A 60,948-nucleotide genomic window follows, 5' to 3' on the forward strand; every position below is an offset into this window, starting at 1 on the left:
TTCCAGATTCTTAGGGTGTAGTCCCAGCAATAGGATCACTGGGTCAAAAGGCGGTTCCATTTTTAATTTTTTGAGGAAACTCCTTACTGTTATCCACAGTGGCTGCATGACTCTGCATTCCACTCAGCATTTCCTTTTTCTCCACAACTCACCAGGACTTGTTGGTTGATTTATTGATGGTAGCCATTCGGGCAAGTGTGAGGTGGTACCTCATTGTAGTGTTAATTTGCATCTCTCTCATGATTAGTGATGTTCAGCATCTTTTTGTATGTCTAGTGGCTATTTGCATGCCCTCACTGGAGAAGTGTCTATTCAGGTCCTTTGCCCATTTCTTAATTGGATATCTCCTGGGTGTTGAGTTGTATACATTTTTTATATAGTCTGAAAATTAACCACATACCAGAAACATCTTTGGCAAATATGTTCTACCATACAGTGGGTTCCCTTTTCATTTTGTTGATAATTTCTTTGGCTGTATAGAACTTTTTAGTTTGACTTAGTTCCATTTGTTTATTTCTTCCTTTATTTCCCTTGCCCTAGGAGACATATTGGCCAAAAATATTGCTACAAGAGATGTCTGACATATTTTACTGCCTGTGTTTTCTTATAGGACTTTTGCAGTTTTGTGACTTACATTTAAGTCTTTTATGAAGTTTGAGTTTATTCTTATGTATGGTGTGAGTTGGTGGTCTCCTTTTTTCTTTTGCACATACCTGTCCAATTTTTTCTACACCATTTATTGAAGAGACTGTCTTTATTGTATGCTCTTGCTTCTTTTGTCAAATACTCGTCGTCGTCGGCAGCCGTCCGTCTCGAGAGACGATGGTGTAGCTTCTTAAGAGTCTATCTGCACCGCCGAGAATGGTTGTGCAGTCCGACTCGGGAGTGACACGGTATCTGTCTCCTCCCGTGTTGAATCGACATCTTGCGATGACACTGAAGCTACAGAGCCTGGGCAGGGTAATATGGAGGGTCTGCTGTTGCCCATGCAGTAGACCCCCCCTCTCTTCGCAGCTGAAGGGTCCAAGGGAAAGACGGAGTCAATACAGCTTGGCTTCAGGTGCGCCGCAGGAGTTGCCGGTGTTGACTACAACGTCAAACCGCCTTAGGGACTCCGGCTCCGGATTTTCTGTCGGGGTTTACTCCCTTAGCCTTTCCCCTGAAGAGGTATGCCGCAAGGCAGCGGAGGTTTTTTGGAGTCAGAGTTTTCCTTCTCTGATGTACCCTGACTGGAAGATCGAACCAGCGACACTTAGCTCACAGGCCGACGCTCAATCCACTGAGCTAAACCAGCCAGGGCAAATACTAATTGACCATATATGCATGGGATAATTTCTATTCTGTTCTGTTCCACTGTTCGATATGCCTGTTCTTATGCCAGTACCAGGATGTTTTAATTACAATGACGTGTAGTATAGTTGGGTATCAAGTATTGTGATCCCTCCAACTTTGTTCTTCTTAAGATTGCTGAGGCAATTCAGGGTCTTTTTGGGTTCCACATAAATTTTTGGAATATTTATTCTGGAACTGTGAAATATGCCACTGTTATTTTTGACAGAAATTAGATTGAATCTATAGACTGCTTTGGGGAGTACGGACATTTTAATGATGTTAATTTTTCCAATCCATGAACAAGGTTTATGATTCCACTTATTTGTATCTTTCTCAATTTCTTTCTTCAATATACTATATTTTTCAAGTACAGTTCTTTTACCTTCTTGGTTAAATTTATTCTTAGGTACCTTACTTTTCTTTGTTGAATTAGTATACAGAATTATTTTCTTAGTTTCTCTTTCTGATAGTTTATTATCGGTGCATAGAAATGTCATTGGTTTCTGAATATTAATATTGTATCCTGCTACTGTGATGAATTTATTTACTAGCTCTAGTAGTTTTTGGTGGAGTATTTAGGGTTTTCTATGTACAATATCATGACATCTGTGAATAATGACAGTTTTATTCCCTACTTTCAAAATTGGATGCCTTTTATTTCTTTTTCTTGTCTGATTGCTATGTCTAGGACTTCCAGTACTATGTTGAATAAGAGTGGTGAAAGCAGACATCCCTGTCTTTTTCCTGATCTTAAGGAAAATACTTTTAGTTTTTGTCCATTGAGTATGAGTTGGCAGTGGGTTTGTCATATATGGCCTTTATTCTGTTGAGTTATGTTCCATCTATTCCCACTTTGCTGAGAGCAACTGTCATGAATGGAGACTGGATTTTATCAAATCTTTTTCTCCATTTATTGATATAATCATGTGGTGTTTATCTTTTATTTTGTTTATGAAGTGAATCACATTTATTTATTTTCAGATATGGTACCAACCTTGCATCCCCAGAATAAATCCCACTTGATTTTGTATGATATTTTTAATGTGTTGCTGGATCTGGTTTGCTAATATTTTGTTGAGGATTTTTAGCATTTATGTTCATCAGGAATATTGGCTCATCATTTTCTTTCTTTGTAGTGTCTTTACCAGTTCTAGAATTAAAATAATTCTAGCCTCATAAAATGAGCTTGGGTTTTTCCCTACTCTTGAATTTTTTGGAGTACTTTAAGAAGGATAGATGTTTTTTCTTTGAATGTTTGGTAAATCTCCCCTGTGAAGCCATCCAATCCAAGACTTGTATTTGTTGGGAGTTTTTTGTTTGTTTGTTTGTTTGTTTACTGCTTCAATTTCACTATTTGTAATCTACCTATTCAGATTATCTGACTCTTACTGATTCAGTGTGGAAGATTGTATGTTTCTAGGAATTCATCCATTTCATTCAGGTTGTCCAATTTGTTGGCATATAATTGTTCATAATATCCTCTTACAATCCTTTGTATTTCTTTGTGTCACTTTTTACTTCTCCTCTTTCACTTCTGATTGTATTTATTTGGTTCCTCTCTCTTTTATTCCTGATGAGTCGGGTTAAAGTTTTGTCAATCTTGTTTATCTTTTCAAAGAACCAGTTCTTGGTTTTATTGATTTTTTGTATTGTTTTTAAGGTTCTATTTTATTTCTTTTGTGGTGATCTTTATTAGTTCCTTCATTCCACTCACTCTGGGCTTTAGTTGTTGTGTTCTCCAGTTCCTATGAGCATAAAGTTAGATTGTTTATTTGAGTTTTTTCTTATTTCCTGAAGCAGGCCTGTAACGCTATGAATTTCCCTCTTTGGACTACTTTTGCTGTGTCCTATAGATTTTGGGTTGTTGTGTTCTCATTTTCATCTGTTTCAAGGTAACTTTTGATTTCTTCCTTAAGCTCATTGGTAACCCATTCATTGTTTAGTAATATATTATTTAGCCATCCAGACTTTGTGATTCTTTCAGTTTTTTCCTGTGGTTGATTTATAGTTTCCTACCATTATGGTCAGAGAAGGTGCTTGATATTATTTCAGTTTGCTTAAATTTATTGAGGCTTGTTTTGTGTCCTAATGTTGAGCCTGAAAAGAATGTATATTGTGCTACTTTATGGTGAGTTGCTCTGAAGGTACCAATTAAATCCATGTGATTTAGTGTATCATCTAAGGCCACCATTCCCTTGTTGATTATCTGTCTGGAAGGTCTATCCAATGATGTCTCAATCTCTCCCTTTATGTCCATCAAAACTTGTTTTACATATTTAGGTGCTCCTATGTTGGTTGCATAAATGTTTACCGAAGTTATACCCTCTTGTTGGATTAGCATTATGTAGTGTCCTTCTTTGTCTCTTAAAGTCTATTGTGTCATATATAAGCATTACTACCCCAGCTTTTTTACATTTCCATTTGCATGAAATATCTTTTTCCATTCCTTTACTTTTAGTCTGTGTGTGTCTTTTGTTCTGAAGTGGGTCTCTTGGGGGGCAGCATATGTATGTGTCTTGCTTTCTTATCCATTCAGCTACCCTATGTCTTTTTTTAAATTAATTAATTAATTTGTTTGTTTGTTTATTTATTGGTAGAGAGAGGGGAAAGGAGAAAGAGAGGGAGAGAAGCGTCACTGTGTGGTTGTCTCTCACTTGCGCCCTCAACTGGGGGCCTGACGTGCAACCTAGTCATGTACCCTTACTGAGAATTGAACCAGCGACACTTGGCTCGCAAGCCAATGCTCAATCCACTGAGCCACAGCAGCCAGGGGCTACCCTATGTCTTTTTATTAGAGCATTTAAGCCATTTATATATAAAGGGATTACTGAAAGGTATGCATTTATTGCTATTTTATGCTTTTAACTCTTCCTTTTTTCCCCTTTCTTCTACTTCTTAAAGCAGGCCCTTTACCATTTCTTGTAGTGCTGGTTTGGTGGTAACAAACCACTTCAGCTTCTTCTTGTCTGGGAAGATCTTTATTTTTTCTTCAATTTTAAATAATAGCCTTGCCAGGTAAATTAGTCTTAATTCTAGGTTCTTGATTTTCATCAATGTGAGTATTTCATTCCAATCCCTTCTGGCCTGAAATGTTTCTGTTGAGAGATCAGCTTACATCTTCTGGGAGCTCTCTTGTAGGTAATTATCTGCTTTTCTCTTGCTACTTTTAAGATTCTCTCTTTGTCTTTAAACTTTTCCATTTTAATTATAATGTGTCTTGGTGTGACCTCTTTGAGTTTATTTTGTTTGGAACTCTCTGTACTTCCTGAATTTGTGTGTCTTTTTCCTTCACCATGTACTCCTATGATGCAGATGTTGTTACACTTCATGTTGTCCCAAAGTTCCTTTAAACTATCCTCATTCTTTTCAATTCTGGTTTGTTTGTTTTTTTCTGGTTTCACTGGGTGTTTTTTGTTTGTTTGTTTGTTTTTCCATCTTGTCTTCCAGATTGCTGATTTGATCCTCTGCTTTATCCAAACTATTTTTTATTCCTTTAGTGCATTCTTGGTGTCAGATATGGTCTTCTTCATTTCTGACTGTTTCTTTTGCATAGTTTCTATGTACTTTTTCTGTGCTGTTGTAGTTTCCACTAAGTTCCTTGAGCATCCTTAGAAATATTACTTTGAAATCTATATCTAACAGATCTTGCCTCCATTTCATTTAGCTCTTTTTCTTGAGATTCCTCCTATTCTTTCATTTGAGCATGTTTCTTTGTCTCCCCATTTTGCTGGGTTTTTTTTTTTTTTTGTATTTGTTTCTATGTATTAGATAGATCTGCTATGACTTCCAGTTTTAATGAAGTGGCCTTATATAGTAGGTGACCTGTGGGACCCAGTGGTGCAATCTCCTTGATCTCCTGAGCTGGGTGCTCTAGGAATGCCCCTTCTGTTTAGTTAAGTCTTGACTACTGCTGGCCCATTCATGCATGGGATCGACTCTCAGGCTGGCTGACTGAGGCTCAACTTCAACCATGGTATGTGAGCTGCTATATGGGTGCTTAAAACAAGGGAAGTCCAGAATTCCAAGGGAACTCATGCAACCTCATCCAATGCAAACTAAAGAGCCAGTGGGACACAATGGGCCCCTGTGTGTACCTAGCATGGGTCTGGATCTGTGATGTGGTCCTGCATGGGCTTCTCTGGAGTCTTGACACTCTGTGCCACAATAAGACAGCCTGATTCATGGCAAGTGAGCCAGCTCACCTGGGTAGGCTCAGGAAAGCTTTTCCATAATTTTTATAACATTGATTACATTTTAAAAATCATTTACATTTCTCTACATCAGAAATAACTGATTTGAATGTAAAAATACAATAAAATAATCATCACAGTAGGATCAAGAGCTATAAAATGTCTAAGAATTAACTGAGCATACATAGAACCTCTGTCAAAAAGTGAATTTTAAAAATCATTTAAATGGCTGAACTAAGTGGCTGGGTTGGTGAAGTATGGGATGGTCTGTGGGCTTCATGTTAAAACTGGTTTCTCTTTTCTATCCTAATGGCTTGGACAGAAAGGGCCCAGAGGTCTGAGAGGGGGGAAAACCTAAAATATTTCCCTCAGCCCAAACTAAGTATAATGGGCAAAAGGGATTTGGACAGGTGAGACGTGCCTGGCACACCTTCCTCCAAAGAAGCCCCCTTTTTCCCTAATGTGAGACATTGAAAAATTAATACCTGCCTTTTGTCATCTAGTGGTTATAGATTGAATGATGTCTTTTAACCCTGTTGCCAAATCTGTTGCCTCCAGAATACAACAAGGATGCCAGCCTGTTAAACCAAGCACGCCATTGTCCGGGGACAGCCAACTGACCTGGAGTGTGCAAGATCCTCCCCTCCACACCCCCACTCTTATTAGGGAGTTCTGGACCCAGAAGTAGGTAGGACGATGACCATGTCCAGCTTGAAGCAGCTAGAGGAGCTCGAGACCTTCGCCCATTGTCCTTTATAAGATTATAAAGGGTCTTAAGTCCAAGAGGGAGGGATTGTTATTTTTTATTGTTAAAATAATTAATTAATTATTTGTTTTTTAAAAAGAAGAATATATGAAAGGGTGAAGCCAGAGAACTTGTGTGTACAACCTATGGACATGGACTTGGGGGGGGGGGGTATTGCTGGGGGAGGGATGGTACTGGTAAGAGGGGATAAAAGGGGAAAAAATTGGAACTATTGGAACAATATGATCAATAAAATATACTTTAAAAAATCATTTTAAAGAGCAAACAAAATAGAACAACAATTTTAAAAAGAGCAAACAAGATGATGTGAATAAACAAGAAATACCCTCTGCTTTTGCATGGGATGACTTAATATTAAAAAATAATCATGCCCTAGCTGCTGTAGCTCAATGGATTGAGCATCGACCTGCGAGCCAAGTGTCGCTGGTTCGATTTCCAGTCAGGGCACATTACTAGGTTGCACATCAGGTCCCCAGTTGGGGGCGCAAGTGAGAGGCAACCACACAGTAATGTTTCTCTCCCTCTTTCTCCTTTCCCCTCTCTCTACAAATAAATAAACAAACAAATAAATAAATCATTTTTTTAAAAAAATCAATTATTCCCAAGTGGCTCTATAAATGCAGTATAACCTCAATCAAAATTCGAGTTTAATTGTGAGGAACTCAATAAGCTTACTGTAAAGCATGTATGAAAAAGTAAAGATCCACAAAGAGTATGCAAACCTTGGGAGTGGAGAGAACCAGAAATGAGTGTCCTCCCAGAGCCCCCAGCAGGAAACAAAAAACTTGGTCTTCTCATGTTACTGAGGTTTGGCCTTGTCCAAGGTCAAAGAAAACCTAAGTTTTGTATCTTTCCCCACAACCTTGTCTTCTTTCCTTCATATTGCAAATGTGCTAACTGTTCTTTATCTGTTCTTCTTAATCCACACTCCTCCACCCTGGTGAGTGCCCAGGGTGCTGGCCAGTACAATATTACAGGCTCCCACACTCCTTGCTTCAGGCTCCTTTCTTTCAGCCTTGCCCCAAAGGCGAAGGGAGGAAGGCGAGGTCAGGGATTTTGTTCCCTTGGCTCCCTCCCTGCAAGGTTACCTTGGGCTGGCTGTGTCCCTTGGCTGATGGGAACTGCTGTTGGCAAGGTGGTGACGCTATAGAACTTGCTGTCCTCCTGAGTTGATAACTCCTCCAGTCCCTTGTCTCTTCAGGCCTTGGGGTAGTGAGAGCTCAGCTACTCTGTGCCAGATCACTTAGCATCCTTCACCCACTTCTTGGTAAACACTTCCTTGTAAAGAGACCCTCCTTGAACTATCCTACTTTGAGTGTGCCCTGTTTTCTGCTGTGGCCCTGATATAAGAAAGCCATTTATTTCTTCATTCACTGCCCTAGACCAGTCTGCCCAGGGGCTCTTGGAAGCCTCATATGCAATGGAAAAATGAGAGAGGAAGGGCTGGGAGAGCCAGTAAGCCCCTGACTGGGAGCAATCTCTGTGGGTTTGGGCCCTCTCCACTCTCGGCAGCTCCTGGGGATTAGTTTGGCTAAGGAGTGGCAGGAATCATCAAGACGGTATGAGGTCCTTGGAATGTCAGGCCCTCCATGCAAAACCAAAGTGGGGATGGGGTTAGACTCCACCCTCATCTGTCATTCAATTTCCTCAATTTTACTTTGCAAACAGAATTACTTGAGAAGATGATCTAAATATAATTTTCCTAAACACACCTTGAGATTAAATACCAGTCCTTGTCTGTTCCTTTCACATGAATGTGTGCATGAGTGAGGAAAAGAGAACCTGGAACACAGGAGCATGCTCTCCCTCAGGAAACAACACTGAGGATGCCCACCCCCTACTGCTGTTTGTTTGGGTTTTATTCTCATTGTCTTCAATGGTCAAAAGAAAAACCTCATACTTGATGTCAACACAGTTCTCTAAATTAGTGTTATCTGCACTGATGGTTGAAGATTCTCCCTGCAGTGTGCATGCCCTCCTGGACACAGAGCTAGTGATTTTATGAGTGGAGAGTGGGGCTACATGACCTTCGAAGTCAATTCTAGCTCCAAGTTCAGTTGTTAAAGCAAAAAGACATCGAAGGGAAAGAATCATTTGTTGTACCACTTGGATTAGATAACCCAAAATCCAACTCTCTCTCTCTCTCTCTCTCTCACACACACACACACACACACACACACACACATACATACACAAGCCCCCTTTTGACATTTCATTATGTTCCACATTCTACTGTCTTCACACAGTCCTGGGGTGGCCCTAGTAACCCCTCCTCTACCTTTCTTCCAGGCACCAGTCACTCCCCTGTGTAATGATACATACATCCTCCCTTTTCTCCCTGTTGCAATCTGGTGTCCTGGATCCCAGGAGACCTACCTACATAGCACTTCCCTGCTCCCCATCTCGATGGGAACATACAAGGTTATAGCAGAGAAAAGACTGCATGGGAGTCTCCAGAGGGGGACTGGAAACTATCCAATTAGCTGATCCTTTACTTTCCCCTGGGGGACTTGTCACTTTTCTTCCCACTGCTGTGACCAGACCCAGACCCTTCAGATGTGCAGCTTCTTCAAAACCATTTAGGCACAGACAAGACCCAAGGCCCTACCCTTGGACTAGACTAGAATTTCAAATGATATTTGCTTTGTCAAACAAACAAAAACAAGAACAGTGAATGGAAAAATAGAAACATGATGAGACTTCAAACAGGAAGTTATTAAAGAAAACACATAGTCAAGTAGAGGTGGAAGATTATTTACATGATACTCAAGCTAAGTAATTAAACACTATATTAAAACTTAAAATGAAACATAAAATTGATTAATTTATGGAGATTAATTAGCATAGCACACTGCACTCTCTCTTCCTACCTTCATGGCCTTGCTCAGAGAACCACCATTTTGAATTCATGAGCACTTTCCCCTCCCATTGTCTTCTTCAGAACTTCTTCCAGAAGAGATGCCCTAGTCACAGGATCCTTCTGAGGAAACTATGGGTGTGGAGATTAGTTCACGGGCTGGACAAACACTGAGCACTTACTTTGGACATAACGTCTGTATGAACAGCACAACTCCCACTCTTATGCAGGCCCCCAACAGCATAGAAACTGTGCAAGGATGGAGAGATCTAGTCCCCATGGCCAGCCCTCCCTCCCACCCACAACCATGGACATCAGCACACAGGAAGATTCCATAGTCGCCTGACCCTCCCAGTTCATCAGATTCTGATCCTGTGTGTTCCTGTACAGACACCCTCCCCCAGCCTGCCTCCATAACTCCTGGCCCTCCCTCCACAATCCTCTGTTAGGCTAAGTTCATTGAGTACTTGTCTTCATTTCTGGCTTTTCTTTGCCTGAAGTCCAGTATCCAACTCTAATTTCAAAAACAGTTGCACAGCCCAGCTTTCTGTGACTCTCCCTTCACTGGACACAAACAATGCCTGGCTTCTGCAGTCTGAAATCCTGTACCCAACAGTGGCTGCCCCTTGGGTGTGGGGTAGTAGGGAACAGAGAGGCTTCCTCGGAAGAGCAGTGTGCTCACCAGCATGAGGGGCCTCAGAATAAAACAGTCTGGTTACTTCCAGCTCGGGCAAACATCCTGTAAAAAATTTGTTCTTATACCTTAGACAAATTATTTAACATCTCTGAACCTCACTCTCTTCATGTGTGACATGGAGGGAGATAATTTTTTCCTTGTGGGGTTATGCTGAGATATTGTACAAACATAAAGTTCTTAACCCAGTGCTAGGTCATGACTGGCGCTCAAGCTGTGTTCTCTTCTCCACTTAGGATATAGAAGAAATAACCCCCAGAACTCAGATCTGAAGTTAAGCTCTACCCCCTGAATCTTGACTGTGTGAGGGCCGCTGTCAGGGCTGTGATGAGGCTCAAATGAAATAATGCACGTAAGCACCTAGTACAACGCCTGGCCCAGAAAGCTGAGTCACTATTGGGGGCTCGCTTTGTGCCACCCAATGTTCTCAGTCATATTCAAGTATGAGCTCATTTAATCCTCATAAAATCTTTTTTGAAGTAAGAAAAATAAATTGTTAATCCCTTCCTCTACTTTACTCTGTGACTCTATCCCACCACAGTTCAATTTCTTCTTATGAGTTATATATTTCAAAACTGCCCCAAATTCTGCCTTTCTAGATGAAGAAATGGGAGGACTCCTCCACTCAAGTAGGTGAGAATCCACCCCAGTCCCCAGCTCTGCCCAGAGTGCCTCCCCAGCGCCTCAGGAAGAGGCAGGGAAAGCAGTACTTCCACCAGAGTTTATTCTTCAGAGGTCTCACCGGTGACTCACTGCTCTGGGTTGCAGTGGGGCTCCCAGGAGGGCCTTTAGCCTTCCTCCCCAGATTATGTTCACATCAGAAATATAGCTTTGGACAATTACTTAATTACAGAATATTCCCAGAAATGAGTTCCCCCCAGTTGCTAAGGTTTACACAAAGACTGGGAAATACAAAGAACTGGATGGAGAAACCAAGTGATCCAAGAAAAACTGGAGGATTTGCGAATGTTAGAGGGCACAGCAGCATCACTGAAATTTGAACCTCCTTCTCACTTGGAGTAGAAGTTGTAGAATCCTGCCTCTAGGAAATGTGCCGACCTGCAGGAGAAATAAAGAGATAATAAGGCTCCAAACCAATATGACCCCATTTATCTCTCAAACTTCACCCCTTCCAAAGCACCCCCATAGGTAAACAGACCAACAAAGACGTTACCTTCTGGAAAATTGGACCCAGGGAGGGAAGTATAGCCTAGGAGAGGAAAGTATTTGGTTAGAGGACATTCTTTGAGGATAAAAGTATCTGGCATTATTCACAGCAAATGAGGTACCAATGGGAGAACCAATCATAGACAGAAAGTGAGCAGAGATTGGGAGTGAGATCAGGAAGGTTACTCACCAGAGGAGCCAGCTCTCCGCCAGCTGAGCAAACCAAGAGAGAAGATGATGAGACCCAGGCCTAGAGTCGCTACTGACACAGAAACCTTCACTGTCTGTACTGGGGACAGTCCAGGCGCTGCAGAAACAGAAGCTTACTAGAACCAATTTCTGTTGCTCATTCTCAGAGCAACTTTATTTATTTCAACCTCCACTTACCAGATTCAAAGGTGCTTTATCCCAACAACAAGGGTCTAGCTCACACCAACTCACTTCTCAAAACTCCCATCCTGTGACTCTCTATTCCTAGAATATTCCTGGGGGATCCCTAGAGGTAGCACCCTAGCTTCTAGTTCCTCTCTAATATGGTGGGGTCCTCTCAAGGTATCCTACTTTCTTCCTTCCCCCCAAAGAATACAGTGTTCCTCATTCCCTCTCCTTTTACCCTATGGTGACAATGTTTGCTCCATTACTTACTCTGAGTTTTTCCTATTAAAATGTCTTGCCACCTTTCCTAACTTCCAATGGTTCTATTCTGTAAGTCATATGTCTCCTCCTGTCCACATCCAGATTTCCCATGTGTTCTTCCAGAACCTGTCTCTACCCAACTTCACAGTCCTGGAGCTGCACCTACTCTAAATCCTGTCCCACCTAGATCCTTCCCCATGCTAAGATGAACATTCCACAACCAAAGGGAACTCCTTGGGCAGGCTGTGAGGGAGGCTTTCCCAGCAGAGCCTGTGGGTTCCACTCTCTGATCCTCATGCCCTTCTCAGCTGCCCAAGAGACACATCTCCCCACAGGGGGAGGTGTTGTCTCAGCAGCCAGTCTGGGATCCTGTTCCCGGGCCCTTTGTAGACACCTTCCCTCTTCCTCATTTCTTCCTTTTCTCTTTCCCAAGAACTCCCAAATCTGTGTGTAACTTCTCTCAGTTCCCTGAACTACTTCCGATCCTGGGGTTTGAGCAGTCATGATCGGTTCCTCGTTCATTAGCCCCCCAGACATGCACAGCCAAGTGTTTAGCAGCCGCAGCTTTTCCTCCCTGACTGAGCAGCCCAAATCCAGTACCGCCCCATGCCAGGGAGTCCTGTTTCTTCTACCACCTTCTTTATTTCTCCAGTTCCCATTCCTGATCTGACAAAAGAATAACTGAAACTCAAGGATCCTAGAATATTGCATCACAACTTCTACATCCCCTTTTCAAGACTGCCCTGCTTCCGTCCCACCCTCAGACAGGCACATGGTGTCACCACCACAGCAACAACACGAACAATGTTCCGTCCTGCACCCCACTGGCCCGTCTCTGGTCACAAACCCTCCATAAGTTCCCCCAGACCCACTTCTCATTCTCAGCACCTCCCCTGCTGCCATACACTACAGACCTCCCCACATCGCACTCCCTCTGCCCAAACACGGGTGTTCGTTCTCAACCAGCCACCGGCAATAGCTTTCTGCTTTAACCTGCTCCCTCCCTCCTGCCAGGCACTTACTCCAGTCCTGAAGGATGGGCTCAGGAGCCCCAATGTGCTCCACCACACAGGTGTAGGTGTCCCCAAAAGAGGGGTTTGTGGCTAAATGGGAGAGGGTCTGGTATGTCCAGTCTCCATTGGGCTGGGCAACCTTATGGATACTGCCATGAGGGGGCACAAGCTGCCCGTTCTTCCTCCATGTGATGGTCACATCCGCAGGGTAGAAGCCCCACACATAGCAGGCCAGCATCACGGGCTCCCTTGTGTTAAAAGGAGTGGTTTTGGCTACTTGCACAGATGGAGACCCTGCATAGAGGAAAACGTGGTCATGAAGGAGGGAGGGCCTTTTCTCCAACCTGGCTAGGAAGCCTTCCTCAATTTGTCATGGAGTTTGCCAAACTATGATCCCCACCACAACCCCAGGCCACCACATATCCCTTTGAAAATAAGAAATTAGAATTTACTCCTGCTTCAAGTTTTCTTTTCTCCCATTCCATCACTGCCCCTCCTTTTTTTCTTCTCCAAAATTAGGTTTGATCACAATAAGTATAAGCCTGGTCTGAACTGCAAGCTGTTTCAGACATCACTGTGTTTATCTCAAGCACACAAGTTGGGGTTTATGTTAAGGCAGAAAAGGACTTCTGTCCTCAAACCTCATTTAACAAATTAATTTGCTAAATAAAGCCCTCTTTTCCTCAGATAGTTTAAGGAAACAAGCCTAATTCAGGCCTCTCTTAAGTTTGGATAGGTGTAGTTCAAATTAATGAGATTGTTAATTTATACTTTCTTTTTTTTTTTTTTTTTTTACAATTTTATTCTCCTGAGTGACCCTCCTGCTTGTCTTACTCTTGGTCTTTTCAAACAAAAATTTTAAAAATTGTGTAAAAGTGCAGATTCCCTAGCCCACATCCCCAGATATTTCCACCACTTGGGTCTGCAGGGCTCTCAAGGGCTGGCATTTTCTCAGGCAATTCTGAGAAAGGTGGGTCAGAAACCACACCTCAAGACGCAATACTCTGTCCTATAGAGATCAAGTTTCCTTTTACCAGTCTCCAGTCATTCTCAACACATGATAGTAAGGGTTAGAGAGCATACATGGTTAGAGGCTTTCTAAATACTCCATGCCTGGGTCCGTCCCAGACCTAGAACATCAGGCCCTGGGATAGAAAGGCAAGCAATTGAGGCAGGCTGTTCTGGCTATCCTGACACACCTCTGGGCAAGCTGGGGGCTGCCTCCTGAGATGCCTACCTAGGAGGCAAACATGTGGACTGTCCCCTCAAGAGCTCCTTCTGGGCTCAGACATCACCTCGCTTCCTTTGTCCCTGCTCCACCCCCACCAACCACTTTGTGTCCCCTTTAGTGTCAATTCTCCCTCTTTCTACTTCCAGGTCCACACATTTTCTGCTTCTTTTCTGCCCAAAGCTCAGACCCCTTGCCTGCTGAGAGATCCTCCCTGGCCTCCCTCTCTTAACTGTGCTTCCTAAGAGCCCCTCAGTACCCCTCTCTCCTTACGTGTCCTTTGGGTCAGTGATCCCCAAAAGGGCTGTGTGTGTGTGCCACAGTCCTGGAGCCCCTCAGACAAGCGCTGGAGCAGGTCGCCCTTTGCATTGAGGTAACTGGAGAGGTAAGTGGCCAACCCATTCAGCACCCCAAATTCACAAGGGACCATTGCTTTCTCCTTCGGATCCCAGCAAGTGAGCAAATCTTTGTTGAAGGAGATACAATATGTGAAATCCTGTGGAGCCCCGTCATCATCCAACACACAGGTGCTTTCCACATGGGCCACAAAGCCACCTGCAGGAGCCAGAGAAGAGGGCAGGTCAGAGGCCAGGCTCAGTGACACCCAGGGAGCCGGGCACACGTTTCCCACCTCAGGCAGCAGCTACTGACCAAGCTCATGAACTGGAGTCCCCAAGAGCCCTGATGAAAGGACTAGATAGTAGTAGCAGAGGCATTTTTAGAACCCATTTCCTCCTTAAGTGAGACTAAGGAGTGGCGCAAGACTATTTGCATGTTTAAAAATGATGATTTACCTAGGACAAGACCTTCAATACGCCACATTGTTGAGTGAGGAAAGGGGTCAAGGGAAAGAGTCAGCCTCGTTCTGTGCTGGATGTGTTATTAAACATTCTTGCCATACATACTTATTAATCATCTCTGTGTGCCAGGCACTGTGCAAGGAGCTGGGGATGCAACAAACAAGACGGATGGGGCCCTCGCCTACATTCCAGCAGGAGATCTGCATTACACAAGTAATTACACAGCTTAATTACAATTAAAATTGCTACAAAGGTACAGTGCAAGTGCTATTGGAGTATATAATAGGGAGACAAACTAGCTGGGAGTGTCCAAATCCACTAGCAAAACTGAATTCCCTTACCCCGAAACAGGAGCCAAGGAAGGCAGGTCCCAGGAAGGAAAGTCCTTACCTGCTCCGGTGCAGCCCAGGCTGAGGCCCAGCAGCAGCTGCAGGAGTGTGATCATGATCTGCTCTGGGAAGACACAGGGAACTCGGTCCCCTGGACCAGCTCTTCCAGGGACCTTGAGTTCTCACCTGCCCCAGAAACCCCGGCCTGGGTGGATGATCTCCAGACCCTGAGCGGAATATGATATCGCCCGGGCCCTTGGATCCCCACTACACAAGTAGTCTGGAGCTACAGAGCCCCTAGATTATAACTTCTTCCTCATCTAACAGGGTTGTCAGATTGGCTAGTAAACGTAGAGACAAATCAGTGAATGTCTCAGACTAGTGTCATCAGTTGCTAGGTAAATCTCACCCTGCTCTAGACTCTAAACAGCTCCTGGTCTTTCTTAATTCTTGCTGTGGAACAACCAGTCTGTAGGTGGATTTCCCTGGGTCAGTGGAAAGAATACTCCCAGTATTCCCAGGATGCATGTGACCTGTCCTGCCCACTGGTTGAACTGTTTCCTTTCAATGTCCTCCCCCAAAACGAACTAGATAACCTCTTCTGTTCCTTAAAGGGAAGTTACTTGGGAAGATATTCCATAACACTTGGCCTGCCCTGTCACTCAGCAGATGGAGCACACAGGCCCTTCTGGGGCAGGTGGCAGAGGCAGGACTGCTGAGAAGGAAGGAGACATGGGAGAGTACAGGGTTCTCTCTGGCCTCAAAGCAAAACAGCAGAATAAGGAAGTCTGGTCCACCCAGGGTCAGGGACATGGGCCTGAAAATCCCTGCCGGGCCTGCAGTCTTCCTTTATCCAGTCATTGGAGTTTCATTTCCTCCTTTCTCCTTTCTGGAGCAGGAGACCCTATCCTCCTACTCTCTGAGCCATCTCAGGGCACACCGCAGACTAACTCCACTTAAATCCCTTGATAAATACTGGTGACAGGCCAGTACCCAAAGCTCACCTGTCTCTGCCAAACTCGAAACTTCACTGTGTGTTTCCCCCACTGGTCCCATCTGAGCTAGGACAGGTCCCTGCATATGAAACCATGAGAAAAATAAGATAAAGCTTCTCTACTTTTCTTTGCCTGGAAAAGGCAGATTTTAAATTTTTTATTTATTTTTTAATCAAATTTATTGGGGTGATGTTGGCCAGTAGGATCATATAGTTCCCAAGTGTACATCTCTGTGACATAAATCTGTACATTGCACTGTGTGCCCACCACCCAAAGTCAAGGCATTCACCATATATTTGGCCCCCTTTACCTTTTACTACTCCCTACCCTCTTCCCTCCGGTAACAACCATACAGTTGTTTGTGTCTATGAATTTTTCTTGTTTGTTCATTTGTTGCTTTCAGTTATATCCCACCTATAAGTGAAATCATACAGTTCTTAGTGTTTTCTAACTAACTTACTTCGCTTCGCATAATGTTCTCAAGATCCATCCACGTCGTCACAAATGGCAATATTTCATCTTTTCTTATGGCTGAGTAGTATTCCTTTCGGGGGGGGGGCAAAATGGAATTATCTTCTGGAGGGGGGGCCCCTTGTAGTACAAGCTTCCCCCGCTAGGTGAGTGTTGTAGGAACCCATCTGTATCAGCTGACATTGTTGTGAAAGGCTGCATTTGACTTCAGTGAATTTTTTTGAAGACTCAACATGTTTACTCATTTCATGATGGGTGATTTACAAGTGCCCCTGCCCACACTGCGCTGAGTGTTCAGCAGTTTTTGACCAAAAACAGCATCACCTCTGTGCTCCCCGCTCCCTATTCACCCAATCTTGCCCTAGGTGATTTTTTTGTTTGTTTCGCCTGGATTAAAAACAATTCCCAAAGGGAAGCATTTTGCAGATGTGGAAGAGGTGAAGCAAAAAAATGGCAGAAGCACTGAAAGGCGTCAAAATCAACAAGGTAAAAATTTGTTGTGAGCACTGGAAAAAAAATAGGTGTATCGCATCAAATGGAAAGAAAGTACTTTGAAGGTGACTGAAGTTTAAATATGTAAGAGTAAATACACAATTTTTATAAATAAATTCCTGTTTTTGGGGTCCCCCCCTCATATGTACCACATATTGTTTATCAAATCACCTATTGAAGGACACTTTAGTTATTTCCATGCCCTTGTCACTGTAAATAATGCTGCAATGAACATAGGGGTGCAAATATCTTTGCAAATAAATGCTTTCGAGTTTTTCGAGTAGATACCCAGAAGAAGGATTGCTAGGTCATATGGTAACTCTGTTCTTAATTTTTAAAGAAACTTCCATACTGTTTTCCATAGTGGCTATACCAGTTTACATTCCTACCAGCAATGAATGAGGATTGCTTTTTCCCCACAACTTCTCCAACATTTGTTATTACTTGCCTTATTGAAAATAGCCATTTTAACAGGTGTGAGCTGTTATCTATCATCTCATTGTAGTTTTGATTTGTATTTCCCTAATAGCTAGTGAAGTAGAACATCTTTTCATGTATCTGTTGGCTGTTCGTATCTTTTCTTGAGAGAGGTGTCTGTTCAGGTCCTCTGTCCATTTTTTAATTGGATTGTTTGTTTGGCATTGAGTTTTATAAATTCTTTATATATTTTGGATATTAACCCCTTGTAGGAGCTGTTACTTGCAAATATCACCTCCTATTCAGATGGTTGCCCTTTTATCAATATTTTCTTCTCACTTTCTTTTGCTCTGCAGACGCTTTTTAATTTAATATAGTCCCATTCACTTATTTTTGCCTTTACTTCCTTTGCCTTTAGTTGTAAAATTCATAAAATGTTCTCTACGACCAAGGCCCATAAATTTAGTACCTATGTTTTCTTCTATGTAATTTATTATTTTAGATCTTATATTCAGATCTTTGATCCATTTTGAATTAATTTTTGTATATAGGGACATACTATAATCTAGTTTTATTCTTTTGCATGTGGCTTTCTAATTTTTCTACCACCATTTATTAAAGAGGCTCTCTTTTCTTCATTGTGTGTTTTTGGCTCTTTTGTCAAAAATTATTTGCTTATGTGGTTTTATTTCTGGACTCTCAATTCTGTTCCAATGGTCTGTGTGTCTTTTTTACTGCCAATACCATGCTGTTTTGATTATCATAGCTCTGTAGTATAATTTTAAGTTAGGTAATGTGATACCTCTGGCTTCATTCTTTTTTCTCAGGATTGCTTTGGCTGTTCAGGGTCTTTTGTGGTTCCATACAACTCTGATGACTTTTTTGTTCTATTTCTTTAAAAAATGACATTAAGATTTTCATGGGGATTGCATGAAACCCGTATATTGTTTTGGATAATATGGCCATTTTAACTATGTTAATTCTTCTAATCTGTGAACATGGAACATCTATTACCCCGGAAAAGACAGATTTTTAAATGGCAATTCATCCTCCTATCCCATTGTGAACTATACCACTGGTGGCTTTTTCTGTTACAAATTTAAAACCCTAAATTGGTTTCTCTCTGTTCCCCAGCAGACCTCAGGGCTGCCCTTGTCACCTTGATTTCTGAAAGCTCTTGGACTTGATTGAATAGCGAGTTAAACAGGAGGATTAGGAGGAAGCCCCTGCCACCACACTTGTCTGTCTGCCACCAAAGTCCTGACCCCCCAAGAAATTTCTGATCTTTATGAAGAAAAATGGAAGGAAAAAAAAACATGGATGAAAAGTAATACTAAGATGAATGGATGTCTGAAACAAAAGGCTTGTTTCATATAATTGAGCTTAACTGAAGGTCCATGTTTCTTGGCCACCTGCATTCTCAACCCCACCCTGGTGATAAGATTGTTCTAGATTCTACCTCCTCTAATGAACCATCAAATATGTTGGAGTGAGCAGAAAATAGGGTGGGAGTCCAAAATTTGTTGAGTTTCTACTTTGTAACAGATTCTATACTAGGCAAGTCTTTTATACACTGTCTCATTTAACCTTAAAAGATCTGTTAATTGTCCTCACTTTAGTTTTGGAAATAGGTCCAAAGATACACACCCAAGGTCTGGAGGTATACATACACACACACTTGAGTGTGTCTCACACTTGCTACCTCCTGGGACTGAGATGACACACACAGCTAGTGGTGGCCTCCAGAATTCCTTTCGCTCTTAGAACTAATGTCTCTTCCACTTTCAAAGTTTTCAAACTGGTGAAATCTCCTACACACACACACACACACACACACACACACTTCCCCAATGTGCCCTTCCCCTTCCCCTAGGTATGAGGGAGCCTAATCTTGCAAGAACTAAGTCTTGGGATCCTTCTCAATGTTTGCAAAGCCTGGCCTAGCACAGGAGTTCTCACTCGCCGTGTGGTCCTGTGCTCACACTGGTGTGGCCCTCGGCCAGCACACTGAGGCTGAGTGGAGTTCCCTCTCGTGCCTACGTCTCCGCTCTGGCAGTCAAAGGAGATGTGAAACCTGTAAGGCAGCAGCAAGAAATATAGATTTCACTTCTCTATTAATGAGAAAACTGAGGGTGATTTTTAGAATAAAGAACAGAAAAACCCAGAGACCTGTGCTCAGTGAAGCAGTTTCTTCCTTCCCCTCTTTCTCTTAACCCACCTTTTTTTTTTTTTTTTACAGGCATAGCTCTGTCCCCCACCTCTAGTCAACCCAAAAGAATATTTCAACTGCCAAGTCCATTGCTAGTGATTTGATGACTATTTATGTAGCACTAGGACTGAAGCGGTTAGGGAACCCCAGCTGGCTTTCCACACACTTTCCCAATGTCACTGCCACTATGCAAGGACCCCTAGAGTGAGTCCTCCCTTTCCCATGTGCCAAAAGTATACTAACTAAGATGTTTATGTGCAAAGCACTACAGGGAATATCCAGAGCTAGGAGATATGGACTCTGCTCCCCATCATTCGTCATTCACTTAGAAGTCTGTTGGGGGTGAGAATAAATGTCTATAGAGAGAAGCATTTATGTTAAAGTGAGTAAGCAATAAATCCAGTGGACTTAAAAGAGAAAAGAGAAATCATTGTGGATGTGGTGGACAGGGAGTCCTCTCCATCGAGGGGTCTGGAGGTGAACCCTGAATACAGGGCTGGATTTGTGTCAGAGAAGAGGAAGGCAGTTTGTTCTCAGTCATGGCACATAGCTCCACAAGCCTGGCCATGTTATGAAGTGCTATCCGAAGTCTACCAGGAGCCTGAGCTGGCTAAAACAAAAATGAACTATAATAACGTCACTGGCATTGCACATTGAAGGAGGTCACAAACGTAGTCTCATGCTTTTCCTGAGAGTATGGCCATAATAACACATCTCTTCCAGGTACTTCCTAATGTCGCTCTAAGTTCTCAGGTTCCTCTACTGGACAGATGGTCTTAACTCAAGCCTCCACTTTATAAACTCAAAACTTGCTCAACCCATTAATTATCTGTAATCTAAAACCAGTAGCATGAGACCACATTTGTGACTTCTTTCAATGTTTTTTCAAAACTACACACACCCACACCTCCTAGGATTACCCTACTCTGCAGTCTGACCAACCTCACTCCACCCCTCCTCCCACTCCTTCTTCCCTATCAGGATTCACCTCTCGAGTCTAGACCCTGACCTTTGGGTTACAATTGCTGTAACTAGTGCATCATCCTTCCATCCTGCAGCGAAATTACCTGAACTACTAGGGGATATTTTACATGATTTGTCACAATGCTTGAAGAATGTTATCTCCATTTTAACTGTGAGAAAATAAAGCAGAGAGAGGTTAGTGATTGCCCAGATTTACCCAGATATGAAGTAATAAACCATAACTTGAACTCAGGATTTATGATTCTAAATCCTATACTCTTAATCGATTAAAAATAATTGAAACTTCCGCAGCAAGATGGAGGCCTAGACAGATATACTGCATCTCCCTCCACAACTAAGAAGGAATACAACTACCTCAAAACTAGAGACAATGAGAAGTTCCAGAAAACTGAACTGCACGGAAGTCCAACAAACAAAGAAATAAAGAAGAAATACTCATCCAGACAGGAAGGAAGGGCGGAGCCAGGGTGGAGAGGACACGGGGGCGGCAGCAGCAGGCTCGTGGAAAATGCAGTCACACATTTTAAAAAGTAGAGAGGGACAGCTGGGGAGCACTCCCAGCACCACACCAGACCGCACAGCTCACATTTCCAGCACCGGGGAAAATAAAGCCTCATTGCTTCTGATTGTGCAAACCAGTAGGGGTTGGTCTCTCAGTAGAGTCTGATTGTTTAAAGGGCTGCCACAGTCCCAGAATGTCCGCAGACCCACCCATTCTGGGAACGATGGCCAGGGCAGCAGCTAAACAGGCACCAGTCTCATACGGAAGTGGGAGAAGTGCCTGGAAAAGGGGCGTGTGCTGAGCAAGCAGCATTGTTCCCTCTCAGATCCCCCCCCACACACTGCATCGCAACATGGTGAACTGGGTCGCCCTGTACTGATGAATACCTAAGGCTCCATCCCTTACAATATCACAGGTGCAACAGGTCTAACTAAGGCACAGAGGCAAACAAATACAGGGGCCTGTCAAGATGAGGAGAGAGAGAGAGAGATGGCCCAAAAGAGAGAGCGGATTAAGGTTCCAGTGGGAGAACTAAATGAGGAGATAGCCAATCTAACAGATGAGGAGATAACGAACCTAACAGATGTAGAGTTCAAAACACTGGTGATAAAGATGCTCACAGACTTGACAGATATACTTGGGTATGGCAAATGCATAAGGGAAGAAGTGAAGGCTATGCTAAATGAAATGAAGGAAAATCCATAGAAAACCAATGGTGGAGGGAAGGGAACCGGGGTTCAAATCAATGATTTGGAACATTAGGAAGAAAAAAACCAGTCAACCAGTACAGAATGAGAAAACAAGAATGGAGGAAAATGAGGAGAGGCTTGGGAACCTCTAGGACAACTTTAAACATACCAACTTCTGAATCATAGGGGTGCCAGAAAGAAGAGAAGAGGAAGAGCAAGAAATTGAAAGCTTATGTGAAAAAGTAATGAAGAAAAACTTTCCAAATTTGGTGAAAGAAATAGACATACAAGTCCAGGAAGCACAGAGAGTCCCAAACAAGCTAGATGCTAAGAGGACCACACCAAGACACATCATAATTAAAATGCCAAAGGTGAAAGATAAAGAGAGAATCTTAAAAGCAGCAAAAGAAAAGCAGAGAGTTACCTACAAAGGGGTGCCCATAAGACTATCAGCTGATTTCTCAAAAGAAACTTAGCAGGCAAGAAGGTATTGGCAAGAAGTATTCAAGGTGATAAAAAGCAAGGACCTACAACCAAGATTACTCTATCCAGCAAAGCTAGCGCTTAGAATGGAAGGGCAGATGAAGTTCTTCCCAGACAAGGTAAACCTAAAGGAGTTCATCATCACCAAGCTATTATTATATGAAATGTCAAAGGGACTTAAGAAAAATAAGATCAAAATTATGAACATTAAAATGACAACAAACTCACAAGTATCAACAACTGAATCTAAAAAATAAAAACAAAATCCAACAAAGCAAATCAGAATAGGAACAGAATCATAGATATGGGGATCATTTGGAGGGTTATCATCTGGGAGGGGGAAGGGGGAGAAATGGGGAAATGGTGCAGGGATCAAGAAGCATAATTGTTTGGTACAAAATAGACAGGCGGGAGTTAAAAATAATATAGGAAAGGGTGAAGCCAAAGAACTTATACTCACGATCCATGGACATGAAATAAGAGAGGGTGGGATTGCTGGAGTGAAGGGGGATACTCGGTAGAGGGTAGCAAAGAGAAAGAAAAGGGACTACTATAACATCATAATCAATAAAATATACTAAATTTTTTGAAAATTGCCAACAATTTATAATAGTAATAAAACCCATAATATGTCTAGAAATTAACATATAAGTATAAGAACTTTATAGAAAAAAACCTTTGTTAAATTATATAAATTAAGACCTCAAGAAATAACAGATACATCATTTTCATGGATGGGCATTCTAAAAATAATGATAAAGTCCATTTCTCCCATATCTCTAACCAAAATGATGTCCCAACCAAAATGATAGCAGGATTTGGGGAGAACATGACAAACTGATTAGAAAATATACATGGAAACAAAGTCCATGAGTATCTTGGACTATTTTGATAAAGAAGGGCATATTAAAAAGCTTTAATAATTAAAACAATATGATACTGACACAGGAACTGAATAATCCATAGACAAGTCCATGCATATAGGGGAACTTGATGTAAAATCCCTGGAAGTAAATGGAATGTTTGGTAAATGGTATTAAAAAGATCAATTTACTATTTGTGTTACAGAACCCCTGGGCTGCTCCAATTGAAACAGAAACCACAGGCTGTTTTCTTAGGGGCCTGATTGCCTGCCACCAGAATTATAACTCTCAATACCAGAGTTTAGTGAAAAGAAAAAGAACTGTTTATTTAACAGTTATATAGATTTAGATTATTTGCGGATTTCTGCTGTTAAGTCTTATTTTCCTTAAAACACCTACAAACACATATTTCTGCCAACCCCTACCAAATCAGGCTAGTTTTAGAAAAGTTAGAGAAACTGTTTCCCTACTTCCTAGACACAGTTCAGCTTTACCAGTAGCTGCCAATCATTCAATTCTGATTGAGGGAGGTCTTGTCTGTGTTAAGGTGCCAGCCAGCTTTTAATCCAGAACCTCATGGATTCTCAGCCTCCTTGTAAACTGCATGGAGTTCTCCCTTCTCAAAGCCACAAGGTCAGTCCCCTCCTCAAAACCGCATGGTCAGTCCCCTCCTTTCTAATCTGCATGGAGAACCCAATTAAAATGTCTGCCGCTTATTTTTAAATCCCTGACTGCGTCCTGTGACACAGTGGGCATGGCACCCAGTTCTGATCATTCACAGAACCTTACGCAGGCTCTGTGTGCTTTTTCCATACCATCTCAGGGTCCAAGACCCCTCCCATCTCCTTGAGGCCTTGGAAGCATCAAACCATTTGCATAATAAAGGCACCAGCTACTAGCCTTGGGCATGTGAAGGCATCCTGAAAGCTGCTTCCTTTTCCCCATCCCCCAGCCACAAGCTCTGGGGGTTCTTGGACACCCCCATTCTGTAACATTTGGAGGAAAAGAAAGTTTTATCCTTACACCACATAGAAAAATTCCAGATCAATAAAGATCTCAATGTGAAAGGAAAGCAATAACACTAATAACAGCACAGTAGGGTATCATACACAGCCAGATAATTATAAGCACAAGCTTTTTTTACATAAAATTATTCATCAGAAAAAAAGGAACTACCTTATATATTTAAGTCCTTAGGGTTTTTTCTTTTCAAATTAAGGTCATTTTCTTAAAGCTATTTGGAGAAGATGAGTTATCCTAAAATTATCTCAATGAATAAATTCATGAGAAGAATTAGAATAAGATTGTTTATAAAATGCGAGGGTGGAAATAGCAATATGCCTACATTAATATGTTATATTATAAACTGTAGTTTTAAATTTGTGAGTTGATAACTAAATATAGGTAGTTTGACTATTTGACTATTCCCCTATTACTTCTATATCACTAACATTTTATATATTAAAATTTGTCAAAAAAAATTTTTTAAATATTCTCATTGAGAAAATGGAGTATTACCTTATCACTTTATAGTTCAGCAAAAATTGTAACTTTATTGCCTTATGATTAGAAAGCATTCCTCAAGATCATAAAAGCACAAACCATAAGTGTTTTGAAAGTCAAAACTAAATCTATGCAGGGACCTGGCTGCTGTGGCTCAGTGGATTGAGCATCGGCCTGCAAGCCAAGTGTCGCTGGTTCGATTCCCAGTCAGGGCACATGACTAGGTTGCACTTCAGGTTCCCAGGTGGAGGCATGAGTGAGAGGCAACCACACAGTGATGTTTCTCTCCCTCTCATTCTCCTTTCCCCTCTCTCTAAAAATAAATAAACAAATGGATAAATTATTTTTTTTAAAGAATAAATCTATGCAGGGAAAAAACTGTATAAATTTAACTGATGAGCAGCAAACTGGAAGAAGGCATTTGCAATATTTATATTGACATAAATTACTATTTAGAGTATATTAGAAATCCCCACAAATTTACAAGAAAGATAAGGAAATGCAATTAAAAAAAACAAAAGATATGAATCGGCAATTCACACAGAGAGAACCCTATGAAAAGATACCCAGCCTCACTAGTAATGAGAATGGCAAATTAAAATGAGATACCACCTTATACCACCATATTGCCAACATTTGAAAGTCAAATAATCTTAAGTGTTAGTGATGATCAAGGAAAATGAGAATTACCTTGCTCTGTTGGTGGGAGCATAAACTGTTTATAGTCCCCGAATTACAGAAATTGCAAACTAGTTGAGTGAAAAAAATTAACATATGAAACAAGGCAGGATATCCTTGACAGTAAGACCTGGGTTGAGTGCTTCCAGGATTCCAGCACCGCCTTGGAAGAGTTCAATAAAGACCAATTAGGGCTGCAGGATTAAGGAGGGGCTCATAGAAGAGGTCAAACCCAAGTTGAATCTATAGCGCTGGTTAAGATGGGAACAAGCAGAAAGGTATTCCAATAAGAGGGAAAAGCCTGGGCAAATGCCCTTACGTAAAGCACACATGATACTATTAAGAAAGAGGGAGAAAACATATTCATTGAAGAACAGGACTCCAGCTGGAAAGAGTGAATAATATTTTTTATTAGAAGGGGACCCAGCCCTAGTTGGTGTGACTCAGTTGGTTGGAGTGTCATCACACACACAGAAAGGTCGCAGGTCCGAGCCCCAGTTGGGGCACAGAGAGGAGGCAACAGAGGCAACTGATCACATCAATGTTTCTCTCTCTCTCTCTCTCTCCCCCTCTCTCTTTCCCTCTCTCTCTAGAATAAATACATAAATTTAAAAAAAAATTTAATGGTTAAAATGGTAAATTTAAAAGAAAAAAGGAAGGGAACCCAGAGTAGAGAGGGTCTTGAATTCTTCTTGAGTATTATAAATGACAATCTAATAGGATTCTTGATCATGTAAGAAACAAGGAAATAGTGACTCCCAAACCAATAGAAAATCATTAGTAACAAAGAACAAATGTAATTAGAGGGTCTCAAGGGCAAATGTAATTAGAGGATCTCTGAGAAGGGAGTTGACAACATTAGCATATTTACAAATCACAAAAGGGGCATTTAGATAATCGTGTTAGATTGAAACTCCGGAGTAACCAGTAATGGAGAAACGGGGAAAAGGGAGAGGGGAGGGGAAGTTAATCGTGTTATGGAGGGGGAGCTAATCGAGGTAGGGAGGGGGAGCTAATCGCATTACTATAAAACCAGTTTTCTTTGTCTACTCAGCGCACACATTCTCCTGGCTGAGGGTGCCCCGGACTCTGCAGACTCGTGAATAAACGCCTCGCTTTGCTGCTCAAGTCATGTGTCCCAGTTTTTATTGTGAGCATTTCTCACAATTAGAAAGCACCTACTCTAAGCTCATCATTTTACAGATGAGGAATTTGAGGCCCAGAGAGGGAATGAGAATTGTTTAAGGTTACACAGCATAACAAAAGCAGCTTTAAGGCTGGAACTTCTGGATAAGTTGGAAAATAGATAGAAATCAGGAAGAAGTTGTAAGCAATAACAGACAGATGTTGAATAGTAAAGTGAAAAGAAAAACATCTCAAAGGGAGAGATACAATACTTAAAGGTAGATTCAAAATAGGTTCTAGTAAAGAGAAAGAAGTCAATGACGTTAAGTTCCCTTGCGAAAATCTTTGCTAAGTTATTGAGCAACCTTTCTATATGCCAAACACTGTTCTAAACATCTGATAGTAATTTAATTAAGCTTCAAAAAAATCTTATTAAGGTGGGCACTACTGTTATCATCCTTTTACAGAATATGATACCAAAGCACAGAGAGGTTAAGTAACTTGCCGAAGGGCACACAGCTAAAATTTGACAGTCACAATCGAATTCCCAGCAGTCTGGTTCCATAGCCCATACTCTTAACCTGTATACATGTGGCTCTTAGAAATAAGGTGGTTCAGAGAGGTTCCAGCTCCTGGAAAGAACGGGTGTTTTCCCTTAGATTAGATCCTGGTACAGTGCAAAGAACAGAGACTCCCTCACCAAAATAATTTCACTTTTAACCTTAATGCCACCCCCTCCTCCAGAGCAACTCCCAGACCCTAAAGAAAGCAAGAAGCCAAAATGCAAAGTAATTTAGTCCCAGTAGCCATGTTCCCCTGGCCCCACTATCCTCCCCGACTCGGGACAGCAGGAAGAGCCACTCGGGCCAAAGAACAGACCGTTTGGAAGGACACGTGAATTGTGGACCATTCCAGGCTGCTCAGTCATCGCTTCCAGAGTCTGAATATCCTGTTTTCACAGAACCAATATGACGGCGTTAGAATCGCATCTGAAGGCTCACTTTTCCCACTCCTGCACTCCTGTTTCCTCGGCTACAGCGAAGGTGGGACGGAGTCCTATACTTCTCACGGCAGTGAAGTGCGACAACACCCGCGCGCAAAAACCCCACCATTTTGTGAGCTGATGATCAGAAGTAGCTCTGCCTTTGTTTCCCACATAGTTTGCCACACCAGTGGTAGTGGAAGCCATCTTGTGGTGCTGAGACCAAGGAACAGAGGTAGCTGAGGAGTTAGGGGGTTTCCCATTTCCCTCCCTAAGGAGGACAAGCTGTGTTCAGGTTAAGGCATGTTGAATTTGAAATGAGAACCCACTCAAGTTGAGATATCCAGAAACAAACATTGTGAATTAAAACAAATTTATTGCCTTGAGTGGGAAGGATTGTGGTCGTGATAGAAAGGCCACTCGGTTCCCCTGGATGCAAGCCTGGGGATGGCGGAGACCCAAGGTGAGAAACCTGTACACACACATACAGCAGGGGAAGTCCCAGGCCTGCTGCTCTGAGAAGGAGCAGTCCTAGGCAAGATGTGAGAAACCTGAGCGCCCCCTGCTAGGATAGCTGAAGGTGTTGGCATCAGACTCTGACCAGGAAGAATCAGTCTGAGGAGAGAAAAGAATGGAGGAAAGCCATCAGGGGGATCCCCTCCTCCCTGCACGCCCCTCCCTGCCTGCAGCCCACCCTACAGAGAAGCTGATCTCTCCTTGTCCCCAAATCACCTCCAAGCACCCTTCCAACAGCTCATGTCAATCCTCTGCCACTCAAAACCATCCCTGTCACCATAGCTGCGTGTGTAACCAGGACCCCACAGGTGGATGTCCATGTGCCCGATAGAGCCCCCCACCCAAGGGCCCGAGGGTCACCCTAAGTCCCCTCCATGCCGGGGATAATCCAAGCACGCCTGCCCACACACCACTGTATGGCTCCCATAGCTCACCAGCCCCTCCAGACGCCCCAACGTACCACCTGAGCAAGGCTTCCGGAAGTGGATGATGAGAACCAAGCCAACAATGACGCCCAGCACGCCCAGACCAAAGGCCACACCGCAGAGCACATTCTCCAGAAGATCTGAGGGCAGTGCGTTGTGGGGCACTGGAGACAAAGGGGAGCAGGTAGGCCCTGAGACCTTGTTGGGGAGCCCCCCTTCCAGGGGAATGATGTGTGTGTCTGGGAATACAAGGCTGAAACTGAGGCATGGAAGGCTGAGGTTGGCTCAGAGTGAGAAGGGACTAAACAAGGTCCAAGTAAAGAAAGAAGGCCCTCCCAGGGGTCGGTCCCTTTTTGTCCCCAAATGAACCAGGCTTCCAGGGAGCAGGGTCTCACCCCAATAGGCAATTGCTGTGAAGTCATCAATCTCGTGAGTCACAATGCAAGAGAAAAGGTCAGAGGGTGCCGGTGTGAAGTTTAAGTAAGAAAAGGCCTGGAAGCTGAGTCCATCAATGGCTGAGACAAAAGTGGGCCCGGCGCCTTCCACAGGGGCCGCGTGATGCTGCCAGGTCACTGTCAGCGTGGGTGGGAAGAGATTACTGACAAAACAGACGAGCGTGTTGGGCTTGCCAAACTCCAGGGGCTTCAGCGTGAACACCTCAACGACAGGAAATCCTGAGAGGGAATTGAAGTATGAGGGGAAGAAGAAACAAGTTTAGATGGTATCCCAGTGTTTGGAGGAGTGGGCAGAGACATAATCGATGGGGAAGGGCTTTGTGGGGAGAGGTGAGGGAGGTGCTGGGGCTCTGAGGGGATCTTCTTTTAGGTGAGAACCAGAGCCGGACCTAGAGGCAGAGCCAGATCCAGGCCTCTCTGCAGCCGTCCCCCTGACTTCCCGCAGCACGTCCTGTCTAGGCCTCACTATGGCATCTAGTCACCCGCTGTGTTCTCATTAAAACACAGGCACATCATCAGGTATTTCCACTCTCCTCTTCCAAGCTGCTGAGCACAGTAACACAAGCACTGATATTCACTAGGCTTCGACTGCTCTCTGCTGACTTCATCAAGTGTAATAAATACAATAGCTTTGAATGCCTCTACATCTGGGCAGTTGTCTCTGACCCACAACGAAAACGGGCACCAGGAGTGGAGAGTTGGTGTGAGGTGGAGCAATTCAGAGTATACATTAATGAGGTTAAGAATGCAGCCCCCACCCCACTCCTGAAAAGCCCCCGACCTCTAGACACTGGGATTTTCCCTTCAAGTTGTGGGCCTATTTCACGAATCATGACTTGGCAGAATCCTTTGTCAAAGAAAATGGAGTGGGTATCTCCAGACTTCTGAGCCCAGTCAGCGAATTCAGGCAGGCGAGGCACTCGAGTGTTCTGGGAAAAGTCAAAGGAGAAAAGCTGGTCCTCGTCGTAGGCCTCGGAAAGTCCCACGTTGGGACTCCAGTCCTGACAGTACATTGTGTGCTGGAACGTGTGGTTCTGCAGATTATCTCGCCACCCTGCAGTAGGGGTGCAAAGGAGACAGGGCAGGGTCAGGGGAGGAGGCCTCCTCCTTTTCCTCTTTAGTTTAGAAAACAGTCACCTGCAACCTGAGGGCAGGGGTGAGGTATAACCCCCTCTAGTGTCTGTTATTTGGGCTCTTCCACCCAGTGGGAGTGAAAAAGAAATGACTGGGATCTCTCCATAAAAAGGCCAACCCTCTAAAGTTGTAAAAAGTAAAAGTGGCTACTGTCTGAAGTGTCAGCGTTGGTTGTGTGTTTGTGAGCTGCGCAAAGGCACCCGGCTAAGGAGGTAGCTGGAGGCCAAAATCCAGCCTGCATTCTGCTCACCGAGTCATGCATCCTGGCACAAGGGGGCATCCTCCCAAAAGGGAGAACTCTGTCTAATTCACAGACCACCACGGTCACTTGTGGATGTCCTGGATGGGTTCCGCAGCCTTAGAAGCGAGGGTGAAGGAATGGGCAAGGCCTCCCCATACTGTAGATAACACTGCCCCTCCTCCACCCAGACACACATGGTAAACTGAAAAATGGTCTCCAGGCTTTTCAGCCACTTCCTTGGCACCAGGCCTCTCTGAAAACGTCTTCCCCTCCTTGCTCAACCATCCAGCCTTGCAATGACAGTACTGGGGGAAGTGATCCCACAGCTGCCAGAAATAATCCCTCTTCTGTGAAACTTCTAGCAAGAATCCCTTCAGCTAGCAGGAAACCTACCCAATACCCAATACTTAGACTAATAGACATTTAGAGTAAGAGGGATCTTCCAGATTATTTTTCCATTCTGTCCCATCCTTATCAGAGAAGGAAATTAAGGACCAATAAAGACTGTTCCAGAATTGCAAGGTGAGTTGATGACAGACTACAGAGTGACTCCTGAGTGGAACAATGGAAAGAACATTTGCTTTGTTCAAATCCCAGCTCTACCACTTCCCACTGTGTGAACTTGCACGAGTTACTGAAATTCTGAGTCTCATTTTCTTCATCTGAAAAATGGATGTTATAATCTGTGCTTCAAGAGGCTCTTAAATGAAATAATATAAAGTACCCCTGACACTGTCAGCCATCCGTCCATACTAGCTTTTTCCCAATTCTGCTAGTCTCCACTATCCCAGAGTACTTCCAACCACTTACTAAGCGTGGGGCTCTTCTTCCTGTGCTCTGGGTTGGCTCCCTAGGCTGGAGCCCCGACAGGACTGAAGCAAAGGGGAGGTGCTATCATACCTTGAGGGGCGGTCCAGGAGTGGGGCAGCAGCCAAAGAAGGTGTAGCAGCCGCAGCAGCACAGGTCCCGGGCCCCGCTCCTGATCCATTGCTTCACCCACACTGTGGGCTAGGAGCTTGCCCACCAGCTCGCCAGGCTCCGTCCCCAGATCATGTTCTACCAGCTCACTTCCAATAGTGTCCTTGCCCTTTTGGCTAAACCAATCACAGAAGTGAAGGCTTTCACATCACCAGTCTCTGGGGAGAGAGGCCTGGAGGCCAGCAACCTCCTGAAGACTGCTCTCATCCCAGGCCTGGGTAGGGTGTGAAACTGGGCAGGGTAGGCGTGCAGGAATGTCTGCCTCCCGGTGGGGATCCCTCTCAGTGCCGGCTATAGCCTCAGCCTGGAATCTAACTCCGTGCCGGGCGTATGAAGTGCCTCTTTCCACCGCGACCCCCCAGGGCTCTTCAGACTCTGCTTTCTGCCTGCTCTCTGGGGCCCCTTTGGGCCCTCTCCTCTTTCTCAGAGAATAGTCTCCCTCCATCATAAATGCTCCAGTGCCTTCTGCAGCGCTTGAAAATACATGGGTGAATAAGGCATATTCCTGCCTTCAAAGAGCTTCAAATCTAGTGTGCGGGGCGGGGGCAGAGGGTCAATAAATAAATACACAACAGTGTAATGTATTTAAACGAGAATGTGCCATGTGTTTTGGAAGTAATAATTTTATTATGCTGAAGGAATCGGTGAGGCATATCAGGAAGGCTTCTAAGAGTTTTGAAGAAAAAACAATTTAACCAATAGAACACGAGGGAAGAGAAAAGCATTCCAGGTCAAGGGACAGGCAAATGTGTAAAAGTCTAAGGCATTCAGAGCGCCTTCCTTTGGAGACCCCTGAGAAGTCAGATGTGAATGTTTAGACTGCTCATATGTCCCTGTTTGGTTCTGGGGAGGCAGAGGGGAGTGTCAAGATGGGCTAGAACCAGATCATATAAGCCCTGCTATGCCACAAGGAGGGTTTGGCTTATACTAAGCAGATGATGGCGATACTAAAACTGAGGAGTCAACAATTATTCCAACATTTTAAAAGAATTGTCCTGATATTTCAAACAATGGAGCTTAGAAAGAAGTGAAGCAAAACTGTTGGTCACAAGTCTGTAGTATGTGACATCAAAAAAAAAAAAAAAAGTTGCACACATACACACTACCCTCTTGTAGCAATATAGCAGTATTTAGGGGACTCTTTTAGTGTCCAAAAGAAAAGAATTTCCTGACACCTGCACGGGAGGATGTGGCTCTGTGGCATGGTTTATGGATGACACACAATTAAGGGGGCTCCCCTCCTGACTTCCCAACGTCCCATCTCTGTCTTTCTCATTTGAGAGTCATCGACACAAATGTTGAAGCAGAGGTGGTAGATAATATCTCCCAAGCAAACTGTGCAGGGATGAATGGGGGGGACACAGAACATGGTCGGCATGAGTTTACCCAAACCTCACACCCGTCAGGATCCAGGATCCAGTAAGGAGTATATAACCACACTAGGTATTTCAGACTGAGAGATTTAATATAAAGAATTCACTACATTTACACAATGGAATTCTATGTAGCAGAAAGAAAGAAGGAACTTCTACCATTTGCAACAACATGGATGGAACTAGAGAAAATTATGCTTAGTGAAATAAGCCAGGCAACAAAAGAAAAATACCTTATGCTGTCACCTATTACAGGAAACTAATGAACAACACAAACAAATGAGCAAAATTGAACCAGAGGTATGCAAACAAGAAGTAGACTAACAGTAACAAGGGGGGCGGGGGGGAGGAAAAGAAAGGTGTAAGGGGATGGGTCAAGTTAAAATATATATATATATGAATGACCCACAGACAGGTGCAACTGAGTGGGGACTAAATGTGGGGGAGGGGAGGGACAGGGTGCAGGGAAATAAGAGGGCTAAAAAAGTGAGACAACTGTAATGGAAAAACAAACCAAAATTTTTTAGTGGGGGAAAAATGAAAATATGAAGAATGGAAATGCCAGTTCAGTGAATATTAGGACAAAGATTTTCCTTCACGTTGTATATTTTTCTCCCTATTTGATCCCTCCAGAGTTTGGCATTCTAAACAAGTAAGTAATGACATAAGTTCCTTTGCATAGAACTAATAAGACCAGTTGTCAACAGAGGTTCTTTTCTTTTTTTTTTTTTTTTTGACCAAGTCTTTGACTGGAATGTCAAGCCTAAAGGAAACATACTTGGGCTCAGATTGTTACCAGAAAGCCCTGAGGAACTGGGAATGACTTTCAAAGGTAATAAAAGCCCGTGAGATAAAAGGCCTGGTACCATGGTTGGTTGTGCGGTCCACAGCAATCTTTCCAGGGAAGGAACGAAGGTTGTTTTCCTGAAAGGTGGCTAGAAGGGACCTTAAGGCACAAGGAAAGACCAGAAAGACTTGGAAAAAACAGGTGTGTACAGGCAAGGATGAATGCCAGATATGTGGCACAGCTTCTGTGCCCTGAAGAACAGACTGAAGGTCACCCCAAATATTCCTTGGGTAAGTTCCAGCAAAGCAGAACTAAAGATCATAAGTGATCATTTGCTGCTCTTGTTATGTTTATGCAAATGAACAGGATAAATTAAAAATGGACTTAATGTAGTCCCTTTAAAGACAAGGAGGGTAACCTTAGGGAGAAAAATTATTATTCAAGGAAAATCACAATGATCAGTAGTAGAGTATAAAACAGGGCAACTAACCATCTTAAAAGTTTCTTCTCCAGATTTAGAGACTTTTTGCGGGTTATGTTACATAAATTAACACGTGTTTTTTGTTTTCAAAGGACATAAGCCTATGATCGCATTACCTGAGTGATTATCTGTACGCATAAGCCTCACTTAATCCTCTCTGCAGCGCTGCCTCCTGAGACTCAACAGTTTGGCTGAACTAAATGGCTGGGTTGGGGAAGAATGGGGTGGTCTGTGGGCTTTACTTTAAAACGGGTTTCTCTTTTCTATCCTAATGGCTTGGACAGAAAAGGCCCAGAGGTCTGAGAGGGGGAAAAACCTAAACTATTTACCTCAGCCCAAACTAAGTATAATGGGCAAAAGGGTTTTGGACAGGCGAGATGTGCTTAGCACACCTTCTTACAAAGAAGCCTTTTTTTTTTTTTCCCTAATATGGAACATTGAAAAATTAATCCCTGCCTTTTGTCATCTAGTAGTTATGGATTGAATGATGTCTTTTAACCCTTTTCGCCAAATCTGTTGCCCTCAGAACACAACAAGGACACCAGCCTGTTAAACCAAGCACGCCGTTGACCGGAGGCAGCCAACTGACCTGGAGTCTGCACGATCCTTCCCCATGTGGGAAGGCCACCCTCCCCTCCACATCCCCACTCTTATTAGGGTTTTCTGGACCCAAGGGTAGGTAGGACGACGACCATGTCCAGCTTGAAGCAGCTAGAGGAGCTTGAGACCTTCGCCCATTGTCCTTTACAAGATTACAAAGGGTCCTAATATTTGAGAGGGGGGGGATAGTTAATTTTTACGAACCAGGGGTATGGACTTGGGGGGGATTGCTGGGGGAGGGGGGTGCTGGGTGGAGGGGAACAAGGGGGAGAAAATTGGAACTGTTGTAACAATATAATCAATAAAAAACATTAAAAAAAAAAGAATTCACTACAAAGGCAAGAAGTACAAAAGGGAAAAAGAGAGTGGCTGGAGGTGCACATAGGAGAAGGGAACACCTGGAAATTAGAAAACTGCTGTTGCTGGAGCTGGAATCCATGTCTACACCTGCTGTTGCCCTGGGGCACACAGTCAGTCCAGTTCTGGTTCTACTGAGAAGCTGTCATCTCCAGCAGGGCTGGATCATTGAGAAAGTACTTCCTCTGCCCAGCAGCCTAGAGTCCAGAATCACCTATTCTTGCTGCCAGTCTGTTAAGAGACTACAAAGCAGGAAGCTTCTCAGTTTCTCCTGCCTTCTGAGCTTTCTCCTACTGACAGAATCTAACAGGAAGCCTAATGGCCACGAGGCCTGGAAGTACACACCTTGCAGACTCCTGGGCACGGTGTAGGAGGGTGCATGAGGCACCGTCACTACATGATAAGCAACACTCTGAAACGCACTAACCTCTGAGAATCTGATGGCAGCAGGTGCAACCAGAGAGCTAGAAGAATAGGAGGAAGCAGATTAAGAGATAGAGGTGTTCCATAAAGAAGGGTAAGGTCACCATTATCAAGTGCTACTCAGAAATCAAGGACTGAAAGTGTTCTTTGGTTTGGTTATTATGAGATGGTTGACAAATCTCAGTGTTGCAGTGGGAGTGACTCCAGACGGTGGTGGGCTGAGAAGTGGGAGGTGAGGAAGAAACTGTCAGCATATAGCTGCAAGTTTGACAGAAAAGAGAAGGACAGAAGGGGTGGGGGAAGAAAGAACTAATGTGGCCATTAAGTGATCTTAGAAATTAATCTATGTGAATACGGTCCGTAATATGGTCTGTCGGTTTCTGAGACTTTCAAAATCTATACTCCCTTTAGAAAAGCAAATAACAGCAATAAGAGCCCAAAATTAAAGTGACCTCATGATCTCCTAGACATTCTGAGGGGTATGTGGCAGGGGTATGTGGAACTAACCCATTTAGTTGCTGTGGTGGGAAGATTCAGGCCCCTAGGAAAGAAGAAAGTCTGTGACATCGCCAGGCCTGGAGGGGGGAGATATACAGCATCCAGCCTCTTAAGGTGTCAGCAATCTTTTTCTGTGAAGGAGCAGATAGTAAATATTTTAGGCTTTGTGAGCCACTTTGTCTCTGTCATTACTCAGCTTGGCTCGCAAACAGCCCCAGGCAACATGTCAATAAAAGGGCAGACTGCTCGTCCTGCTTCTCCTCCCACTTCTTGGGTCTGTCCTTTGGTCTCCTTCCTGGGCTTTCTTTCAGCTATTTTTTTAAATATTGGTGTCCCTGGAGTTTTGTTTTTAACCTTCTTTTACCTATGGACACTGATATTTAAAATTCATATAACTTAGACACGAAATATAATTCTTTTTCAACTATTTAAAAATATAAAAACCATTTAGTGCTCAGGCCATATAAAAACAATGATGGGCCGGATTTTGCTCACAGACCATTTGCTGAACACTGTTCTATGCCTGTAATCAGAATTGGGATGGGGGACCCAAAATAAACCCATCCTCCAAAAAAGAGCCTCATTAGCCCTTGAGAACGACAACTGGTTAATGAACACATTGTGCCCCAGATATAAAAGACTGTTTGGAAGGAGAAGAGCAGATACTGCAACTACTCTGTGTGGGATGAACAAGGGAAAGGGTAGAGAGTAGACAAGACCAGCATGAGAACTATAACCCCCATCACCAGAAGGCTAACTCCTCGCTCAAGGAACTATAAACTACCCTTCCTTCTTCCTGTCAGAACTCCAACAACCTACATAAGATTTTCTCAAAAACAGTATCTCATCAGTTTGGGAAAGTGATAATGATGGGCAAAAGAGGAGCAAGGGAGCCAGTATGGCCTCCCAGAAACTCTTTGCTTTGGTCTTCAGATACGAATGTCTCTGAGAACAGCAGCAAGACACTGTAAATCCAGGAGGCCAAGGCTTTCTGCCACTCAGCTCTCCCATCCTTCCTACTACTGCCATTTTTTTCTTGGCAGAGCCAGATTTTCTGGAAAAGTTGTGATGACTATCTCTTCCCTTCGATACTTACCAGCTAATCCTTAACCCTCCACAATGAAACTGTTCACTAGCATTTGTGTTGCTAAATCAAGTGGACTCTGCAGTCTCTGCAACATTTGACGCTGTTGGCCAGGCTCTCCTTCCTAGTTTTTTGGCATCTAGATGGTACTCCCTCCTGGTGGGCCCTCCCATTTCTCTAGCGACCCCTTCTCAGTCTCCTTTGTGGAATCCTTCCTTTCAGCTACCCTTTAAGTGTTGGTGTTCCTGGAGTTTTGTCCTCAGCCTTTTCGCGCACACTCTACAAGTCCTGGATGGCCTTTACTCTCACATGCCTTCCCTTACCACCCATTGGCTGCTCAGCCAAATCTAACCCTGCAGCTCAGCTCTGCTCCCCACCCCTTGCGCCCAGTTGCTTGTAGGTGGCTCCATTTGGATGTTGTGCAACATTATTTCCCACAAGTCTCTCCCAAGAATTTTTTTATGTATTTTTTATTTTTAAGTTTATGTTAACACAAAACACATTTACATAATAATTATTGGAAACAATTTATTATATTTAATAAGGCTATTTTGGTTGTAAGCAATAGAAACCAATTCTGGCAAACTTAAATTTTAAAATGGCAATTTATTAGATGGAAACTGAGTGAGCTCATGAAATCAAAATTAGAGGGGAATAAACTAGCCCCAGCAGGGGGAGCCACAAAGGCCCTAGCATTAGTGATTACTTGCCATTAATATGCCTCACCTTGAATTAGCTATGGCCAGGCACAATATCACCTCTATGCATTAGAGCTATTTCCAGAGAACAGAGAATCATCACAAAACAAACGACCACCTCGGCACAGCTCTCTTGAACTTAAAGCATCCCAATTTCATGAGATCACCTGAGGCATAAAAGGAGGTAAAATCTACATTGATGCTCAGAGAGCACTTCCCAAGTAACTGCCTGGGTGATGTTATCTACTTGATGATCTTTGGTTTGCCATAACTCTTGTCACAAACTCAAAATATACTTATGATATGATTCAATGTTGATTTATGAATAGAAATATTTATATTCCACTAACTGATTTCGTTTGGACTTATGACTAAAAGGATTTTTTAAAATTCTACTATAAAAAATTTCAAACATACACAAGAATCTAATAAACCCCTATGTACTCTCTTAATTTTCAACAATTTTCAGCATTCTGAAAGTCTTCCCTCATTCGATCTATTCTGTTGTACTTTTTTTATGCAGTATTGTAAGCAAATTCTGTCATTATATTCCACAAGAAAATATTTCCAAGGGTATCTATAATAAATAACTTTTCTTTGCAATAACTATAATATTATCACCAAAAACATTAAAAATAATTACTTACCTTCATTTAAAACAATCTGTGTTCATTTTTCCCCCAATTATCTCAAGTGCCTAAAAGAGGTTTTAAATGAAAAAGTGTCTTATGGTTTTCAAACTGCGCTTTCATTAAAAAAAGAAAATGGTGAGTTTTCTATTTTATATTGTCTCATAAACCCTTCTTGATGGTTCAATAATGAATTCTAGTAGACAAAACAGGCTTAGCAAATACTACTCTGAATGCACTTCCATCTCAAAATTTACAAAACTAAATTCATCACCTCCCCTTCCCAACATGTCCTGACTCTTATATTCAAGAACTTAGTAACTATCCAGCCAAATCTCTGAGCTATAAATATGAAAGTCAACCTTGACAACTTCATCTTCCTCAAAACTTATCATCCCATTGTTTACCAAATCCTATCAATTCTACCTCTTCAATAACTAACTCTTAAACTTGTCCTCCCTTTTCTTTCCATTCTCACTGTTCGGGCACTCATTGGTTTGTTCCCTGGATTACTGCAACTTTCTTATAATTGGTCTCTCTGTCTCCAAACTTCTTTTTTTCCAGTGCTGCTAAAGGGATATTTTTATTTTGCATATTCAGTCATATCATACTTTTGATCTGGACCCTATTTAACCTACTTCTATATTCCTTTGAAACAAAAATCTCACCTCTCTCAGGATGCCTTCTCGGAACTGAATAGATTAGTGCAATGTTTTCAGTATTCTTCCACAGCACCCTAGCCTGCCATTACCATCTTTTTTATTATTGTCTTTTATTAATGTCTGCTTCAATCACCTCACCCCCACTGCAAGGTCCTTAAGGGGATCATGTCATATTCTTTTTTACATTCTCAGCATCCACCAAGGTAGCCCACCAAGTGCCTGCTCATTGGACGAATAAATGGGCTGCTAGTTACTGAAGGTGTTGAAGCTGAGCCTGGAAGCCTTCTAGCTTCAGAAGAGCAAGCATATGCACCAGTTTCTTTTGTGTATTGATCTGGGAGTGGAGTTGCTGAGTTTTAGCTAGGCTATGTTTTGCTTTAGTAGCTACTACCAGTTTTCAGAAGTGGCTATAATAATATACACCCCACAAGCAGTGTATAGAAGTTTTAGTTGCACTGACGTTCTAAAAATACCCAAGTTGTTGGTTTAAAGTTAGTGCTTAGAGTGACATTAAAATGATTTCACTCATCATGAATTTATTGAATTAATTTAACTGTTCTAACAGACATTTCAACAATAAATCTTACCAGGAATGTCTCTGGGCTACTCTGCAAACACCTTCACCCCTACTGCCTTCCCTGTACACCCCACCACTCTTCCCATTCCATTCTAAGTCCTTCCCACCTGCCACTTTCTTCCTAGTCCCTGCTACCTCCTACTTCAGAGATCAAACCTAGACACCCAGTTCCCACATTTACCTTCACTCCCAGCTCAGTTTCTCTTCATATCCATATTCATCCTCTCCTTTAAGCTACATTACGAGTAGCAATCTTCTCGACTGACCTACAAGGTCGGGATTTATCCTCACTATATAAATTAGAACTGTGGCTCAAAGAGGCTCATTAGCAAATATTTATTGACCACCCTCTATGTACCTGGAAGTATGCTGGACACCAGACACCCACCATGAAGCTTGTAATCTAATGAAAATAAAGATACATTAAACAAGTAAACATACAAATCTATAAAAGTGAATTGTAGCCCTGACCGGTGTGTCTCAGTTGACTGGGCATCATCCTGCAAAGTGAAAGGTTGCCAGCTCAATTCCCGGTTAGGGCACATGCCTGGGTTGCAGGTTTGGTCCCTGATCAGAGCATGTGCAAGTGGCAACGATCGATACAACCGATGTTTCTCTTTCTCTCTCCCTTTCTCTCTCTAAAAATAAATAAAATCTTGTTTTTTTTTTAGAGCAAATTGTAAAAGGTACTATAAAGGAAAAGAACTATGATTTCCTAAGAGACTAACTGGAGTTGGGACTCTCCTGATATTGTGATGGGACGTGAAGGGCAAGTAGGAGTTCGGCAGAGAGGGCAGAGTGCATCAACAGAGGAAATAGCATGCGTAGACCCTGAGGTAGGAAAGGGGCTGGCTTCTTCTAGGAAGTGAGGAAGGACCAATGTGGCTGGAGCCTAATTCGTGAGTAGGAGAGGATAATAGATTAGAATGGAGGCAGGCAGAAGCAAAGCTATGTGGGACCTTGTGGACCACAGAGTATTGGGTTCTCTTCTGAGTGCAGTTAGTTCTGATGCTGCAACTACTTTATTCTTTCTCGTCTCATGCATGAATGTGTGCTAAGGTTGCTAGCTGACCCAACTCCAGTCTCTCCCAAGCCAATCCATGGTGTACACTATTGCCAAGTAAATATACCTACGAAGGTGGCTCTCACTTTCTCAATCAAAAAACTTAAAATAGCCCCCTCCTTTCTACTATATTCAGTCTGAATTAGTTGGTGTGGCTCACTTATAATCTTGAGTTCTATCCCCAGAGGACAGAAACTGCTCTCCAATATCAGTAGTGAGCCCCATACCAACTAGTGATTGTTCCCCCTTTCTTCATTCTCCCAGACCTATCTGTGGGGGTCTCACTTCCTCATCAATAAGAATAAGGGTTCTTATCCTGCAGTCCACATGCATAAAATTCAGGTATCCATGAACTTGGATGGAATAAAAGTCACCTTATTTTCAATAACATCTAACTAAAATTTAGTTTTATAAATGTAGAAAATAAATCTTTGTAGTACTAATGTTAGTGTCATCAATAGAAATCATCAATTAATATTTTCATATCACATATAGAGACATCTCAAAATATTTCTACCTTGCAATTATGGAAGTTGTTAGACCTGCCAGTAAATCATTTTATTTAATGTGTGAGTTGAGAAACACGTGTATTATATTAATAAGAAAACACATATTATGTGAGCTTAAAGCGGTTTCTATATTTCAAATTATCTCTATAGAATAAATACCTATAAATTAAAATTCTGAGTTAAAAACAAAACAAAACACATATTGGTATACCACCACACATTTCTTTAAATATTTTGATAATTGTATATTTTATTTATGCATTTACAAATAATATTGTTGGACAAAGTCCAAAGGTGCCACCAAACTGCCAAAGACATTCGCGGCAAAAACAAGCTTAAAAACTCAATAAACAGCTGACTGACACTGACAAGACTTAAAACAGAGGGAAGATGGCGGACGTGCTTGATCTTCATGAGGCTGAGGGCGAGGATTTCGCTATGGATGAGGAGGGGATGAGAGCATCCACAAACTGAAAGCAAAAGTGAAGAAACAGAAGGGCCGTGGCTTTGGCTCTGAGGGGTCTTGTGCACGAATGCATGAGAATTATGACAGTGTGGAACGGGATGGAGATGAACCCAGACCACAGCGCTCTGTTGAAGGCTGGATCCTCTTTGTCACTGGAGTCCACGAGGAAGCCACTGAAGAAGACATCCATGACAAATGTGCAGAGCATAGGGAAATAAAAAACATCCATGTCAACCTGGAGAGGTGTACAGGATACCTGAAGGGGTATATTCTAGTTGAGTATGAAATGTACAAGGAGGCCCAGGCTGCTATGGAGGGACTTAATGGCCAGGATTTGATGGGAGAGCCAATCAGCGGGGACTGGTGTTTTGTTCGGGGTCCACTCAAGGGCAAGAGGAGAGGTGGCCGAAGACGAAGCAGGAGTCCAGACTGGAGGCGCCGCTGACAGGTCCTCTGTTGTCCAGGTGTTCTCTCCAGAGATTCAATTTAATTATGCAGTCTTGGAGAAATAGGGCTGGGTGGAACTCACTATTTATAATTACTCTCTTACCCTATTGCTTAGTGTTGGGGTTTTCTGTTGTTTTTTTCTTTTGAGTTATGAATAAATGTCCCATTGTTTTCTTAAAAAAAAGAAAAAACTCAATAAACATTAAGTCCTTGCTAGAGCCCTCTCTTTTTCTGCCCTACTCATATGTTGTTCTGCTTTTCCTTCCTGTTTGATGCTCTTCCGTTGGTTCCGCTTCCTGTTCTTGCTCTCTGGGGAGCTAACCCAAAGCTCAATCCTTGACTCAGAACCAAATTGTTTCATACCTCCTCCCTTATAAATCTCACCTACCTGTACGACTAATCAAACACTGCCTCAAAGATGACTTCCAGATCTACCTCCATTTTTTCTCCAACTTCAATTCTAGATCTTAGAAACTACCTGCTGTGCTTAGCAACCAGAATAACACACCAGACAGGGCAGACTGCCTGGGTTCAAATCCCAGCTTTGGTCACTAACTAAAAGTGTGACCATGGAAAATTATTTAAAATCTCTTGCTTCAGTTGTTTCATTTGAAAAATGGGTATGATAACGACAATACCTACATCATAGGATTATAATGACTAAGAGAGTTAATACATGTAAAGGTCTTATAACAGGGCCTGACGCATTTCAAGTACAAAATAAATATTAAGCTATCATCAGTCTCATCTTCCTTCAACCCACCATTTTAACTTTGTGGGTTTTTAAAATTTTTTCTTGAATTTATTGGGGTTACACTGGTTAACAAAATTGTACAGGTTCCAGGTGTACAAGTCTATAATACATCACCCGTATATTGTATTGTGTATTCACCACCCAAAGTCAAGTCTCCTTCCCTCACCATTTATCCCCTCTTTACCCTCTTCATTTTGGGTTTATTAACAGGTATAGTGCTAGCTACTAGGGATTTGAAGATAGAGTTCCTATCCTATGACATAATCTTGATTAAGTCATTGCTCAAAAACTTCTAGTGGCTCCCCACTGAGTTCAAACTTAACAGCACTAGGAATCCTTCAAAACATCACCTCAAATACATTTACCTCCCAGCCTTCTCTGCTACTGCTTTACTTCTTGTAGATTATATTCTCTTCTGGCCAGACTGGAATGGACTGCTCTCTGTAAAAATTATCTTTGCCATATTGCTTCTAGCTTTCCTCACACCATCCCAATGTCTCAAATATGTATTTGAAAGCAATGATTATCTTACTATGATTATTTCCCCAATACTACGCATGATACCCCATAAACACACCATAGTCTTACTAAATCACAAACTTATGCTTTTAAGCATCAATTTCCTTCATGTTTGTTCACTTTGTGAGCACTTTTTACTGGCCAGGTGCTATACCAGGAGCAGGGGATATATACTGAAAAACAAACAAACAAACAGAAAACAAAGAAATCCATGGTCCGTTCTCAAGATCAGCAACATGTAATCACATCACTGCCATTCACTGTGAAAGGTGCAATCATAAGGACACCAAGGAATGAGCAGTAAGTTCAATCTGGAGGCAAGAGTAGGCTTTTCAGATGCTTTGGTGGCTTACATGGATTGGGGAAAAGCCTATTATATGTTAGACTGCATGTGTAAAATACAAAGGTATAAAACAATGGTGTGTCTAGGAAACAGTTCATTATAGCTGGAGTATAGGGCACAGGAATTTGGACTTTATCTCACAGGTAACGAGGAATTAATATAGGGTTTAAACAGTAGCACGTGGCCAGAATTGTACTTTGGAAACCTCACTCGTAACAGTACTGCAGCAGAGAGCAAAATCTAGAGCAATATTGTTCAACAAAACTTTCTGCCATGTTGGAAACGTTTTATAATGTGTGTTGTACGACAGCCATTAGCCACATGTGGCAATGAGAACTTGAAATGTGGCCAGTGCAACTGAGGAACTAAATTTAAAGTTGTATTTAATGTTAACTGAAATAGCCACATGTGACTAGTGGCTACTGTATTGAACAGTGCAGCTTTAGCAATAAGAAAAATCAGTTAGGAAGCTGTTGATGTAGCTCAGATGATAGGATAAGGATAGAGTGTGATTCAACAGATATTTTAGAAACAAGATAAGTCTAGTGCATATAAAGCTGTGAGAAAAAGAAATCAAGAACAAACTCCCAGATTCCAGGTTTTGTGACTAAATAGTTGCCATCAACCAGGGTAACATAGGAGTAAGTCTCACATGCATAGATTGCATCAATTTTGTACAGGTTGACATGTCTGGGGGTTATCCAAGTGGCAGTATTTAGTAGCAAGTTAAACTCAGGAGAGTTGTCTGAACTAAAGATACATATTTGAGAAGTTTTAAGTCATTAAGTTAAATTACTTAAAGAAGATGGACAGAACTATAAGTAAACTGAAGCAAAATCCTGGCAAACATCAATACGTAGGAAAGAATAATGGAGAGGCCATGAGGAGACTGGAGAGGAACAACTGGACAAGTAAGGAGAGAAACAAGTGAGACTGGTCACAGAAATCAAGGGTGTCGAGAATTTCAGGAAGGAAGAAGCATGATCAAGTGTCAAACGCTTCAGAGAGGTCAAGTAAGGTAAGAACTGAAAAGTGCTTCCTGACTTTGCCAGTTAAGAGGTCCTTGGTGACTGACATCTGCCAGAACAGTTTCAGTAGTGGAAGAAAGGGGCAGAGAGGAAAATTTAGGTAATTTCAGGTGTTGACTGTGCAGGGGAGCTGACAAATAAATAAGTCTTTAAGGTTACACAATATTGATAAGGTTACGTATTTCTTTCTTTCCTTTTTTTTGTACTGGGAAACTTGTAGAATTAAGTTAAAAATGCCAATTGGTAGAAAATGGAGGATAGCTTCAAAGTAATAGATAAGGTCAACCAGGTCAAAAGAAAAGGAATTGTCTTAAACAGAAGAGAGGGCTTGTAACAGGCATGGCCCTGTTTGTTGTTATTGGTGGGGAGTAAGGGGGTTACAGACTACAGAGCGAAAATATTAAATATACTCTGAGGGTCAAGGGAGGGATTATTGTGTATGAACAAGTAAAAGGTCTGCTTTAAGTGGCAACTCAATCACTGTAACATCCCTAGATTAGATTTTTATGGGATTGACTCAAGATTGAAAGACTAGCGGGGCAAAGCCTTAGGAAAAACTATTCGTTTTAATTTCAATGGTCAAGCACGAGATGAATAAAGAAGTAAAAGTGACCAGAAAGTTGGTAAGTTTTGAAGGCAGAGGAATCAGTGACTAGCAGGTCTCAATGAAGTTAGAAGTTTAGTTAGATTCAGGGGAAATAAAGAGATTGTAAAGACTGCCTTAAACAAAGCTGCAAAACAAAACGTCCCCGCCGCGGGCACCACAAGGGTGGCCAAGTCCCTCTCACACGGTCGATTCACACTACTAAACCGGAGAAGGGGTCCCACCCTGCAAACCCTCACATCTCCAGATTCAGGCCCCATTCTCCTTCACTGACTACAGCTCCGTGGGTCGCATTTCCCTAAACTACGTCCGAACGTATCGAGCTGCACCGGAAACCTGCGGAAAAGCAAACGAGTCACGCCGCCCTGGTGGCCGCAGGCACTGCGGAAAAGATCAGAGAAGCCGGAGGTCCGTGGACACAGCCGGCTTTCGCCCCACCCGTCGAGCGCTTCCCGAAGCGCCCCGAGAGCTGAGGTGCCTGTAACGACGCCTGCGCTCTACCACTCTCTCTGCCACTCTCCCTGCCCCTCCAGCGCTCCTTTCCCCCTCTCCAAAGCTGGTCGCACCCTTGCGCCTGCGCAGTGCAACGTTTCCGGGTTACGGCAGCCATGTTCAATCCGTAAGAAGAGGCGTTGGGGGGCGGGGACAAGGTCGGCGACAGCGGGGTAGGAAGCTGGGGGTTATAGAGAAACAGCTGCATTCGAGCACTCTGAGTCTCTGGAAATAGACCTGGGCCATACAGTTCCCCTGGCCCCTTGAACGACCCCCAGGAACCTTCGGAAAACTGGTTCGGCCCGGTAGAGGGGAAGGAGAGGCACAGCTGGCACGTGACCCGGCTCAGCCAATCTGGGTGTTGCTGACGTGGCCTCGGGGCCCAGAGGATTTCCCCACCCCCCACTCGATCGGGAAGGGAGGGGCTGGGGGCTACGCCCCCTCCCCCAACAGCTTCAGTTTCCGGGGTGGGGGGGGTGACTCCCCGGATCACATTCTCCCCCCGCACCAAGCCGAGGGGAACATTGGATCCCCCCGGAAGGTCCCAGAATCCAGGTAAGAAGGGGCCCTTAGGCGGGGATGTTGCCAGTCATTTACGTGCTTAACCAGTGGTGGGGAGTCCGGGAGGGAGATTCTTGGGGTTCAGAGTAGAATCCTGAGGGTGGGTTTGTCCTTCAAGTATTTCACAACCAATGGGAGCGTGAGTAGGGGCGAGCGGGAGAGGGCATCTCTGATGGGGGAGGGGAATGGCCAACCTCAGGCCTCCATACCAATCGGAGGGCAAAGGGGCTTGGAGCGGTGTGCCCCCCTAGCCCCCCCCCCCAAGCACAATGCAATTCCCTTCGTTCCCCGGCGGTAAGGAAACCCAGAGTCAGGTAAGGTTTACTTTTGGCGGCCAGGGCCGGGATCGGGGGGAGCGTGACCTAGTGGGTTGAGAAGTGGAAGTGATTGTATCTACTCATGGGTGTGAAGGGTTAGTGGGCATCCTGGGGTGTGAACTGAGATTGTTCACAGGCGCCCACTACCTTTCTCCACAGACTATAGAAAGAGCATTTCTATGCTCTCTTTGTGTCAGCGGTTGGAAGCTCGCAGTCATCATAGGGCATGCTAGAGGTTACGCTTCGTGTTGGTTATCAAAATTGTGTGCATTCACATGGACACGGCCTATGGAGCTTTCTGTCCAAACTTTCGTTGCCCTGTTGGGGTCTTAGGCTGAAAGCTCGGGGTCTGCTTAGGAGCAGACACCAGGCCCAAGGTCAGTGCTGGGAGGGCGTCTGAAACTGGAGGGAGCGAGGCTTAGGACCTGGGATGATTTCAGAGCTCACAAGGTTTCGGGTTTCTCCAGGGTGGTGTTTCACCTCTATTCCCCTCCCCCATTTCTAACAGTTTTCTCCTTGTGTATAGCGGGGGAGGGAACGGGAAGGGGGGAAGAGTTACTTTTCCAAATTACTGGGTAGCTGTAGCCTCCTGTGTGACTCATGTGGGGGAAGGGAGGGTTGGGAGGCAGCGGGGAGCAGTGATTTTCCGGAATTCAGGGAAGCAAGCCAGGGTAATGTCTGGCTGCCCTTTCGCTTTCTGTAAGACTCAGTGTTTTCTCGGCCTCCTGTTTTTCTTTCTTTGCTGGTGGCTGTGCAGATTTGTATGGTCCCGGTTGGAGAAAAGCAGATTTGGGAGGCTGGGCCACTGGGGGAAGGGAGGCTTCTGCAAAGTTGCTGTGTCATTGCCCTCCCTGCTGCAGCGGTGGGCCCGCATGTACTTTTGGGGCCGAGACCTGATCCCTGGCGGGAGCGGAGGGGGGCGGTGAATCTTCTTTCTCGGGGTGCATTTCCTCCGCAGGGTTTCCCTAACTCGGGAGGTCGTGAAGACAGAGCGATGGCCGTTTTAGACGCAGTAACGACGTTGGGGCTCAAGAACTACTGCAGAGGGAGGGTGACGTGGTTGGAACTCAAGGATCTAGGCCATCGGGAGCCTTCCCGAGGGAAGGAAGCTCTTATATTCGTGGACTTGATTGAATTTCCCTTCTGATTTTGCAGTCTGTTTTCTTCCTTGGTACCCAGAAAAGGGGAAGTGGTGGTATTTATTCTCCCGCAAAGGGACAGGGAGCCCCAGCGATGGCTCTAGAGATCCTGACCTTGATGTTATGCTCTGGCTCTTTATTCATCCGTAGTCTAGCCTTATTCAGATAAACAGATGGGGGAGGGGGCGAAACAGCTCCCAAAATGGCTCCTGCCCCTCCTCGGAGGCGGACGGCCCGGGGGGAGGGGAGAAGGGGAGAGAAGGAGGGGGAGGGCTAGTGAGCCGCAGCGGCCGCCTCCTCCGCTCGCCCTCCTCCCTGGTGCTGACCGATGGACCAGCCGCTCCGTGGGGAGGACTCCGGACCTTGGTGGGGGGATGGGGGCCCATTTGCCCCCACAGCGGAGGAACCCTAAGAGGGGTGCGGGCAGGCCCCTTGGGATGGGGGAGACGGGCAGGGTCGGGGAAAGTCCGAGCTCTCGGTAGGGGAGGGTGTTCACCCTGATTCGCAGGACTTAATTCTTTTCAGCTCTGAGCCAGACACTGGAATGAAATTTGGGGAGGAGGTGGGCTTCTTAGGAATTTCTGAGGATTTTGCTCCCACTTCAGGGCTGCCGAAGTTTTGTTGAGAAGGCAGGTATTTGTATTGGTTAACAACGTATGAGTGGGTAGGGACCGGAGATGCGCTTGGGATGCAGGTGTTTGGAATGTGTTCTAGGTTTGGTTACTTTGTTGATAAAAGCTTTGGGGAGTTCAAAAATAGATTGAGGAATGTTTTGCTTTTCGGTTGGTTATTTGACCTGGGGAAAGGCAGGGACGATTTTAAGACTCCAGCAAGCCTGTGGGTTGGTTGGTTGGTTTTTATTGTGGAACATAGGGACGTTAGATCACGATCTCGCTGCGTTCCGGATCCCTTAGCTGTTTTCCAGTGTCAGGCCGTGGCTTTTAAGATGGCGTCTTCTTCCTCATTTCAGATTCATCACCGCAGCGGTCTCGCTGTCGAAAACAACCATTCGCCAGGCGACCTACGGCCACACCCTGGCGGCCAAGGTTGGCTACGCCGGCCCCCACCCGTTCTGCTGGTCTGATCTGTGGAGGAGCTACGAATGGCACGGCCTGCCCGAGTTTGGCAGTTTCCAGTCGCACCAGGCCTGGACGCCTGGGAAGACTTTGTTGGAAAGGAAGGTGGGGAGAGGGTGCTGCAGCCTGCCAACCTCCTCTTTCCTTGGAGTCGCCGAACCACAGCGCAGCCAATTGGCTCAGTAATATGGCGGATTGCTGCTTCTCTATGGGCCAATGCAGCACTCTTCTGCCTGGCGACTGACGCTTTGGAAATAAAATTTATGACATAATGGCTTCAGCTGACCAATAGAAAATGCTCCCGCGGAGAGGCGTTCCTTCTGCTTCCTCTGGACTTCTTCACGCGCGTGAGCGAGCGAGCGCGCGCGGAGGGGGTGGGGGAAATCTCGAGCACGGTGGCGCGCATGAGCGGCGAAGCTCCTCCCCCCTGCCTATATATAAAGGGCTGGCGCGGGGCTTAGCGGCGCCATTTCGCGCTGGAGTGGAGCAGGCTCTAGGACGGGCTGGAGGATACTGCCTACTGATACCGAGCTCTCCAGTCGTCGGGGCCGCCATTACAATCCACGTCCATCCTCTTGGAAATGGCCTTCGTCTCGGCCTATGACCAGTCCTGGGGGACAGTACAGACCCCATAGAAGCCCCTGAAGCTCCCCTTTTTCGGGCCCCGCCCAGTCCTCGGATTCTGTCCACCCCCTCTACTCCGCCCTCAAGAGGATTTCAAAGATGGAGGCGGCGGCTCCCTAAACCACTTTCCGTGTTCATCCGCCTCCATCGAGATCGAAACGGGATCTCGTCCACCCTGGATGGTCCCTGCAGGAAGAGGGGATCCTGGCAGACCAACATCGGGCAATATTGACGACGCTGTCTGGGATCGGGGTCCTTCCTAGGGTTTGAAGAGCCCGTCTCCTCGCTCGCCCACCTCTGCTGGGGCCGCCGCCATTTTCTCGCTGTCCGCCTCTTGTGGAGCGCGCCAAGCTGCTGGGAGATTTCCGTGAAGCAGCGGAGGGGACTGCTTTCGTGCCTGCCCTGTGGGGGGGCGGTTGTCGCCTAGAGGGCAAGGGCAGCGGCCCCCCCACCCCCATTACTCGGGTTATGCTGTACGGGGCGACTAGGGGAACCGAGGCCACCCGGACTTGCCGCGGCTGAGTATAGCGCTGGTTCCCCTCTTGTCAGGATGCTGCAAAACGTGACTTCCCACAACAAGTACGTCGCCGTGAGCGGGAAGGGGACGTTGGGGAGCTGTGGCACGAGGGTTGTGGGACATCGGGTTCGGAGGGAATACAGACTCGAGCGCGTTGCTCTTTAAGTGGCGCGGCTATTGACTGGGCTCGCGGAGGGGATTGAGCGACGGTTTTGAAACCGTGGTGCTGTCCCAGACGCTTCGCGCGGAGGGAGTGCAGGTAGTCCATGTCTGTTACTTCCCCCGCGATGACCCAGTCTCAACCGAGTCGGTCAGAGCTAGGTTGGCGCCGGAATGTAGTGGGGAAGGACGTTGGGCAGCGGGTCCTGCGGTTAATGGGTCTGATGTTTAGCCCTTTTGGGGTGTTCCTGGCCACATCTAGTGTCTTACTGAGTTGCCATGGTGACAGCTTCAGAGACTGGCAACGGGAATTCCCAGGGTAGGATAGAGGGATTATTGTTTTAGCCTGTGGGTCCCTGGTGTCTAGGGTAGGTCATTAAACCCCGGCTTGTTTTTTGAGTGACTGGTTTGGTTTTGTGTTGGGGTGTGTGTGTGTGAGAGAGAGAGAGAACATTTTTGATAGCCTTGAGTTTCATTCAAGGATAGAGGGTGGAGCTAAGGCTTCTCCAGCGTAGCTGTGTTCAGGTGTAAACAATGAGATATCAGGGTAGTGGTTTCTTTCATCTTTGGCCCAGAGAAACACCTGGTCCTGAGGAACACCAAAGAGAATGTAAACTTGAACCACTGTTGGCTTTTGATCTCCAGAGTTGATGCTACAGTGGGATCTGTCGTTGGAATGGTTTTTGGCAAGGTGGGGGGAGGGGAGTCAGTCCCTCTTAATGAGGGAACTTGCTGACCTTGACTAGGCTCTTTTTTTTTGCGTCCCTTCTTTGGAGGAAGAAGGAGACAGGGTATGCAGAAAATTTCTGAAGGCTGGCAACTGGCTTATTCCAGGCTGTGAAGTCCCACAAATGCTTCTTGCCGAATTTTTTTTATTTTATTTTTATTTTTTAGTTGTATGGGGTTCTGTTAGACTTCTAGTTCATTTTCTGCTTTGACGTTAACTATGCAAAGCTTAGGAGGCTGATCTCTTCTGCCCAAATGGATTCTTAGCTGTCCCATCAGCATTTAATGAAAATCTCCTTCATTTATTTCCTTCCTCTTCCCTCAGGCTCAACCACCATGGCAAACCATCAAGCCCCTAGTGACTGAAATCCTTCTCATGCTTGGGGCTTGAAATAATAGGCTCCACCCACTTTGCCTAAGTCTCTTCCCCCATAAGCCTGAGGTTCTGAGTTGTTAAGCCCTGTAAGAAACCGTTTGGGGGCTTCCCCCCCCCCAATGTAAAAAACATGATAGAACCCATCATATTCTAGAAAGGTAGGACCTAGGTAGGTGAACTAAAACAAGGAAACAAAAAACGTGGGAGCTGGGACAAGAATAAATCTCCAAGGGTGTTTGAATACTGTGGTTAAGCTTGCCCACCTCTCACTAGGTCCCAAGCCTGGATTTCTTGGTGTAGAGTGTAAATTGCACTCTTATTTTCCGTGAGATTACCACATTAATTTTGTCTTCCAGGCTCCCTGGAGAGGGGAATGCAGGGTTACTGGGGCTAGGTCCAGAGGCTGCAGCACCTGGGAAAAGGATTCGAAAGCCTTCCCTGTTGTATGAGGGATTCGAAAGCCCCACAATGGCTTCAGTGCCAGCCTTACAACTGACTCCTGCCAACCCACCACCCCCAGAGGTATCCAATCCCAAAAAGCCAGGACGGGTTACCAACCAGTTGCAATACCTGCACAAGGTAGTGATGAAGGCTCTGTGGAAACATCAGTTTGCATGGCCCTTCCGGCAGCCTGTGGATGCCGTCAAACTGGGTCTGCCGGTGAGTTGAGAAGTTGGAGCGGGGAGGTGTGGGAATGAACAAGAATGTGTGTGCGTGGGGGGGGGTGGGCTGTTTAGTATAGATGCTGCGGCCCCTAGGGATTTCCCATCCTCCCCCCTCCCCCCATAGGGCAGATAGCCACCACATTACCAGATTTCTGGATTCTTGGTCCTTTGTGATTGATCCATCCTTTTGCTATCTTGGCATCTCTCATTGTGTCCTCCTTGTGTCCTTCCTTAACTTTTGTGCCCTGGCTCCATTTTACAGATTCCCACCCCGGGTTGGGAGAGGACCACGGTGGCAAAAATTCTTAGCTTCTTCCTCTCCCTCATGCAGCCCATGGATAGCCAGCCCCAGAGGTAATGTCACAGGATGGGAAAACTTCCAGAGTGGGTGTGGGAGGTGGGTGGTTAGAGGAGAACAGTAGGGGCCTCCTACTGGATGTTAAGAATCCTATTCCATTTTTTTCTGTCCTGTAGTTTAATTGGGGCCGCAGTTTAGGGGGACTTATGTACTCCTTTGATATGGGGTATGTATGTGAGTGTGTGTTGGGGTCAGTAGTTTGCCTAGGAAAACAGGCATACATTTTTCAATGGTTCTGACCTAGGTTTGTTTATTTGTTTAGGATTATCACAAAATTATAAAGCAGCCTATGGACATGGGGACTATTAAGAGGAGACTTGAAAATAACTATTATTGGGCTGCTTCAGAGTGTATGCAGGATTTTAATACCATGTTCACCAACTGTTACATTTACAACAAAGTAAGTATTTTTCTGTTCATTAGTAGATGGGGGGAGAGTGCTTTTATTACGAGATGTTTTGACTACACGAAGTCTAAATCTTTTACTATAGGAGATGTTCTCAGTCAGGATCTAGAAAATCTGAGAAAGGGTACCACTATACTCAGTGATGTGGCTTCAGAAATCCAGAGTTAAAAGATTATTTAAGTAGAACACTTCATACTTGGGGATGGTGGCCCTGTTAGGAATTTCCAGAGACCTGAATAGAGCAGGATCTATTTTCCTTGTCAGATCTCCTTCCCTTATTTCTGAATTATCTTTCTTTGTTGTATTATGAAAGGCAGAGTTGGGAGAGGCAGTGAGAATTGGTGTCCTAGTGTAGGAAATTCCTAGTGCTCAATGACACACACATCTAAGGGGGTGGTGGTGATGCCTGGTACTAGGAATTCCTTTGAGAAAAAGTTGGGGGGGGGGTTGGTTTTTTGCTGGCATTTGAACCTTTTTGTTTTCTGTAGCCCACTGATGATATTGTCCTGATGGCACAAACGCTGGAAAAGATTTTCCTACAGAAAGTGGCATCAATGCCACAAGAGGAACAGGAGCTTGTGGTGACCATCCCTAAGAACAGCCACAAGAAGGGGGCCAAATTGGCAGGTAGGAAGAGTGGGAGTTTTGCTAATGGAGACCAAAAGATGGGAAAGATGATCAAACTAATCTTTTTTTCTCTTTTAGCACTTCAAGGCAGTATCACCAGTGCCCATCAGGTGCCTGCTGTCTCTTCTGTATCTCACACAGCCCTGTATACTCCACCTCCTGAGATACCTACCACTGTCCTCAACATTCCCCATCCATCGGTCATCTCTTCTCCCCTTCTCAAGTCCTTACACTCTGCTGGACCCCCGCTCCTTGCTGTCTCTGCAGCTCCCCCAGCCCAGCCCCTTGCCAAGGTATAGATCCGTGGATTTCTTTTGGACAATGGGGAGGAAAAGCTTGAATGAAGTGGACCTGAGATGAAAAAGGCTTTTTTGTCTTATCTTTTGCAGAAAAAGGGGGTGAAGCGGAAAGCAGATACTACCACCCCTACACCTACAGCCATCTTGGCTCCTGGTTCTCCAGCTAGCCCCCCTGGGGGTCTTGAGTCTAAGGCAGCACGACTTCCCCCTATGCGTAGAGAAAGTGGCCGCCCCATTAAGCCCCCACGCAAAGACTTGCCTGACTCTCAGCAACAACACCAGAGCTCCAAGAAAGGAAAGCTGTCTGAACAGTTGAAACATTGCAATGGCATTTTGAAGGAGTTACTTTCTAAGAAGCATGCTGCCTATGCCTGGCCTTTCTATAAACCAGTGGATGCTTCTGCCCTTGGCCTGCATGATTACCATGACATCATTAAGCACCCCATGGACCTCAGCACTGTCAAGGTATCCACTGCATGGGGCAGATGGGATGCTCAGGCAGTGATTACAGCCTAGGGATCAATAAATATTATCAGTAACTTCTCCTTGGGGGCATGTAGCAATCATTGGTTCTTAGGATTTTACGAAATAGTAATGTGGCAATTGGGCAAGTACTTGATAAAGAGTCCGTAATTTCTGGAGTTTATATGGTGGGTTTTATATTCAGAACAACACTACTTGTATACAGTTAAGTCCTACTTATTGAAGATACTCAGGGAAGTTAAGAGGTGAAGGATAGAGGCTGCTGATCCTCCCCTGTCACTTAGAAATGATTTTTCTTCTAGACATAGATATTTCTTCAATCCACCCAAATTCCTTTGACTTCGGGGCACAAATCCTTAAAGTCATCCCCAATATGCTTTTGAGAGGGCTGCTCTTGCTCTGTCTGGGGTTGGCAGGGAATGGTGAGTCTCCCTGCCTATGCAGCTTCTGATGCTGCCTCCTTCTGCAGCGGAAGATGGAGAACCGTGATTACCGCGATGCCCAGGAGTTTGCTGCTGATGTGCGGCTCATGTTCTCCAACTGCTACAAGTACAATCCCCCAGACCACGATGTTGTGGCCATGGCAAGAAAGTTACAGGTGAGTGTCAACGTTGGGGTTTGGGAAATAAATGGGTCTGGGGAGACTTGTCACCTGCACTGCATAATCTCAATATGAGGATCTCCTAATCTTTATAGTTGTAAAATGGTGCGCCATCACCAGGTAGCTGGGTATAATTGGGGCACTATTCCCCCAGCATAGTTTTGAGTCTGCCTCTTTTTCTAGGATGTATTTGAGTTCCGTTATGCCAAGATGCCAGATGAACCACTGGAACCAGGGCCGCTACCAGTCTCTACTGCCTTGCCTACTGGCTTGGCCAAATCATCCTCGGAGTCTTCTAGTGAGGAAAGTAGTAGCGAGAGCTCTTCGGAAGAAGAGGAGGAGGAAGATGAAGAAGATGAAGAAGAGAGTGAAAGCTCTGACTCTGAGGAAGAAAGGGCTCATCGCTTGGCTGAGTTACAGGAACAGGTATATTTGTCACTAATGAGTTTACTAAGACATTCATGTCCTGTCTTTGATTATGCCTCCTGTTTTCCTAATATTCTTTTTAAATTGCTTTACTTTATGTGTTTTTCCCATTTCACATCTTGATTCTGTTTCCCCTCTAGCTTCGGGCTGTACACGAGCAACTGGCTGCCCTGTCCCAAGGCCCAATATCCAAGCCCAAGCGGAAGAGAGAGAAAAAGGAGAAGAAGAAGAAACGGAAGGCTGAGAAGCATCGAGGCCGATCCGGGGTAGACGAAGATGACAAGGGCCTTCGGGCACCCCGTCTCTCTCAGCCCAAGAAGTCCAAGAAAGCAAGTGGCAATGCTGCTGCACTAGGTCCCCCTGGCTTTGGACCTTCTGGAGGAAGTGGCACTAAGTGAGTTGTAACGGGAGAAAGCTTTCTTCCATTCCTTGCAAAGCTTTCCCTAAGCCAGGGGTCAACAAACGTTTCCTTTAAGTGGCTGGGTGACAGGGATGGACTTTTTGAGGGCCACAGGGTCTCTTAAGCTACTCAGCTCTGATGGGACAGTACAAAAGGAGCTTTAGGCAATAAAGATGAGAACATGAATGTATCTTCCAATAAAACTTCATTTAAACAAGTGGCAGGCCAGATTTGGCCCAAGGTCTATATCCCATTCTGTAAACCAGTGAGTCCATCCTTGTTTGTTCTTGTTTTCCATGGTGGGGTGTGGGGTAGGTTAGTAGTGCTTTAGGGAACAATAAGATAGATGTACTGATGCCAGCATATTTATATCTAATTTTCAAAGCCCAAATTAAATGTTAAATGGTTGGCATTCCCTAATGTAGTGTCCCAGCTCTGACTCACTCCTTTGCCTTAATGGGAAACCAAGCTGCACGCCAGGTAGGAAGTCCAAATTATTGGATTGAGCAGTGGGAACATACTGGGAGAGGTTAAGGATGCTTCTCTAATTGAGAGGGGTTTTTTTGCCCATAGATTGCCAAAAAAGACCACGAAGATGGCCCCACCTACTCTGCCTACAGGCTATGATTCGGAGGAGGAGGAAGAAAGTCGGCCCATGAGTTATGATGAGAAGCGGCAGTTGAGCCTGGACATCAACAAATTACCTGGGGAGAAGCTGGGTCGAGTTGTGCACATAATCCAAGCCAGAGAGCCCTCTTTACGTGACTCAAACCCAGAAGAGATTGAGATTGATTTTGAAACACTTAAGCCATCCACGCTTAGAGAGCTAGAACGTTATGTTCTTTCCTGCCTTCGAAAGAAACCTCGGAAGCCCTACAGTGAGTATAAATGTGGTCCACCCGTCTTCATGAGATTCTGAGGACAATTTGGAAAAGGGGTCGGTGTTCAAGAAAGGAACTTGGCCACACCAGGGTGCGATAACACTAAGATGTATGCTTTCTTTTTCTAGCCATTAAAAAACCTGTGGGAAAGACAAAGGAGGAACTCGCTTTGGAGAAGAAGCGGGAACTAGAAAAGCGGTTACAAGATGTTAGTGGGCAGCTCAATTCCACCAAAAAGCCCCCCAAAAAAGGTGAGTATCCTGTAAACCACTGTAAGTTCACTGTATTTTGCCCTACTGTCTTGTCTTCACAAATGGAGATCAGAATTAACACATTTTTAACTTTGTTATGCAGCAAGTGAGAAAACAGAGTCCTTGTCTGCTCAGCAAGTAGCAGTGTCACGCCTCAGCGCTTCCAGCTCTAGCTCAGACTCCAGCTCCTCATCTTCATCTTCCTCCTCTTCAGACACCAGTGATTCAGACTCAGGCTAAGGGGCCAGGCCAGATGGGGCAGGAGGCTCCGCAGGACCGGACCCTTAGACCACCCTGCCCCACCCCTTCCCCCCTTGCTGTGCCGCTTCCTCATCTCACCCCCTACCTGCACTGTAGGAGAGCTGGCTCTGCCGGGGTAGGGATGCAGGGACATTTACTGAAGGAGGGAACAATGGACAAAATAAGGTTGAGTTCCCAGCCCCATAGAAAGTGGCCTCTTGGGCATAGAGCCTCCATTCAAAATGTCTTGAGGCAGGGCAGGTAGACTGAGTGGGCAAAGACCCTAATAGGGGGTTACCTGAGGCCATAGCTACCCTGTTTACTTGTAAAGGCCCAGTTTTGAGGTTGATTGGTTCTAATTTATTTTAAGCTAGGTAAAGCTGAGGGTAGAGGGGACATGGTCACCCTCAGCCTCCATGGGGAGGGAAGAAGGGGGAGCTCATTTTTTACGTTGACATTTTTCTACTCCGTTTTCCCTTTTTCTCAAATTGGGGCCCCTGGGGGTTTCTGTCATCTACCCATTTGGTCCCCTGGATTGTCTGTTGATTCTAACTTGTAAATAAAGAAAGTATTATTCAAGTTTGACTTACCTTAATGTTGTTTCTATGGTACTTAAGAAATAAATCATGGTAGAATTGTCTTGAGAATTTTGATGCAATTATTTTTGAGATGAGAAAAAGGCAGAGCCATCATGTAGTTAGATTGTCTTGGGTTTTATACACACACCCCCATAGGGTGTTGATGTCATAAAAGTATATACATCTGCTCCTTGTAAAGCGAGTCCATCAAAATAACCTTTAGGTTCATGATTTGCTGTGGTTTAGAGGAAGAAAAGCAAACCTGGCTCATGCATGCCTTAATCAGGAGTTTAGATCTCAAGACTTGAGGGGAGGCTGAAGTTTTCCTCTGCTGAGTGGGTGTGTAGATTGAATACACTGTGTGAAGGGGATGGGAAGTAGCCAACAGCAGGTACTTTAGGGCATTGGGCATCTGCCTACTTGTATGATTTGCCACTTTAGTTTCAAATTGCAGGTTGAGAGAGCCCTGCATAGTTTATTAGTATGCCATTTCAGAGCATGACAGCAATTCTCACCAAGTTCAAATCACAAAAGCACCTCCATAAGTTGTAGCCCTTCTCTTGCTTCAGGGGGAGAGGGGCTGCTAGTTCAGGGATCTGGGACATGTGAGTTCTGAAATTTGGGCTTTACAGAATAAGACATTTAGTACAATGGGGCATAGTAGGAAAACTGAATTTTGAAATAAGGCTGTGAATTGGGAATAAAGCAAATGGTTTATACCATAAATAATGTTGAAAGAAACAAGGTATAGGGTGGAGGTATAGTGAAGATTTTGAAAGCCATGATTCTCCAGCCCTCATTACATATTAGGACTTGCAGAGCTTTTAAAAGCTGCATTTATTTCTGGATTCCGTGGTTATGAATTCTCAGCAAATTGGGGCCTTGGCAACAATTTTTAGAAGCTGAGAAGATGGATGTGCAGCCAGGATTGAGAACTTGCAAAGTCCTTTACTTAGTATTAAAAGAGAAGAGAACCTTGACTGGGCTTTTTGGCCAACTTAAGAGTTGTGAGTGACCTCAACTTCCTTTTGAATTCTGGTCCTCTTGAGTGTTAGAAAATATTTTGAAAACTACAAGTATTTTATAGAGTTTTGTTGTGGGACAGGAATCCAAGTCTTGGAATAAATGTTGAGGTTACAGTTTCATACAGATGCATGTCTGGGACTACAGGCAAATCATGACAAGCAGGGTTCTTTGGGAAAGAAGACTGAGTTCTTGGGAAAGTGAAAGGCAGCAAGAAAAGAAGACCCAAACATGAGATGGATTGACTCCCATGAAACAAGCCATAGGCCTGACTACAGGAGCTGAGCAGGGCTGTTGAGGATCAACATTGTTAATAGGGTTGCCAGGCTTCAGCTGACTCCAAGAGTATGTAACGTTTCAGAAGGAATTTCAAGTTAAAGTTGGGTTAATTTGGGGAGGAGGCTACATATATTATTGTAGAACCATTGTTTTTAAATTTTTTGGAAAATCTTTTAGGAAAGGAGAGAGAACATCGATTTGTTTTATTCATTAATGGTTGCTTATCGTATGTACCCTGACCAGAGTTCAAATCCTAACCTTGGTGTATTGGGATAACACTAACCTACCCATCTGCCTGTCCAGGGCTTAGTTAATAGACTCAAGACAGACTGTAGCTGCAATCCCCTTATGTTCATATACTCTTAAAATTTTTTTAATTGTAAAAAGTTTTAACTATTAAAAGGTGAGTTTCTCAAGCACTGGCTAGGATGTGGAGGAAAGGGAACCCTGTCGCCCTGTTGGTAGGAATGCAGACTTGTGCAGCCACTGTGGAAAGCAGTATGGAGATACCTCAAAAAATTAAAAATGGACCTGCCTTTCCATCCAGTGATCCCACTTCTAGGAATATATCCAGAGGAACTCAAAACACTTAATTCAAAAGAACATAAGCATACCTTTATGGCAGTGTTTACAATTGCCAAGATAGGGAAGCAGCCCAAGTATCCCATCAACAGATGAGTGGATTAAGCAACTAGGGGACTTTTATACAATGGAATGCTACTTGGCCATAAAGGAAAATTTTACCCTTCGCCAACAGTGTGGATGGACCAGAACACTATGCTAAGTGAAATAAGCCAGTCAGAGAGAGACAAATACTGTATGAGCTCACATGTAGAATCTAATGAGCAGATTGAAATAACAAGGACAATGGGGACAGACTCATAAATGGAAAGCAGGATGATAACGGGGGGGGGGTTGAGGGGTGGAGGGATTGAGGAAAAAGGATTCATGGATATGGACAACTGGTGATTGCTGGGTGGAGGTGGGTATAAGAGGACTAAATGGTAATGGAAAAAAATACAATAAAGATTAAATCGGGGAAAGAAAGGTTTCTGACATTGTACCTTTGGAGGCACCTTAGGATAGTTTCCTATATAACCTGACTTGAAAATAACCCTAAATGCTGTAAGAAGGAGGCCTGGCTTATCTGCTTGACTGCAGTCTGGCTGAGACTGGGAAAGTGGCCCTGAACATGCAGTACACCCCCCACCCTGCTACATCAGTAGGCAGTTTACATAGTATGTGGACTTGCTGATCATCAACCTTTTGGGAGAGTCCCTGACCTGTTCCCTGTCTGACCCTTGAGGCTTGTTTGAGCCAGTCTGTCTTTTGATTTACTTTTCTCCCTTAGTCCAAGCCCCAGCTCTATCCTGTCCCATCCTCTTTGAACATTGTAATGATTTCAGGAGTCAGACTGAGTGCCGTCTTGGTTTGTACAACTGCCTTCCACAGTAACTGATCTCCAGCACAACTAACACTGCGCGTTTTCCTCCATGCTCTTCCCAGCTCTTGGAATTGTGTTCCGCTGCCTCTGCTTTTTATTTTTTTTCCTTCTTTTCTTCATCTCTTGCCATTTGCTCCCTCTTGAATGTTTCCATAAAGAGTATATATTCAGTCAACATATTTTATCGAATTTCCTATATTGCTTTTTATTTCACAATAAACTCATGCTAAGTTGAGGTGTAGGGATGAAGTCAGAAGCCTGTTCTATCAATAGAATCCAATTATTAAGCATGGTAACAGTGGTTGTATTGACTGACTTCAAGATAAAAGGATGACTTTTATCTTCCCAGACTATTCAACCTGCTTGAACCCTATTGTGGGACCTCAGTCTCAGCTCTGCAAACCTAGCTCTTAGGTTTGCTCAGGACTATCCTTACTGGAAAGCCCTGCTTCCCTGAGGGACCAGCATGAGGGGCTCCCAGGACAAGGACCAGAGATTCTTTGGAGCCTACCCAAAATAAATTTGGAGGTCTCCCTGGGCAACTAGAAAGGGAGGTGGGAAGGAGATGTGGAAATGGTAAAAGGGAACTGATCCGATATTTCATGATCTCACATCCTTCTTTCCCCTTTCCTGGTTCACCTAGGTTCAAGCTCTTTCCAAAGTCCCACTAGCTGGTCTCCAGCCCAGAATGAGACAGATTGCTGCCCCATAATTTGCATGCTGGGAGTGAGGAAAGGGACAACATTAGGCAACTGCAGGGTTTATTTGTTTGTTTGTTTTTAAATTTAAGTGGTTCTAGCAGCACAATATGCAGAGATCTATAGAGAATTTAGGAGAGTTCTGACCTGAGAGTGCTAATCCAAGATCTGTGAAGGCAAATTGCCTGAATGCCGGTGGTGCTGAAGCTGCAAGAATGAAAGGGTTAGTGCTTTCAGAAAAGGCTA

At 44.2% G+C, this 60,948-nt stretch overlaps 3 protein-coding genes and 1 pseudogene across 7 annotated transcripts; 2 read left to right on the forward strand and 2 right to left on the reverse strand.

The window, feature by feature from the left end:
* Nucleotides 1–10,546: 10,546 nt before the first annotated feature.
* On the reverse strand, nt 10,547–15,332 carry LOC150006804 (HLA class II histocompatibility antigen, DM beta chain). The gene is made up of 6 exons (XM_090282181.1): nt 15,074–15,332; nt 14,157–14,438; nt 12,665–12,949; nt 11,197–11,313; nt 11,014–11,049; nt 10,547–10,898 (listed from the first exon to the last, which is right to left on the reverse strand). Exons 1-6 carry the CDS (start codon nt 15,126–15,128, stop codon nt 10,882–10,884), a joined length of 792 nt encoding a protein of 263 aa, XP_090138307.1. The 5' UTR covers nt 15,129–15,332; the 3' UTR covers nt 10,547–10,881.
* Nucleotides 15,333–27,761: 12,429 nt separating this feature from the next.
* Nucleotides 27,762–31,246, reverse strand: LOC150006805 (HLA class II histocompatibility antigen, DM alpha chain). Its single transcript, XM_090280396.1, has 5 exons — nt 31,077–31,246; nt 29,583–29,855; nt 28,742–29,020; nt 28,382–28,510; nt 27,762–28,020 (listed from the first exon to the last, which is right to left on the reverse strand). The coding sequence occupies exons 1-5, from the start codon at nt 31,162–31,164 to the stop codon at nt 28,016–28,018; spliced, it is 774 nt and encodes a 257-aa protein (XP_090136522.1). The 5' UTR covers nt 31,165–31,246; the 3' UTR covers nt 27,762–28,015.
* Nucleotides 31,247–41,264: 10,018 nt separating this feature from the next.
* LOC150006806 (RNA-binding protein 8A pseudogene) lies at nt 41,265–41,843 on the forward strand (annotated as a pseudogene).
* Nucleotides 41,844–45,751: 3,908 nt separating this feature from the next.
* BRD2 (bromodomain containing 2) lies at nt 45,752–57,259 on the forward strand. Of its 5 annotated transcripts, none has more exons than XM_090282183.1 (13): nt 45,752–46,103; nt 48,536–49,844; nt 51,400–51,703; nt 52,329–52,466; nt 52,961–53,099; nt 53,178–53,392; nt 53,489–53,863; nt 54,351–54,479; nt 54,666–54,908; nt 55,049–55,302; nt 55,882–56,186; nt 56,318–56,440; nt 56,544–57,259. In XM_090282183.1, the coding sequence occupies exons 2-13, from the start codon at nt 49,816–49,818 to the stop codon at nt 56,678–56,680; spliced, it is 2,391 nt and encodes a 796-aa protein (XP_090138309.1). In that variant the 5' UTR covers nt 45,752–46,103; nt 48,536–49,815; the 3' UTR covers nt 56,681–57,259. The 5 variants fall into 5 exon arrangements, with proteins under 5 accessions (XP_090138309.1, XP_090138311.1, XP_090138308.1 ...); XM_090282185.1 differs by lacking the exon at nt 45,752–46,103 and adding an exon at nt 46,355–46,423; XM_090282182.1 differs by lacking the exon at nt 45,752–46,103 and adding an exon at nt 47,830–47,982.
* Nucleotides 57,260–60,948: the final 3,689 nt, after the last annotated feature.

Source organism: Furipterus horrens, unplaced genomic scaffold, assembly GCF_987537825.1.
Source record: "Furipterus horrens unplaced genomic scaffold, mFurHor1.1.pri manual_scaffold_6, whole genome shotgun sequence".
NCBI classification, from domain to species: domain Eukaryota; kingdom Metazoa; phylum Chordata; class Mammalia; order Chiroptera; family Furipteridae; genus Furipterus; species Furipterus horrens.

Coding starts and splice junctions, on each gene's coding strand:
- LOC150006804 (XM_090282181.1), bottom strand. CDS start 15,128: ATGATCACACTCCTGCAGCTGCTGCTGGGCCTCAGCCTGGGCTGCACC. Junction 11,314..12,664: donor GCCCATCCTTCAGGACTGGA/GTAAGTGCCTGG, acceptor CTGTTTCTGCAG/CGCCTGGACTGTCCCCAGTA. Junction 11,050..11,196: donor GCGGAGAGCTGGCTCCTCTG/GTGAGTAACCTT, acceptor TTCCTCTCCTAG/GCTATACTTCCCTCCCTGGG.
- LOC150006805 (XM_090280396.1), bottom strand. CDS start 31,164: ATGGATCAGGAGCGGGGCCCGGGACCTGTGCTGCTGCGGCTGCTACAC. Junction 29,856..31,076: donor CTCCTGGACCGCCCCTCAAG/GTATGATAGCAC, acceptor CCCCTACTGCAG/GGTGGCGAGATAATCTGCAG. Junction 29,021..29,582: donor GAAAATCCCAGTGTCTAGAG/GTCGGGGGCTTT, acceptor ATTCCCTCTCAG/GATTTCCTGTCGTTGAGGTG.
- BRD2 (XM_090282183.1), top strand. CDS start 49,816: ATGCTGCAAAACGTGACTTCCCACAACAA. Junction 52,467..52,960: donor ACTGTTACATTTACAACAAA/GTAAGTATTTTT, acceptor TGTTTTCTGTAG/CCCACTGATGATATTGTCCT. Junction 54,480..54,665: donor CCATGGCAAGAAAGTTACAG/GTGAGTGTCAAC, acceptor CTCTTTTTCTAG/GATGTATTTGAGTTCCGTTA.